The sequence below is a fragment of the Crotalus tigris genome, unplaced genomic scaffold (genome assembly GCF_016545835.1).
Source record: "Crotalus tigris isolate CLP2741 ecotype Arizona unplaced genomic scaffold, ASM1654583v1 scf7180000017658.5313226, whole genome shotgun sequence".
NCBI classification, from domain to species: domain Eukaryota; kingdom Metazoa; phylum Chordata; class Lepidosauria; order Squamata; family Viperidae; genus Crotalus; species Crotalus tigris.
In genome coordinates this window covers 4,378,348-4,450,436 of record NW_024096545.1, presented here as the reverse complement: position 1 = coordinate 4,450,436, position 72,089 = coordinate 4,378,348, and the positions used below count along the sequence as shown (strand labels likewise).

The following is a 72,089-nucleotide window of genomic DNA, read 5'->3' as shown; positions in this document are numbered from 1 at the left end:
AGATGAGGCAAAGCATATACAGCAGGAGTCAAAAGGCCCAGTGTACAGGTGCCTTTCCAATCCTTAGGCACCTGGCGATAGGCTCTACGGCCACATAGTAGCCACATATCGGGTAACTCATAATAACCCTGGTGAGACTCATTAGCAAATGTTATTATGGATTCCATGTCAAGGCAAGCCATGTAGGTACTGATGTTTGTCCATTGATTGCTTTGATAAGTGTCATTTACCTTAGTAAGGTTGCTTTTGATGGATTTACATTTCTTTGCTGAATTCCATATAATAACTTGTTGACAATTACTATAAGTTCCCAAATAAATGGCAGTACGGAATAGTCCTGTGCTATAAAAACAAAATCTGGCAGGTTCCATTATACGAGCGCCCACAGCATATGTCATATTCAATGTCTCTGTAGTTATGCTCCACAGCTGCTTCCATCCTGTTTCATTGAATGGAATGGCATGGAAAATAAGGCCACCACGACTGTCACCAGGAATTTGCATGCAGATCCAACAGTTCGTGACGTTAAGTGTAAGAGCAGTGCGCCTGGCATCCCGTACAAAAGCATTAAAAGCCCACAGTCCCTGATCCTCATATGCCTGGCTGAGGTGGTGTACGTTGAGCCATATAAGGACGAACACAACGAGCTGGAGTCCAAATGATCTCGCCATGGTCGTCTATTGCAGCATAGCCTCGACCCCAAGTAATGAGGGAGGCAGGCCCTTTCCAGGTGGGATCAGGCAAACGTCGATAGTATACCTGGGGGCGTGAAGAATCTGTGGGAGAAGCAGAAAAATGCCTGCTTGCGGCAGTTGAGCCAGGGGTGCCAGAAACATTCAAAAAGTTTAAGGTAAAAAGTACAAGATTAAGAGTGTTTTGTATCCCAGGCAAGCCGGGGGTATTTTCCCCTTTCTTTTTTGCATGCATGTCTTCTTTTGGATTGCCCAGGATAGAAAAGATACGAATACAATGATTAATAACATGTTTAGCAGACTCACCCCTTTGAGGGGTGGCCATAATAAAACCTGAATACGTGTCAATGGAAACATGCAAATATTTCCAAGGGGCAAATGGTAAATATTGCGTAACATCCATTTGCCAAAGTTGACAGCTCTGCGTCCCTCTTGGGTTGACCCCTTGAGGAACAGAGTGTGCTTGGAGGCTGCAGGTGGGACATTGTTGTATGATAGCCGCAGCCTCTGTAGCTGTTAAAGAAAATTGTTTCATTAAAGCCTTCTTATTTTGATGAAAATATGAATGGCTGTCCCATGGGGTTATGGGAGATAAAACAAGGACAGAAACATCCTGGTGAGTGGAGGCAGCCGAAGCGGCAGCATCCGCCTTGGCATTGCCTTCGGAGATAATACCAGGGAAAGGTTGGTGACTTCTAATATGAGCAGGAAAAAAACAAGTAGAGCGGGAATGAAGAAGGGATTGGAGTGTGAGAAGTAGACTGAAGAGAGAGTCATCCAGTGAGGGTGACACATATGAATCAGATAAAGAGGTGAGAACTTTATATACATAAAGACTATCTAAAATAAGATTAAAAGGTTCAGAAGAAAAAGTTTGTAAGGCCAATATTGTAGCAGCAAGTTCAGCACGCTGAGCAGAAGTTTGAGGAGGAGTAATTTTTGTGTGCCATTGTTCACCCTCCTTCCATACACATGAACCATAAGTCTTGCTGCCATCAACATACAGGGTGACAGCGTTAGGAATGGGAGAGGAGGAAATGGGAGAATGCAGAGAAATTGAAACATTATTAAGGAGTTGGAAGCAAGGGTCAGAGGGAATATGACAGGAAACAGATCCTGCCCAGTCAGCAAAAGAAAGTTGCCATACATCTGAAGAGTGTAATTGAAGCAAGTGCCTTGGGGTTGATTCCCCTTTTGGATTGCAGCTGCAAGAGTGTCCATTTGAAAAGCATTGGTTCCCACAATGCGACAGGCTTTAAGAAAGTCTGCCAGAGTGGCCGTGGGACTGGAAACAATTGGTTTAAGAATGGACTGGCAGTCTGCATTTGCATATTCATAAGCCAATTTTATGAGGATTTCATTTGCTGCATCTCTGTTTGAAATTTGACGCTCAATGGCAACTTGCAAGCGATTCACAAAGTCTGCATAGGATTCAGTTGCAGTTTGGCGAATGGCAGAAAAAGATTGAATCGGGGTGCCAGATTCATCAACACGACCCACGGCAGAAAGAACACAAGCATTAATGATAGGAAATGCAAAGGGAGTAAAAGTTAGAGCTTGAGCATTGAGGGTACTAAAATTGCCTTCTCCAAAGAGTTGTTCTGCTGTGTATTGTGAACCTGGGTGATTAGCTCTCTTTTGTGCCTCTCTTTTATATTCAGATTCAAAGACTACGTATTGTGTTCCGTTAAGAAGCATGCGGAACAGATCTTTCCAATCTTGAGGCAACATTCTATATGCACTAGCAATTGAATGTATTAGTCCTCTAGTATAGGGACTGGTTATGCCATAATCTTTTGTAGCCTTTTTCAATTCTCTGATCATAGCCAGGGGAAGTGCCTCCCAACCCACTATTAACCCTTTAGCAGTCTGTTGGTAATTAACAGGGAACAACTCTGTCTCGGATAGTTCAGAAACGCTTAAATCACCATTATTTAAAGCCTTTTGAAAAGCACCACGCATGATTCCAGGAGAGAGAGAGAGAGAGGAGAGAGGAGGCAACGTGGCAGGAACAGGAGAGGTTGTTTGCTGTTTATCAGAATCCATAAAATTTGCAGGGACAGAAGGGTTAAAACCAGCTCCAGGGGGTAAGGGAGTGGCCAACATAACAGACGGATTTTTATACGGTGGAGGATCTAATAAAGGCTGATGAGGCAATTCAGCATAGGTTTGAATCAAAGTATAGGCAATTTTCCAAAGGCATAAAATCTCTGGGGGGGTTCTCGGAGACTGGTGGAGAATAGTACCAATTTTCCTCCATGTATCTATTTTTAAAGATCCAGACTCCGGATAGGATGAGCAGTTAGCCCAAACGTAAGCAAGCAATTTGACAGCCTCAGATTTAGAAAGGTGACGGGTTAATTTCTGTTCCTGATCAGTAAGATATTTTTTCCTGCCAAGTAGCCTCAGCTCTTCCACATGCTGCTTTTGAGCGTGAGACATTCCACCCCCCATACTTACGAAGAGGAGTCAGTTGCCAGCAACTTCGTCGGGTGCACCAAGCCTATTCCAGGCGATAAGTAAAGGGTCGGCAGGGACGTATCCTTCAGTGGATCACGTCGGGGTCACCAGATGTGGTGGTCTCCCATGGAGAATGAGACACGCAGACAGGTATCTCGGGATGAGAGCCCAGAGCTGACTCCAGCACCCTCTTTTATTGTTACTAAGGTTTTTACATCACACAGCATAATCAAAAGACGTATATAGGGGTGGTTACAATGTATCAAATAACAGACACTCTCCAGATACAAGGCTACTGCAGGTGTTCTTATCAGAGTCTGTCCAAAAGGCTGATGAATGTATCCTGTGTCTGAAACAGTTATCTCAGGCCTTTGTGGGAGATGCCCATGGATAGATGCCCATGGACATTTGTGCAATTAGTCCCACATTAGAGTAAAATATAAATCCAGCCAGAGAATTAGCCAATTGAATCCAGAGGAAAATTGTTGAATGATATGACCAGGTTCACATATTATACTAAGCCATAGTTTAATGGTTTAATGGTTGACTGGTTGATGGACAACCTTTTGTCTGGTATGGTATAAGGACTCCTGCTTTGGGCAAAGGGGTGGACTAGAAGATCTCCAATGTTCCTTCCAGCCCTATGATGCTATGATTTTGTTGTTGTTGTTAGTTGTGAAGTCATGTCCGACCCATCGCGACCCCATGGACAACATTCCTCTAGGCCTTCCTGTCCTCTACCATCTTCTGAAGTCCATTTAAGCTCATGCCTACTGCTTCAGTGACTCCATCCAGCCACCTCATTCTCCGTCGTCCCCTTCTTCTATTGCCCTCCATCTTTCCCAGCATTAGGCTCTTCTCCAGTGAGTCCTTCTTTCTCATTAGGTGGCCAAAGTACTTGAGTTTCAGCTTCAGGATCTGGCCTTCTAAAGAGCAGTCAGGGTTGATTTCCTCTAGGACTGACCGGTTTGATCGCTTTGCAGTCCAGTGGACTTGTAGGAGTCTTCTCCAGCACCATAATTCAAAGGCCTCAATTCTTTGTTGCTCAGCCTTTCTTATGGTCCAACTTTCACAGCCATACATTGCAACTGGGAAAACCATGGCCTTGACTATACGCACTTTTGGTGGTAGGTGATGTCTCTGCTTTTTAGTATGCTGTCTAAATTTGCCATACCTTTCCTATCCAGGAGCAACCGTTTTTTAATTTCTTGGCTGCAGCCTCCATCTGTGGTGATCTTGGAGCCCAGAAAGATAAAATCTGTCACTACCAACCAAAACAGAATTACACTATAATTTAGCATGAAGTATGAATGTTGTCTATAAATGAACTAAAAAGATTTCATTTCCTGTTTAGCACTCTTAATTGCATTAAGTAGAGCCTCAATCTCTGGTCATATCATTGGACGAGGTATATAACTTTCAGGCTGGTTTTCTTAAAGGTATATAACAAGGTATATAAACACGCCTACCCTTTTTCTTAAAGAAAAAGTTTAGACCTAATAGATATAAATATAACTGGATAGCAGTTGAATTCTTCGGAGCACGTGTAAAGACTATTGATCATTTTTTTATCTCAAGTTATCTGAGCAAAATACAGTTACAGTATACAACACTAGAATCAGAATATTAAAAATAAAGGCATTATATGATGGATCTTTTTCTTTACATGTCATTTCAACACAAGGCATAAAATTGGTCTTGCATTAAGAGAATGATCCAATAAAAATGTAAAGCATTGATTCTTGATGCATTATTGCTATAAACTTTAATAGAGTTATCTAGTATCCTGATTTTGATCTTCTTTTTTAAAAACAATGATGCTCCTAGACATCTGATCTAATTGTTTTGATAAATCAGCTCTCTCTTACTGCAAAGGTTGTCTTTTGTTTCAGAACTTTTGATCTGCCTGATAATTAAACCATACAACCTGGCACAGACCATCTTCTTTGTACACTATATTGTTCTGATTATTTTGTCTTATAGGAAAGTGTGTGAAATTGGCAAGCTTACTTTGCCTCCACCAATAGTTTGGTCTAATCAAAGAGACCATCTTAATGTAATTATATTGGGTGTAGGACATATAGCTCATCTACCCCATGAATCTGAACCACATTGTTCCAACCTCAGATAGCTAACAAAACATGTGAATGGTTGATGTACATAGCATCCTCCCTTCTATTATATTTTATGCAAGAGTGTTCTTGAGTGTTATTCAAATAATGCAGCTAAGTTTGGAATGTCTTAACCTACATCTAATTGGGGACGGGTCAAGGAAATGTTGCATGATTGTGTAATCACCATTTAACATACCGTAGTCCAAGAGAAAATAAACATTCCTGGAATATAAAGTCCTTAAGTATTTATAAAATAAGAACAGGTAGTCTTCATCTTATGATCACAATTGAGATCAGAATTTGTGACAGCATTCCTTACTGACCACAATTCCAGCAAACCCTGTTGCTGTTGTTAAGTGAATTTTATCCGCCATTAGCTGAGGACTCACCCATAATGATGCAAGTGATAAAACAATTAAATAATTAAAATTAAAATTATTTGGTAATCTATAATTTGTATTAGATTTTCTGAAATGGACAAAATAACTGTTTAAAATTAGGAGTAATGTTTCTTTTTTGTAGTTAAGTATATTACATTTAATAAATTGGCATAAGAAAAGTAAAAGAATATCAAATTGAATAAAAGCATTAGAAAAGGATGAATTGAAGATTATTTTAATTTGGGAATACTGTTGTCAGCATGTTAAGCAGTTTCAGGATTTCTCCCATCTTGACAGTTTTGACTGTTCTCAAACTGTCAGGGCCTTCAAACAGAATTAGAAATTAAAGCAAATATTGTATATTTGAGGATTCATTATTATTGTTGTTTCTGTTGCTCTGCCATCTTGCTCATGGCAAGCTTTTCACCTTTGAATATGTACAATAACAGTAACATGGTTAACTTATTAAATGAGCACAATTTTTTATACTGTCCTTTTCTTTGCCAAAAGAGTAATTTCAGTTATAGCTCTTGGCTTGATTAGCTTCATGAGGCACATAATTCCAGCTGTTCACTGTTTTGCACAGCTGGAGAAAGTGGCTGATATGCCTTATGGAAGCATGTTTCAATCCACCATGGAATAACAGAATAACAGAGTTGGAAGGGACCTTGGAGGTTTTCTAGTCCAACCTCCTGCTCAAGCATGAAATCCTTGGAGAAACAGTCCTATTTCCATTGCTCCAACTCCTCTGACTTCAGCTGGCATTTTTCTGGCCATGCTGTCCTCTCCTTCAGCTCTGTCTTGTTTTTCAAACTCAGCCCTTCTCCTGTTTTTGGTAACTGGCACACAGCACCTTTATGCAACATGCCCTCGCTAATAGTGATATTTCATGCTGGAATTCAGGGGAAAGGGCAGCAGATCCCAGTTGTACAAGAACAAGTGGCTTTAGCTTTAATTTCTCATAGAGAACGAGAACAGACTGGGAACTTAGTAGATTTCAGACTCATCTGGAAATACAAGAATAAGCAGCCTCCCTAAAATCTTTAGTGTATCGCTTTTTTTTAAATTCTTGTTACTGTTGTGTAAACCAGAATTATAATTTTATTTACATAATTCCTAGTGGTATTGTGGAGGCCATAGAATTTCAAGGTCTATCCCCTTTCTGGAACAAATGCACAATATTCTTACTCCATATGTAGGGAAAATATCATTGAAAAGTTAGAACGAAAAAGGTTCTTGAGAATTTTTCAGTTAAGGGTTACTTGATTGTGATTCGGTATCTGTTTTTCAAGACTAGTTATATGAAGAAAGTTTATAATTGGTCCTGTTTGTTCATAAAAATGTCTTTCTGGGCAAAAATATTGAATATATTAATGTTTGTATATCTAAGGAAATTGTACATGCAGATCCAGGCAGAAGAAGAACATCATGGCTTCAAAATCTAAAGGCCTGGTTTGGATAAAACTCTGCAGCACTTTTTCATGCAGCTGCTGATAAAAACAGAATTGCCAACATGATCGCCAATGTCCGATAACAGATATGGCACAAGAAGAAAAAGAAAATGTATATATGCTCACTACTTTTCAATGCTCGCATTTGTAGGTTTTAAAATATTTTTATCATCTGGATCTCTTTTAAGAGATGTATTAGACCAGACCCCCCAACCCCTGGTCCGTCGATCAGTACCGGGCCTCAGCATACCAGCAACCGGTCCGCACAAACAAGCAAAGCCTCATCCACAGGATGCAGGCAGCATACAAAACCGCACACCTCCGGTCTGCGGAAAAACCTCTCTCCACGGAACCGGTCCCTGGTGCCCAAAAGATTGGGGACCTTTGTGTTAGACCAATTTCCATAATTTATTTTAATCCCGCCTTTTGTACTGGAACTCAAAATAGCAGACACACCAGTCCTTCTTTCTATTTTTTCCCCACAGCTTGGCCCTATGAGATTGGATATTTTTCAGGGGTCTAGATTTCACAAAGATCTTTGAAATATGTCATTAAAATATGAAAATATGTTGGGAAAAATAAGCTGGATGGAAATAATGTAGTGTGAGAAAGTAGACTGAAACTCCCTTCCTCCCTCCCTCCCTTCCTTCCTTCCTTCCTTCCTTCCTTCCTTCCTTCCTTCCTTCCTTCCTTCCTTCCTTCCTTCCTTCCTATCCACCCTGCACTGTGGGAAAAACAAAGGGAAAAGATTCCAAAATTCCCTTCCATCCACCATGGTGTCTAGGTAGCTCACACAAAACTGAATTGAATCTCCAGCAAGATTTGTGAGAAATTTTGCTACAATTTGGGGCATGCTACCCCTAATATAACTAAATTTGCATGTTTTCAGGTTCCCCCAACACCAAAGATTGCAACTTGGGACAGACATGGCTTAAGCAGTACCACATTCTTCTTGGTTCTCCTCCTGTCTTTCCTCCTTAAATTTCAACTGCTTTACCAAAAGAATTATTGGAAAACATGACATCTTGAAGTTACTTTGGAAACATTCTCTGACCTAATAAAGATGTTGCTCCAATGTAGCATTAAACTTTCCCCCTCTCATAGTTAAGCCAACTGATGCATTCAGTTATGTGTAACAGGTAGTGAGCCGTGACAATGCAAAAGGTGCAGAGGTTTCCTCAATGCCAAACTCAAATTATTGTAGTTGTGTTGCTCTGTCGGTTTCTGAGAGGCCAAGCACAATTGCTGAAGCCCTGTTTGTTGTCCTCATAAAAGTTCAGAGTAGAAGCCACTATTTCTTTCCTCTACACATACACATACACTGCCAAGCTTCCTGTTTGTTTGCTTTTGCCAGCTGTCATTGGTCTTTGGCCACATTCAGCTGTGAATAAGCACTACTTGCATAGAATTGACTGGATGTTCTTTAAGGTCATCGTTTGTAACTCCCCCATTTCATAGAAAAGTTTTTCCCAACTTCATGTTTTACAGGTGTGACAGACTACCATCCCCATCATCCACTAGCTGTAGATAGACTCTTTAACCTCTATTTGTTACACATATAAATTATTTCTCCGTGTTTTCTCATTGAAACAAAAAGCAATCAGGAGAGCCTGCAGCCTTAACTGAGGACACCCACTGGTGTTGTTTAACCACTTCTGTACCCGATATGTTCATTTTTCCTTCTCCTGGCTGATTCCATGCCACCAATCCACATAAGAAAAACAATATTCTTATTCTATCTTTCAGTGAGGGAGATGGGCAGTTCCTAAGTTCGATAAATAAAAATAAAATGAATAGAAAACGGTGGGAGGCGGTTATATACTACATGCAGTTTTTTTCTACCATGTTGGTCCTTGATGACTGCTTTTGATTTATGAGTAATTGATGATGAAAACTTATTTGTAAACGTTGATAGACATAAACTGGATAAATAAACTGGATGAATCTGGAAAGAGGGAAATTCATGGGGATTTATCAATAATTGCTTGTCTTTAAGTCTTTACATATCACTTCTGTTAGTGTTACTCTAACATCAGATGCTGAAAAAAAAATAGTGCTAATTTGCTATTGTGTATAAGTCAGGCTCTGAGAGTTCTTGCAGAGATCTGGCTAGCCATGTGAAAAATGGGATTCTGAATGAGACAGGCCTTTGGTATGATCAAGCAGGATTTTTTGCAGGTTCATAAAATTCTGTACGTCACGTGACAATCTTTGAACCAAACTTTTCCTAAATGATTTGCCAGGAAAAAGGGGAATATTTGGATAAGTGACGCACTGAAATTTGCAACTGTCCATATCATAGATCTAGTCTGACTCTTCCAGATAGGTACTCCAGATGTTTTGTTCTGAGTCCTTTCTGTCATATTCACAAGGTTTGATGCAACTGGGGAACTTTTAGACAATAGAGGAAGTGGTGACATTGCATGGCTTGTGTTGTCCAAGATAATCTTGGCAGCTTAGTGATACCTGGCTTGACTACAAACTCACACACACAAAGTCACACACACATACACTGAGAAGGAATTTGTGCTTTCTCGTGAAAATTAGAGGACAATTGAAGCATTCCATTCTGCTGACTGCCCACAAAGGGCAAGGTCTGATTGGTTCTCAGTTTTTTATTAGCAATGTAGACTTGTAAAAAAAAAAATTAGGATTCCCGTTCTGGTGACTATGAATCAACTGAACAGTCCATTCAGGGCTTGCTTTGTTTTCAGTCTGAAATCAGATGACTTCAGTGACTGGAAGTTTGATTGTCTGGAAGTACCTCCCCTAACTCTGGTCCGCTATAAAAGTAGTATTTTTTTTACTAAAGCTAATATTATGTCCTCTCCTCCTCCTCCTCCTTCTCCCTCCCTCCCATGGTTTGTGGAGCTTATATTAACCTATTCAACTCAACCAGCACCCACTATTTTTATGCATCTCAGGTTCTACTTCAAGTCATAAATTACTCCACATCAAGTCTCCTCAATAAAGCATTTAGGTTACTGTCAACAAAAAAACAGATTAGACAGAAAATTTGATATACCTCCCCAAAAACAGATTTTTAGTTAATGCAATATAATCCTTCCATTTTAAATGTAACTCTTTGGGGAGAAATAGTCCTCTTTGTGAGCAATCTGAAGCTGTCCCTCATCACATTTAATATTGTTCCAGAGAAGAGCAGTAAAGAAGCATTGTATTAGGTATGTCCTCTATCCAAAGTGTACCTTTGCATCATAGATACATTATAAGATTAAATATGAATGTTAAATTCAAAATGTAGAAGAGTTTTCTTTTAGGATTTTCATTTGAGTAAGTTTGTAAATTATACTGAACTTTGACTCTCAAAAGGATCAGAGCACCCATCACTAGTCTTAGTATCAAATTTGGGATATATCAAGCCCATCGTAGGATAGCAGAGATTTGATGGAAGTCTTGTTTTTGCTGCCAACCAAAAACGAGCAGGGAGATCATCAATTTATTTAGCTTCTGCCAGATCACAATCTGTTGCTACTTGATGCAGTTGATGACAAATTGTCTAAGCTTATCAAACTATATCACTATTGAAGAAATCAAGATAGTCTTCCTACTGCTAAAAATATTACATGTCAGTGTATAACAATATCTATCTGTAATATAATTCCAGTATAAATATTAGCATGTCAGTATCACCACTCTTTTAAATCTCAATAAGTTGTATATGACTTGATTTTTGGTAATTAAATGAGAAGTTCCATACTTTCCACTGCTTTTTTCTGCTTTTATTTATTTATTAATCCTTTTTCATAGATAATAGAAAAAGAAAAAGCAAGCAAAAGGAGAAAAACAAAAAATAAAACAAAATATCTAAAATAATATTAATAATAAATAAAGTGAACAAAGAATTACTGAAATCAGTTAGGATTCGATACATTGTTGATGAGAAATTAACCACAAAAAACAGAGTACATTAAATTGCTTAAACAGCGTGAATAAGGATTTAAATTTCTGAGTCATATTCTCCAATATTTATTTAACAATATAAAAACTACTGAAAATGCTATAGATAAGTATTAGTTTTTGACTTTCCTTTTGTTGTATGCTAACATACAGTATTTATAATATAAATTTGTGTGTGTTTTGATTCAGTTCTTTAGTCAGTTCTTTTTCCTATTAAAAATTGTACTGTAAATATTTATATTTGCTTTCCTGTGAAATAGAAGCCGTTCTTGCTTAAATATGGTTAGTCTTCTGTTGTTTATATAGGCAATCCCTGGTTAAGAATGTTCCAAAGTCTGTAACTCAAATTTGTATGTAAATCAGAATTCGTATTTACAAACTTTGTATGTAAGTCTGATTCATACATACTGCCTATTGCTAAAAATGAGAGATATCAGACAGCTGAAGCCATGCCATGTTTTTATGAACTACTGGAAACAGACTGTTTATTAAAACCACAACCGCTTCAGCAGTTCATGAAAACATCATGTGACTTTGTCGGTTCATCGGTTCAAGGAAAGAGAATGCTGTCTGCCATTTTCAGTAATAGACCATTTGTAATATGAATTGCCTGTAAATTGGATATTCTTAACCCATGGACTGCCTGTATATGCTGTTATTCACCATTAGTGCATATTGTCCAAGTTTAAGTATCTTCAGTATCTTCAATAACATATGTCTTTTCCAATGCTCTAGTTTCTCTTCAGATCATTTAAAACAGTGGTTCTCAACCTGTGGGTCGGGACCCCATTTGGAGTCAAACAACCATTTCACGGGGGTCGCCAAACAATGCAGTCCGCCTTTTTTCCCCCTTTTCCTTAGCTGTGCTACTCCCTCTTATTCTATTGGCTTTTGAAAGCCAATAGAATAGACTCTCTTGAATAGAGTCTAATTCTATTGGCTTTCAAAAGCCAATAGGAATTGTCCTGGCTGTCTCTGCCCTGCTGAGCCCGTTAAAAGTCCCATTCTGCAAACGGTGCTGCACCAATTGAGTAGTCCTCGACTTACGACCGGTTGGGAGTCACGGCATTAAAAAGGTTGAGAACCACTGATTTAAAACATCTGTCTTTTTATAACTTCCCAGTCTAGCTCAGTCTTAGAATTCCCTGGTGATCCCTAATACAGACAGACAGAAACTTTATTTCAATCATTGAGCAAGAGAAGTACATTCAATAAAATGAACAACACAAAACTATCTCCTAACAAGTAGTATTGGCAACCATTTACCGGCAAAGCTTACACCATAATGTAACAAAATTTTACTACTTTTAGAGAAATAAATTTAACTTGATGGTTTAATAGATAGTGCAAATAAAAAATAAAATAAAATAAAAAAATTCTGTCTATTTGATCCCTAGTATATCAGAACCATTCTTCCAAAGCCTTTTCGGAATCAGCCAGGGTCATATTGAAGAGAAAAAAACCCCTCTTTTGCAGTACAGTACTCAACATGCAGCTACAAGTAAAGACACTTTATTTTTTCATGGGAAAGAAAAACATTATTCTCTTTCTTACATAGAGATGATTGAAAAAAGTACAGATGGCTATGAAGCTCCACCACTTTTCTTTATTGACTTTGGCTCTCCTGCTGTGAACATCCCTATTCTTACTTAAACACTTTAGAGTCCAAAGGTTATTTATGTATATATCTTGGATTGACAGATATTTTTCATGACTGCCATCATTGCTATCCTTACTTCTGTATATAAATTGCATTTGGGGAATAATGACAGTTTGTATAAGAAAAATATTAAACTGTATTTCACTTCAGTAAGCAGTGGTGAGGCGCTTCATAAACCTGACTGGTACATCCTCTGGAAGAAAGCTAGCCATTTATAATTTGCAGTTAGCCATTTATAATTTGCAATAGAATAATTGCAATAATTAGAACCTTGGTGACTTTAAGATGTCGCGGCTTCAACTCCCAGAATTCCCAATCACTGAAGTTAAGAAACACTGCCATAGAAGGAACATCTGGGGCCTATGCAGGCTTATTAGGAATGGATAAGGAATAGAGGGGAGAATGAAAACACAGATAATGTTCTGCACATAGTTTCTCCTCTTCCTGTATACAGAGACACCATGCATTTGGTCAGCTTACTGCCAACTCAGTAAAAACAGCCAAGTCAAAGGTTGAAGTCCAATCTGTTGATAGAAATACAATTACAACAATATCTCTTTTAATTATTTATCCACACACCACAGAAGCACTAAGCACGTATTCATCTATACATCAATATAGATGTAACAATTCCATGCTGCATAGAGATGAAGGCCATCCATACAATAAAGATGCAGCCGTTAGTCATTGAGAAAGCCTTTTTTTGGGGAAATACTTTTCTGGCAGGGTGGATAACCTATTTACCGTGATCTGCTTGCGGCTCTTTTGGCATCATAGAAAACATTCTGTCAACTTTTGATTGTAAATCAAGAAATAAGGTGAGATTAGGCATTATTTTTAAAAGTTTCTTTCTTACACACACACAAACACATAAGTTCATGTAACCACTCCTGGATATCCAATCGGTTTCACTTCAATTATTTTACCATGGAACATTCTATCTCTTCTGATTCTACATCTCACCCTGCAAGGAGGTTGCCCTGATTAGAAAAACTGTGTACAATCATACCTGCAAGGATTACAGTACTGAGTTAATTAGATAAACTACTTTGACATCTTACAAGGACTGTGAAATTCTGACAGTTGTTAATGCATCTTCATGTTTGTCAAATGGAAAAGTAATGCTCATCTATCCCACGTTTCAGTGCTAAAAGTAAGAAGGTTATATTTTCATGGTATAGTCAGGCTGCATTCACACATCCTGCTCAGTTATAAACCATGGTTTATGCAGCTAAATGGCTATCTTCTCACAACAGGCTAAACCAAGAACAATAATCCACATTGCAAATTAATGTAATGTGTGACTCCCAATTCCCAGAATAGGGCCTGCATGTATCAAATGGGCAACATCATTTGCAACTTTCCCACTTCTTTTGACATTTTCATTAAGGATAAAAGCAGAAGAACTACAAGTGCCTTTTGATTACTAGCCTTAGGAGCAATTATATAGTAGAATTAGGGACTTGGCAGGGACCATGAGAAAAATTTCATCCTAACATCTGCAACATGTAGGAATCCAGTTAAACTATCCTTGAGAGATGCTGTCCGGAAACGGAGAACCCACAGCTTCCATGGGTTGACTACACCATTGCTGTACAAGATCATTAGGTTTTAATTTTTTTTTTTTAAGAAAAACCTGCTTATCTGGATGTTGCCCACCACAGAGGATGTGTTCTAGTATTTTTGTTTCTTTCTTAGCTTTATTTTAATTACCCAGATGAGCAGGGATTTATATATTCAGATAAGCAGGGATTGATACCAGGCAAACAAGCAGAAAACTGTACCCTAATCAAGGAACTACTAAGGAGAAAACCACATCCCCACCAAACTTGGAAGGGAAGGCTACTGTATATAAACAGCGAGCAAATCTATCTATCTATCTATCTATCTATCTATCTATCTATCTATCTATCTATCATTTATCTACCTCCCTACCTCCCTACCTCCCTACCTACCTATCTCCTACCTTTATTATTTTTGCAAACAACTCAAGGTGATCATATACAACACAACTTCCTCCTCCTATTTTCCCCACAACAAGAACCCTGTGAGGTGGGTTGGGCTGAAGAGAGAGAGAGTCACTGGCCCAAGGTCACCAGCTGGCTTTGATGGTTAAGGTGGGACATAGTCTTCCCACACTCACTCTCACTAATGATGTTACCTCCTGCAGTTGGAAATAAAATTTCTGCAAACAAATAACCAGCTCAGAGAGCACCACATTCAACTCTGAGCCACACACTGTATATTCTCTTCTATTAAACAAAATTAAACTGCCATAATTTATTTTGGGTCTATCTGGAAATACTACTGAGTTTTGGTTTTAGGTGTTGAGATTAATCCAATCAGATATCAACTTCTATAAAATTATACAGAAATCTGAATATTGTTCTTTGTGCGGGCATTGATGCAATATTTGCAATATATAAAGCGAGAGACTGTGAGTCATGAAAGCTAAATGGGTGACTTTGGGCCAGTCATTCTCTTTCAGCTCAACCTACCTCACAGGATTGCTGTTGTGGGGAAAATAGGAGGTATGTTGAATATGTTCACTGTCTTGATTTATTTGCAAAAATAATAAAGGCAGGATATAAACAAACATTGGTCCGAAGCATGAGAACTATACAAATTCTTCTCTCTTACACACTTCAGATCAAAGGCGACTGAGCTCAATAGGAAACTAAACATGCCGAGTTCTTCAGGACTGAAATTAATGGGATATATTTACAGATAATATCACAATAAGACTGTTTTCTAATAGTCTCTTTTGTCCAATTCAAAGCACCTCTAATATTGATAGCTATAATATGGTTGTCACTCAAAGCCTCAAAGGCATCTGGAAATGTAATAAACTTAATATCCTAACACTGCAATTTAAATATGTGTGTTCAGTAAAAAGCTCCCGTGAGTTCAGTTCAATTCATTTACTGTCATTAAATAATGACAAATAAGATATCCAAACCAGAAAACAATTCCTCCTACAAATGAAATTTGCTTAAATGTTTCATGAGGACCTTATCTAACACAAATAATTCATACCTATGGAAGAACTGCAGATGCTGGCTAACGTTGACCAGTTTGCAAAATAAATACAGTTCCTCTTCATTCTGCATGCCTATGAATGAGAGAAAACAATTCTACTTAAAGTAATGGTATAGCAACCACCATAGATGTAACATCTGACAAACTAAGAGCAGTACACATTTTGCTTTCTAAATTATCTTTTATTCTAAGAAGCACCCAAAGCAGAATTTTTCATTATTTTCTTAGAATGTTTTGGCATTTGAGAACTTTGCTCTTTCTGTTATATACTAACCCTTGTATGTTATTATTTTTTTAAAAAAATAAGAAAAATAGAAGTGTCACACACATCTGCTTTGCAGTCGTTTACATAGAATGCAAATAATATTAACTTACATTACTGATTGATGTGAGACCAGAGCACCTGACCAAACAAGCTTTTGTATAACATTTTTTTTCCATTTAGGTCAATCCTTTTGATTTATCCCTGTAAAACAAGTTGGTTGTCCTTAAAGCAGGTGTAAACAAACTGTTGACATAGGCCTGAAATGATGTTGTGATGGCTGGAACCCTATAACTCCTGTAGACAGACATATGGACAGACAAATAGAAAGAAAAACATATGTTGTATATGTTGAAGTCAGATCTTTATGACTATATCTACATCTATGTAGTTTTGTCCAAATTGTTACCACTCTTTCCAACTGTAAAATAGTTCTTGATCTTTCACTGCAACAGATCCAAAGATGTTTCTTGGCTAATTCTTCTGAGTTAACTATTTATTGTAAAACACAACAGCAGATTAGAGCCTGAAATTTCAGCCATTCGTCTTAGTAGAAACAACGGTAACTGCAGCAATCTGATTTATCATTTTTCACAGTCTGGCTTATACAGACTTGCACTTGAATACACAGTTCGGAAACACAACCAGACAGGGTTGCCTGATCCAAGAAGAATAAAAGGCCACAATTAAAATTGCAGGTTTTTGGATAAAACAGACAATCTGTGCATCCCTATCCTATCTCACGACTGGACAATCTTTGATCTTCACTTGTGTCCATGTCCTCTTACAATGTTCATTGTGGTTTAGATCATTTTAATTAAATGTAAATAAATGCATAATAATATTTATATCACAAATGAAAATGTCAGCTTCCGTACATTTTTTTTATTTATAAGACTCTACACATATATTCTAAACATTTTCTAGAAAAGTAATTAGTGAGATGTGGGTGGCTGTAGCCTGGGGATTTGTTTGGAAATGAGTCCATCTATCTATTTTAAAAAAAAAAATGTAAACTGGAGAAAACATCCTGAAATCCTAGGGAGTTGGTCCCATCCAATGAAGCACCTATTTCTGAATGTGGAAGCTTCTCTAAGGCACCTGTTATGTGACGAAAGCCCATAGATCAGGGGTCTTCAAACTTGGCCCTTTTATGACTTGTGGATTTTAACTCCCAGAATTCTGTGAGTTGAAGTCCACAAGTCATAAAAGGGCCAGGTTTGAAGACCCCTGCCATAGATGCTTCTATCTTCATTGCCTACAGCTAGGTTTGCCATCTTCAGATGCTTCTTTATCTTATATGATCTTCTGGTCACCATCAGTTTCAAAATTGGATTGCAAATCTTTGCAATAATCCACAGTACCCTTACATATATTTTTACCTTTAGATATTGCAGCTATTTTCCTTACCTGAACTGGGATTTTGTTGCTTATTTGCCCATTTCCCTTTACTTATCAGTTTCAATCACTTCTCTCTCCTACCATCATGAAGTTGGAGACCTGGTTACCAAGCAGCTAGTTGGTTTCAATGTATTCATGCTACTGAACTTGGTTAGCTGCACAGTTATGTCAGAGCTATTTCCTTCCTCTCTCAAGCTATTTCTAGTCTGGATTCTTCCCATGTGTCTCTTCTTTTCACATTAATTTGGAAGACATCCATAAATGGTATGGGATGACAAACTAGTCTGGAAAAACCCCAGAATTCTAAAATCACCTGTCCCCATTCCTTCTTTAATATCCTGTTGAGTAAATGTTTTTTTCTGAATGGTGGTTTACTTTGGGTTAGGACAGGGTGATATTGCAAAAAAATCTAAGAACATCAATTACTTTTCCTGTAATAATTGGCACCCTCACAGATCAAGATAACATTATTACCTAGTGACTTGAAACAAAGATGTAATAGAATCAAAATACGGATTGGCAATGCGGACAGCCAACGTTATGATGGCAATATTTTGTGCCGATTCAAGAATGTATGCGTAGTACTTTAAGGCAGTGGTGGGGAAAGGACCTGTAAAGGGTGAAACTGGCAAAATCATTGTATAAACATTAAGCAAATGTCAAGGCTGGGAGAAATAGCCCAAAGTCCAGTCTTAAAAAAAAACTGTGGTTAGCATGTACTTGATTTCTATGTGCTGCAGCAAGGAGATATTCTACATAAGGATGACTTTTTATTTTCTGCAACAAAGCATCTTATCTGGTTACACTGGGAGCTCCTGCTGTTAGCTAGTTTCTGAATGAGCAGCTGAGTTTCTGGAGGGAGAGAGATTTATTGCAGTGCCTGTGTGAAGGCTAACAGGCCCTCAGAGCAATGACAGAGCAATAGCCAAAGTCAGGTTAAAACAATGCTATATCCCTGCTGGAACAGAGCTGTATTTTTATTGGAGACGATTTTATCAGTGATCATCACTATGTGAACCTGCTGCCTTTCCCCATGTACTGTTTATATATGCAAGTGCACAATGGATCCAGACCGCTTAATCCTTTTTCCGGGTCCCATGAATTGTGCTCAAACAAAAGCTGCCCTTTGTCTATTGCTGGCCTTACAGTTTACTTCGCCACTGAAACCCTTTTATATCAGATCTGCTAAGTTTGCTGACAGGGTGTTATTGATAGGGGAAGTCAGTTGCTTTTGTTGAGCATGGGAACTATGCAAAATTAATTAAGGCCAGCCCCTTGTCTAGATCTGTTGGATATCAATACTTAAGAGACCAGTGATGTAGTGGTTACATGCCAGACCAGGTGTGGGAAGACCTTGATTCTAGTCCATCCTTAGTCAAGGAAGCTGACTGGGTAACTTTGGATCAATTATTTTGTTTTAACTTGGCCTTTATCAATCTTTTGAGATTTTAGGTTGTTCAGCCTGCCCTGTGGGTACTCAAGATGGTTACTCTTCTGATTATTTTTCTCTAGAAACAGCTATCCTGCCTTGAAATACTTCTCTAACCCAAGCTTCCTTTTTCCTTTTCCTTTACAAATATTGGGTTTAATTCCAGTTTAGAGGAAACAATTAGCTATTCTTTCTCACAATTAGCCTCTCTATTTCTTGCAGCTGCCAGCAGGTAAAGTTCAAACCCACAAAGACCTTCATAACTCAAAAACCAGATTCCACTTTCCAAGGTGCATTAAGAATGCTCAGTCTTTACAGTGACATGGTGCTATTTTTGCCTTAAGAAAACTAAGGCAATCTATATATAAGGAGAAAGAGACGAGTGTGGCAAGCATGTTATTCTAGATTGCTCATATCACATCCTGCTGAACTGGTATGGTTAACCACTATGATCATCAATGCCAAATCCCTGCTGTTTTCCACTGCCTCATCTTTAGCAAAGGAACTGCAACGTTTAGTATAATTTCTTGACTTTAGATGACGGTACTTCCACACTGTTATCTATTCTACTCTCATGTCTGTCAAATGCAATTCAAAAATGTACAGCAACTGTCTTAAATTTGCTGGCCCAAAAACACTGAGAACAAGGACAAATATCACCACACTGCTTCAATATGCCATGGCAACAACCATAACAATTCTCATATCTTCTCCAAAGAACCACTACAACAACAACAACCAAAACCCCAAGCAGCTGAACATATTTCACTACTCTTCTCTCAGGACTTATTACAAATTTATCCTCATTGATTAATTTGGTCTACAGGGATTAAGGGAGATGCAAAGCTACCAAGCCAACATTCCATTTAAAGGATCTATCAGGTTAATTGCAGCTCAGGAGCCAGAAGAAGAGCTCCCTTCCAATGCAGGACTAGCACATCCCCAAAGTTTTCAAAACTTCAGCATTTCTAGTTGAAAACCAATCTCAAAGCACATTCGTTTTTACTGCAGTTAACCCTGAAGAAAATTGGCTCTGATGCTGCAAACAGATGGCAGCATGGAATAATGAAAGGAGAGAGTCAATTCAGGATTGGTGTGAACATTTAGTGTGGAAGAGATCTCTTCTAAATTGCATGGAATATAATCCCTTTAAATGAGGATTAGATTTGTGCAAACTGCCCTGAGGTTTTCCTTCAGTTTTACAATGACATCACAGCACACCATTTCACTGAGGTAATACCAACTTAAAATTGGATTCATCTTCAACCTGTAGTCATCTTGTCCCTCTCCAACTATGTTTCGAATATAATTCTTAACATTCCCAGTTGGCTATGCTAGGGAAACAAAAGAAAGGTTGCCATAGTTTGGGGAAAGCAAATCAACAGAGGAAGAAAAAAAAAAAAAACCCTACTGCCAGTCTCCAAGACAGGCTTCTTGGAGATAAAGACCACCTTGTACACTTTGAATATTGTTGTTTAAAAGGACATGGTCCATGATAAAGAACCAGCTTCACAAAAGTCCATACTTCAGCTTATAATCAGTAAGAGACAGACATCGTTAACTTCATCTCAGCCTGATCAGGCTGGGTTGGGTTACGGAAAGTGAACATCCAATAACTGTGAGATAGCTCAGGACAGGGCAGAGCTGGGAGGAGAGCAATGACAGTGCATACAGCTGGAAGAATGTCACACTGCATGTCCCCCCTTCAGCAGGAAAACCCCAAAGACCTATTCATGAGCAAACTGCAAGAGTGGCAGTCAACTGCGTATTTATGCTTTTTTTCCAAAGGGTTCAACCATCATCAGTAATATGACAAAAGCATTCCAGACCTATACATGAAGAAAAAGGGGGTCTGAAGTAAAAAAAAAAAAAAAAAAGTTAGCAATTCTTCCTTTACTGTGCTCCAAGTATTGAGGAACACATAACAGATATTTTTCAACTCAGTGTTCTGTTGATAAGTTGGTCTTCACCATCTATAGCCATGAAGGCCTAGAATGCTTCAAACAGTAGTCCAGCTCATAGGGTGTGCATTAGGCTGGAAAAATCTAAAGGAAGACAAGCTATGACTTTGCCAACAGCCAGATGTGGCAGGCAGTTTTCAAAAGTTCAGAAAAGGGGAGGTCTGAAAAAAAAACCTTAATAAACACCTTTGGAATTGTCTAATTGTTTCCATTCCCAGGAACCTCAGAGAATAAGAACTTTGGGATCATGGAGCAGGAAGTTCAGAATCTGGACAGGATGTTGGGGAAATGCTGCACAGACCAATTAACTTCAGTGTTTTGCATACTTGCATTTTATTTTCATAATTTGAAAGTAACTTGTTTCTTCTTACCAGAAATTTTTACAGAAAAAGGTTATACAAGAATCTCACACCAGATTTATGTGGTTGTTCAAAATGACTTGGTTTTCATTCTCATTTACCCTTATGCAATTAATCCTTTCTCTCTCATATGTGTAATTTTATTATGCACATTTGAGTAAATATATATGGAAATACACACATACACACTCCTGAGAAGATTAGTCTCCTGGGACTGGGCATTGCTCAGCATATGCTGTTACCAACCAGAATTAGCAGCTATTTATTAACAGAACACTATCTTTTGTTTAGTCTGTTTTTCTCCAGAACATAATTATATAACTTCAGTGAAACTTTTTGTGAGAGCTGAGCATTCTTTGCTTCCCAGTATTGTGGAGATAGTCCATAATATGATATCAAAGAAGACTTAGCCCAGAGGGTGTACTTAAGAATGATTGCTAAGGAGGGCTTCCTTCTTTTGATCCATAACTGCACATCCAACATCTTTTGTGCTGTTATCTGCAATGGGTATAAGCCTCCAATACCCCCCAAAAAATCAAATATTCCTCACAGGTATATTTTGGTACATTCATGGCATCTTCTAAATTGGTCTTCCAATTTGTGAACCAGTATTCATTACTGTATTCAATTTGATCTAGAATAGTCACAGTATTACAAGAGAAATAAAATAGCTAAAGTACTGAGAAAGCATATCCAATAGGGCTGAAGATGGGTCCTAGGTGGTCTGATAAAAAATGGACTGCATTTAAGGCAGCAGCCCCCAACCTTTTGGGCACCAGGGACCAGTTATGTGGAGAAGTTTTTCCACAGACCAGAAGGGGCGTGGTTTCATGTGCTGCCTGCATCCCATGGATGGCGCTTTGCTTGTTTGAACGGCCTGGTTTCTGGCATGATGCGGCCTGGAGCCGATCCAAGGAGTGGGGGTTGGGGACTCCTGATTTAAGGAGTTATCAAATTCCTGCCATAATATACAGAGAGAGCCATTTTAATCTAGATAACTGGAGAGCTGAAGGGTACTGCTTTATGGCCTCATCCATCATCAGTTTTTCAGGAAAACATCATGACAGGAGAGAGGCTGTTTCATATCTACTAAGTTGCAGAAAGAGAGTGCTTTATCCCAGTTGGAATGCTCAGCTATCCACAGTTACTCTGCAGCTGAAGGCATATTCAGAATTCATCCATCTAGACCAGGCGTCCCCAACCCTCGGTCCGTGAACCAGTACTTGGCCGCAACATGCCAGCAACCGGGTCACGCAAACAAGCAAAGCCCCATCCGCAGGATGCAGGCAGCACATAAAACCACGCTCCCTCCTGTCCATAGAAAAATCTCTCGTCACCGGTCCCTGATGCCCAAAAGGTTGGGGAACTCTGATCCAGACTCACTAATTTAAGTTGGTTGTTACTGGTCACTAAAAAGAGGGGGTCAACCTATTCTCCAAAGCACCTGAGAGAAAGACAAAAAGGAACAGATGGGAGCATAAGATAGAGCCAACCTAGAATTAAAGAGAAATTTCTGGTCAATGAGAAGAATCAATCAGCGGATCAAATTGCCTCCAGAAGTTGTGAGTGCTCTATCACTGGAGTATTTTTTTAAAAGAAGTGTTTGGATAGTCATTTGTCTGGAATGATATACGAACTTCTGCCATGGGCAGGAGGTTGGACTAAAAGCCCTCCAAAGTCCCTTCCAACTCTGTTAACTTCGACTTGCTTTTTCAGACTGATAACAATTTGCCAAGGGTCTCATGTAGGCTCTTTTTTAATCAGAGAACTCGGAGATTGAAATTGGCAACTCAGTTACCATCACTCCATTGAGGTCTGCCAGAGAATGCTGAAGGGACTTGTTGGTTTGAATAAGGAAGAGGGTAAAGCTCTTTGCTGTTCCCATAATGACAGCCTTCCACCAGAAAATGTCCAATTGTACTGTGTGATCAATACTGAGCATGAAAAGAACATCTGAATGGATTCAGCATGGTTTAAAAAAGAATTCTGCAGGCTGTTGTGCTTTGCATAGATCAAACTGCAATTCCCATATTTTTATACATCATGAGCCTAGTAGTTATGGGAAATGGGTCTTGCCATCCAAAAAGACTTTACACATCTGGATGATTTATCATTGCTTTGCCCAAAATTTCAAAAATCACATGGTAGCCAAGGGTAAGTAGATATATTGTAAACAGACAAATGAAGATTGACTTTGCTGCCACTTGATGGCTATAGTAGAATACAGCAAGCAATAAGGGCAGGTCCAAGCAATCACAGTAAAGAGCAGTCTGCGAGCCCTTGAGTAATCAGAAGGATACGGCATGCCAGCATAAAAATAGTTGCCTCATCCCTGAGTCCTATTCTGCCTCAATAAGAAAGCGGGCAAGTGGGACTTGTGTTACAGGTTTAATGTGCAATAAATTATGGAAAGTGAAATCCACTGAGTTTGTTCCGTCTTTCACCAATCATTATCTTTAAGAGGTGGAGGACAGGACTGGGCAAGTATAAGCGGGTATTTTGAAATAATGCATGTTCAAAAAATAATTGAGCTGGCAGATGGCAAGCCTGGAGGAGTGATATGGGATGAAGCAGGAGGAAGCTCTTCTGCCTGGAGGTCAGTCTCTGCACTTCTGACCTGGCAGTTGGGCTACCAGGTATAGGTAAGGGATGAAATGAGAGGAAGTGATAAGTAACAAACAAGTTCCATCTCTATCTACTTCTACATGAAAATGGCAACAAAGGGCTGTGGTTACCAGAAAAGGCACCATGACATAGGAGCAGACAAAATTGAGCCACTGCACAAAAGTAACACAAACAGGAAAAGTATAGATGTGTTTTATTTAACTGTGGTCACGTGAATATCTTTGTCAGCAGTGGAAAACCATTAATATATTCACAAGTGATAATGGGCAGAAGCCAATTCTTTCTCAGTTTAAATAGGACTTTGGTACAGCATAGGGCTAGAAGCGAGATGAAGGCAATGTCCTGGAGCACGTTCATGGTGGGGTGAGAACAGCATGAGGATAAGTCCCAAATATTTGCCAAGATAATATGAAGGTTAAATAGAAAGAGAATGCAAGAGAAGCAGATGGAAGTAGATTTTTGTGCACATTAGAAATCCAAAAGTCTGCTTAAAATTTCAGAGAGAATCTTACAAAAAGGGCAAGAAACTGTCAGTAAATTCCCTACAAAGTAAGAAAAGACCTGGAAATCAATTATTTTATTTTACAAAAATTCCAAAAAGAGGGGTAGTTTCATCCTTACCACCAAAACTGTATCATGTTGTTTGCCATGGATAAGAAAGTGGATAAAATGGTTCAAATAGTAGAATTGCAATTTTGGAAGAGACTGCTTTAGCTAATGGACATCATTGATACCACACAGAAATACAGGGGAGGATGAAAATCTTAAAAGGGCATGTCATCAGACAGTTTGATAAAATATGGAATGCCATAAAAGAAATAATAAACTCAACAATTTCATCCCTAACTTCTCCCTTATGTGCTTTTCATGTTGGGATAATTACAACATGAAAAATATAATATTTATGAAGATATAGTTGATTCAGATTCCACAAATATATTAAAAACACAGCAAGAATTAGTCAGTGAAGGCTGGAACACATCATAGCTGATGTAGTTACAAATAGTGGGAAGGATAAAATCAAATCTCAAAAAGGAAGGAAGGATATTAAGAACCCCCCCCCCCCCAAATTTGAAATTCTCATACAAAATCAGCAGCGCCTATTAGGTCTTATTATATAAACTCTTATTTAGATATGATACACAGATAGAACAAACTAACTGCATAATAAATTAGATGGAAAATTTCAAAGAAATAGTTAGAATACAACAATGGGAAGAATTATGGACCAAGTCAATGAAATTCACAAATTATAATTTAAAGGAAAATAAGTACAAAATATTTACAGATGGTATTTTACAACTACATCATTAATATTCAGTATGGACAAATCATATAGTAATAATAAATGTTGGAATGTCATGAAACAGAAGGAAGATTTAATCATATGTAGTGGACTTTAAAGAACTTAGAATTACTTGGAAGATGTACATAAAGTGATGCAGATAATCTTGGAATTTAAATCTGAAATGAAATTGCAATGGTTTTTATTAGGGATAATCTCAGAAAAAAATTAAGAAGAAATATAATTTAATCAAATATAATTTAATCAAATACTGCTTACAGCAGTAAGAATACATTTTTCCCAATATTGGAAGAAAGATACGATTCCGACAATATCTGATTGAGAATTTAAACTTGGAGAATAAGCAGCAAAGGGAAAATTAATAGTATACTACTTACACAATAGAAATTTAACTAAATTTAAACAAAAATGGTTCCCATGCATACATCGCACAGCATGATAAATATAACCACTTGCAGAATAGTTTTTAAGGGGCCCAATGTTCACAAATATCATAAATTAGCAAATGTAGAAAAAGGGAGAGTCAAAAATCAGTAGTTTGGCTTATTATTGTTATGTCTTTTATTTATTTTTCAGATATTTTAATTTTTGTTAAATTTGCTTTAGTTCTTATAGTATTTTCTTTGTCAACATCTCTTCATATATATATATATATATATATATATATATATATATATATATATATGCAACATACATACAAACATATATACTAAGTAATAAAATGGTGATCTTAATATTATACTTTTAGACTGAAACTATTGTCTCATAACTATTACCTTGATATGAAATACAACGGCTTAAATGTTATACCCTATTTTGGATGAAAAGTCATATAATGTTATGTTTTCAACATTGACCATATGTTATTAATATTGATAGAATGTTTACCTTTTTCTTCCTATTTTCAATACTTTAAGCTTTATATATAATAGAATGTTCATTAATTTGTAATCATATTACACAAATATTGCATTTAAAAATATAAATCTAGATGTCTGCTCATGACTGTATCTCTCAAAATTATACTTTGTCATCCAGCACTTGGAATTCTATATAAAGATAATACAAACATTTTCATTTCGTGTATCACAAATTAGATTGTCAAATGCAAAAAAAGAAAAAACAAACACAGCTTAGCCATTCATCCAGAAACAAGAATAAGAGATTATACAAGGAATCTCTTCAGGTTCTTTGTAACTTGCCTTCTTAGTGTACTCTACTCACAAGCATGTAGTACAGGCTGAAATGCCCTAATTTTGTCCAGTTCTGCTGATCCTGAATACAAAGCACATCTGAATTTGCAATTATAGCAGAACAAAAGCAATGCAAATTATACGGTGAACTGTTTCCACTGAATTCATTAACTCTGAAATATTAGACTGACAACAAGGCTGCTGTTCTGAAATGTTGGAGTTTTGGGTCTGCAAAACATCCAACAGCAATATTTTCCCCCAGAAAAAAATACTCTCTATGTTCTAGCTCAAAATACACATGTAATTTAACATACTGTTTACCAAATGGGATATATACACATATGCACACATCACACACACATACACCACTTTGAATTGAGCCAAATGTCTGCATTAAGATGTTGTAAATCTGGATAGACAATTCTAGGCCCAATACATTTCAAAACTATGTAGTGCTCCATGCATGCAGAGGACAACATTAATAAAATCCATAAATCCATTAATCCCACCAAATGTTGGCTAGATCCTACCTCTATTATTTTGTCAAACGAGTATTGAAGCCACAAAACAGCTCCAAAATCCAGGGAAGACTTCCTGTGTCTCCCTGTCCATTGCATTCCGAATGTGAAATCCAAGTTTTCTGCATTTCTTTACTACTAGCATGACTTCATTGTATTCAGGAACTCATATCCTTGAAAAACATGAAATTTTCATTCAGCTTCCACGCTGAGATCCTACATTCTGTTAAGTATCCCTTCCATTCCATTTCTGTCTTGGGGGGAGGGGGGAATAAATAGACCTAAATCATAATACTTGCACAGCCACACTTTTAGGTGTGTCCCAGATCATTTGCTGATCTGGATGGTTTTTCACCTAATCCTACTCATACACATGCAAACACACAGAGTCACACATTCATGTATGCATGTATACTCATCACACATTCATGTATACATGTATACTCATCAACTAAATGACAGTCTCACTGAAGCCCAACCCATCTCTCTCTCTCTCTCTCTCTCCCTTCCTCCCTCTCCCCTCTTCCTCTCTCTCTCTCTCTCCCTCCCCCTCCTTCTCTCTCTCTTTCCTTCCCCCCTCTCTCCCCCTCCCCCTCCCCCTCTCCCTGCTCCCCCCCTCTCTCGTTGCCCATCTCCAAACACAAACAAAACAACCTATGGGAACAAACTCCAGAAAAGGTGTGGTTTTATACCTACATGAGATTAGGTGTTCAAGAACTCCAAAAGGAAGAAAGAAAATTTTTCAAATGCTGTTTCAACAGCTTTCATTTATGTAACCTAGGTTTATATAGCTTCCAAACATTCAGCGGTTTTATCCCCTACTTTGAAATTCCCCAAATCATTACGATAAAAGAACAAAGAGGGAAGGAGATGGGGGGGGGGGCAGATTTATAGAAAGCAGAACCAGGGAAAAGATTAGATGCAGAGCCCTTGTGACAGCCCCTCCCCCATGAGTTGTAAATGTCTCCCACTAACAGTGGCAATGACCAAGAGAAGGTTGATGCCAGAGAGAGAGAGAGAGAGAGAGAGAGAGAGAGAGAGGAGAGAGAGAGAGAGAGAGAGAGAACAGAAGGAGGAGAGAACAGGCTCAGTCTGCATTTCCATTTCCCAAAAAAATGTAAAGGAAAAAAAAATTAAGGTGATTAGAAAGATTTTCATTCTCTGAAGAACCATTTAGACAAATTGGCTGAGTTCACACATTATGCTCAACTAAATATGGTTTATGCCTGAGAGGTAAATAAGACTATTGGGGCTTATTTGTCAAACCATGGTTAAGACAATCTTGAGGGAACAGGTAATTGTTTAACTTGCTCTACAACAGTGCTTTTAAAACTTTTTTTCTCAGACCCCTTCCCACTTTAAAAAATTATGGAGGTTGCTTGTATGGGTTACAGTTATTGATATTAACTATATTAAAAATGATACATTTGCTGCCCTTTCTCAAAATTGTGATGAGATTTAAATATTGTATTTTGCAACATAGGCTGGCAAATAATTTTGACCTGTGGACCCTTGAGAGTCTTGGTGGGGACCCCCAAAAGTCCTAGGACCACACTTTGAGGACACAGAGCAGCTATGAAGTTACCTTTCTCCTAAGGTGGCTTGCATCAGTTATTAAGGGCCAGCTGGGAGCAAAGCAATTCAGCATCACCGACAAAAACATTAAGCACACTCCTTCGCACGAAGTCCTTCTTGGTTTGTTCCCTACCTCTTTTTCAGTGATCTTTACAGGAAAATCGGAGGTTACCAAACTTCTGGCCCCAGCTTAATTTCATAGAAGACGGATGGAGACAGGAGAAAAAGAGGCGGAGCCAAATAAATACAGCATTGGGGCGGGGGAGGGGGGAAGGATTTTGCACATTTATCAGTTCAAGTAGGATGGTGGAAGAAAGAAAAAGGAGGCGTTCCCCAATTTAGTTCAATGCCTCTGCCTTTTCTCTGAAGAAATATGCTAACAGAAGAACTGATCTTTCACTTTCATGTGTACCTAAACTATGGTACTGTATGATTCCTCTTCCCCTGAATTAAACTATGCCAGAATATATATTTTTACTGCCCACTAGGTGGCAGATCAGGACTTCTGACCAGCTATAGTACTGTAATTCTGCAAAGCGTAAACCTACCAAAAACATAACTGAAAAAGACAGACTAAAAATAAAAGTTAAAATAAACAAAAAAATGGTAAGAGAACACCTGTCCAATCTTGATGAACATAAATCACCAGGACCTGATGGACTACACCCCAGAGTCCTGAAGGAGCTGGCAGATGTGATTTCAGAACCACTGTACCATATCTTTCAAAAATCCTAGAGCACTGGGGAACTACCAGAGGATTGGAAAAGAGCTGATGTAGTTTCCATCTTCAAAAAAGAAAAAAACAGATCCAGGAAACTATAGACCAATCAGCCTAACATCAATACCTGGGAAGATACTGGAAAAGATAACAACAACAACAACAACAAAAACCAGATCTGCAAACATCTAGAAACAAACGAAGTTATAAGCCAACACAGGTTTATTAAAAACAGATCATGCCAAACCAATCTTATTTCATTCTTTGATCAGGTGACTAAGTTGGTGAACCAGCAGAATGCTGTGGAAGTAGTATACTTGGACTTCAGCAAGTCATTCAACAAAGTAGACCACAACCTGTTTCTTGGAAAGCTTAAAAAAAGTGGGATAGACAGCATCACCATCAGATGGATTTTTAACTGGCTGATAAACCGCACTCTATGAGTAGTCCTTAATGGTACTATGTCTACATGGAGGGGAGTAAGCAGTGGGGTACCACAAGGTTCTGTCCTAGGCCCAGTACTCTTCATTATCTTCATAAATGACCTAGATGAGGGAATACAAGGGGAACTTATCAAATTTGCAGATGAAACTAAGCTGGCAGGAATAGCCAACACCCTAGATGATAGGCTCAAGATCCAGAGGGATCTTGACAGACTTGAACACTGGACCCTATCTAACAAAATGAAATTCACTGTAGAGAAAAGTAAAGTCTTACACTTAGGCAAGAAAAGTCAAAAGTACACATATAGATTGGGTGAAACCAGGCTTAATAGCAGCAACTGTGAAAGGGATCTTGGAATCTTATTAAACAATCAATTAAATGTGAGCCAACAGTGTGTGTTGGCAGCCAAAACAGCCAATGCAATCCTAAGTTGCATTAATAGAGGGATTCAATCAAAATCACGTGGAGTACTAATACCACTCTATAAAGCCCTAGTAAGACCACATCTAGAATACTGCAACCAATTTTGGCTTCCACACTATAAAAAAGATGTTGAGATTCTAGAAAAAATGCAAAGAGCAACAAAGATGATTAGGGAACTAGAGGCTAAAACATATGAAGAATGGTTACAGGAACTGGGCATGGCTAGTCTAGTGAAGAGAAGGACCAAGGGAGACATGATAGCAGTGCTCTAATATTTGAGGGGCTGCCACAGAGAAGAGGAGGTCAGCCTATTTTCCAAAGCACCTGAAGGCCAGACAAGGAATAATGGATGGAAACCGATCAAGGAGAGATTCAACCTGGAAATAAGGAGAAATTTCCTGACAGTGAGAACAAGCAACCAATGGAACAGATTGTCCTCAGAAGTTGCTGGTGCTTCAGTAGGGACTCCTGCTTGGGCAGGGGGTTGGACTAGATGACCTACAAGGTCCCTTCCAACTCTGTTATTCTATTCTATTCTATTCTATTCTATTCTATTCTATTCTATTCTATTCTATTCTATTCTATTCTCAAAGTGATTAATTATGTGAGTACTGTATGCTCAGAGACACATTGTTCAGAAACCTAACTCATGCTTTCAAATATGCTGAGGTTCTCTGTATTTAAGCCATGCATTCTCCTGACCCCCATTTAGGTTGATCTTTTGAAATCCAGAAGGGCAAAGAACTGTCGTTCTCCTTGATGCTGGAGTTTCCCACAAGAACTTCTGCCATTAGATTAAAAAAGAGCAAGTTCCATGCTGTTTAATCAGCAGTATTCTTCTGTTACAGAGATCAGTCAATTCACCAGAACTGATTGCATGCACAGACCAAAAGGGTTGGCTGCTTAGATCATCAGTGGAAAAATAAAAACAAAATTCAAATATCTTCCCATAGTAATCCTGGAAGATTAACATTTCTTATATATGCACTTCTGTCATATTTCACAATGTGAAGAGTCAGAATTACTCCAGGCTGATTAAAATCCATCCCTGCACTGTCTCTAAAGTACTGTTGCATAGTGAAAATGCTTTATTATAAATAACATAGAATGCCTGGTGTTTGGGCCACTTGACTCTTAAAGCAGTGAGAATGACTCAACAGAAAAACAGAGCGTAATTTTAATTGGCCTGAAAGCTATCTAATGTTTTTCACTCAAAAAATGACATATTTGGGGGGCAGGGGCATTTGTTTTGGCCATTGCTAAATTGCACTACTAAGAATAGGACTATTGAATTTGGGTTAAAAATTGGTCATCCAAGTATAGGGTTGCCAGAGATTTTTGCAGTCCAGGTATGATAACTCTCAGAATCCCTTTTGAGGCCTAAATCAATGGACCTTCCTTCCTCCTCTGCTGCTGACTCTTTCTGGTAGGTGAACATATGCACAGTTAGGCCAAACTAGAAGAATTAAAATGCATTTCAATCAGATGAGACAGATACTATTTGCAGAACTTCAAGGAAAGAGGAAAAACTAAAGATTATTCTCTAAAGCAGTGTTTCTCAACCTGGGCAACTTTAAGATGGATGGACTTCAGCTCCCAGAATTCTTAAGCTGGCTGTGGAATTCTGGGAGTTGGTCCACATGCCTTAAAATTGTCAAAGTTGAGAAACACTGCTCTAAAGCAAAGTGAAGGGAGTGCCATAATGCCTTCAATCTCCACTTTGAGTGCGCTCACCACCTATCATTAGAGCCAAAACCTGGGTAGCTGCCCACCATCCATTTCCATCTAGCTATCATCCTTCTTTATCCATGGGGAGCCCAGCCCCCCAGGCTAAAAGAGAGAAAGAATAAATGAGATTGTAGCATTGGTGAGTCAAATAACTTTGGAGAGCAAATTCAGCTTTGTGGGGATGCAATGGGACAGGATACATGATAAGGGAGTCAGAAAAAAAGGGAAGGGTGATAATACAGTATAGATAGCAAGAATATCTATTTATGAGTTATAAATGAAGGGCACATTTATATACAGGAATTGTGGGTCACCTTGAGATAAACAAAAGTCAAGAAATATATTCCTGGGGAGAAGAGATACTTGTGTTACATGTTATTTTGGATGGATGGACAGACAGGCGGCAATCATGCAACAATGGAGTTACTAAAAGTAAATACCCACAATTAGAGTTTTGGTATAAACTTTCATAGGGTTGATTGAAAAGGTTCTTTTTTTTACTCAGTGTAATTGAAATGTTTATTTAAAACAATCGCATTTAATTAGCTAAAGCAGCAAAGGTTGTATTATACTTAAACAACCCCTAAAAGAAATACAGTCAGTAATATTTTAAAAGCTTATTTAAAGTAGGACTTTGTTGCTATGCAGAAGCCATGCAACAGCTGCCTGATAGCACATGAGAATATTTAGACATTCAACTATTATCTATTCTGCTTGACATCCTTTCTCAAGTAGTACTGGTAATTCTTTCATTACCTCTAAAAGATTTTTTAATGTGTGGTGGTATTGGCTGAGCACAAAACTTGCACACAAAGCAGATTCTCTGCAAGGGAGCTATGATCTTTCCTTCAATCCATCAGATCAGAAATACTGTCTGCTCATCAGGTTGAGGACAGCTCAAGTTTCTTCACTGAATATACTAAGATGTATCAGAAATTGCTTTTGCATCCATATTTCATTTGTAAGGAAGGGAGGGAGGAAGGAAGGATATTCACATTTTGCACCTTCTTGTGGGTAGTTCTTTAAATAAAATTCCAAGCCTTTGGGGTTTAAAATCATCATGGCACTAGCCAGGAAGTTCTACTATAATGAGATTCAGTGAGGCTTAATAAATAAAGCAGGTAAAGGATAATAATCTTTGACATCTCTATTACTATCAGTCTTGACACAAATTCATTCTCTTTATGTGCCTGATCCTCAGCAACTAAAAAGGCTGAAATGCATTTCTTTGTAGCCCCGAGAGGGACAAGAAGCAGCCTTGAGGTTCTCAGGGGCCCTGCTAGCAGGTAATTGAATACTATAACTTGGATACTGTCTACTCTGCTGCTACAGAGATTCTTAAAGCATAAATGTGAAGAAACAGTGCTTGGACTGAAGGACTGCATAGAAAGCAAGACCATCAAAAACACTACCTCCACTACCTTGATCAAGGGAAATCCTTCTACATTTGCATGCTAATGTCAGACTCCTACAGGTGGTGCCTAGTCTTTCTATTTTGTATTTGGCACACTGGGAAAATCTGAATGAGAAACTGGTATAAATATGCTTCCACAACAACAACAATAAAACGGTGAAAGAAAAGCTATAGTTATCAATTTATTATGTAGGTCCATTATTTTTGCATCTGCCTTATGTCCGGAGCAAAGGTACATCATTCTGGGTTAATTAAAGCACCAGTTTCACACACACACACACACACACACACACACACACACACACACACACAAGCCCCTTCTGTCTCTCATTGTTCCTGAATTTCATCCCCTTGGAGGAAGATAACTTTTATCTTCAGAAGGCTCTTGTATATTTTCTACATTATTCAGGATTTTTCCCATGGGGGGGGGATCACTTTTCCTCCTCAAATCTTTATAAACACATTCTTGATTGATTGGAATCCTAGGCTCATTTCCATGGATGTATATCTTATTGAGCTTCAGCTGGCTTCACATATTGTGTGAACTCACGACTGAACATACCATAGTGGCCTGTTTTATATATTAAGTTGGAAATTATGGCTGGGTTCATGCATTATTCTAATTCAAAGTCAAATCATACAGTGGTTGGGGGGATGCATCAGGCAGCTAGCGGACTTGCTATGAATGCAAGAAACTCAAACTCTTTCCATGTATTCAATTTTGCAAGAACGATAAAGAAAAAAATATGTGTGCTGTTTCCTGATAGCTCACTGAAGATAACTCATTGAAAATCAGCTATTTGCCTGATTTGATGCAATCTCTCTCTCTCCTCTTGTTGCTGCTAAAATAATCCACAATAGGAAGTAAACTAACCTGAAGAATTTATGGGAAATCTTCTGAGCGTAGGTTGTAGTTCTAAGAAGCCAACCGCTTTAAGTTTCAGGCCAGAGGGAGTACATTTCCTTCCCACGCATTTGACAGTGATCAGCTCAAGTAATCTGCAGGTTCAACATGTGAGTTTTCCTTGATATCTGTGTGGCACTCTCCTCCTCCCCACCTCCTCCTTTCCTGGGCCCTGGTTTGATCACTAGCCTTTGGGCAGGTGGGGGGACAGTGTGTGCCTCAGGCAAGGAGCAACTGGCTTCAGAAGGGATTGCCCCACAGCAATAGCTTGTTCCTCTTGCTGGTTTTGACATTTACTAGGTGAGAGTGAAGGGTCCCCAAACTCTTGAGGAATGTTAATTGGCTAAAGCTGTAGTCAATGCAAAGCAGTTTGGAACAGGGCAACCAATTGTATCTACTTGTAGCTGAGGTTTGTTTTCAATTTGTTGTTGTTTTTCCAGGAGCTGCCTGTTGGGATGATTTTGGTACCTTTTTGTGCAAGGAAGGAGACTAAGGATCACAACAGAGTAATATTTATGTGATCCTTTTGTTGGAAATTGCTATATGGCTCATCTTTTCTGATAATGGAGCCTGGCTAATGACTAGAGCTTCTCTCTATCAGTTCTTCAGTCTGCAGAAAATTATACTTGCATAAGCATTGTTGTCACAATGGTAATTCCTACCTTCCACAGGCACCATGCCAGAAAATGCTGTTGCCTTCATTTATTGGGTACAGGTCACTTTAAGGAAAAGGATTAATGGGTTCCTCTAGATTTGTTTTCCTGTCCTCCCCTCAAACATTACTAGCTGGTAGGAAAACATCCCTGAACCACTCTCCTTAATATGGGATGGCAATAGGAAAAAATAGAATTTTTGACACATGGCAGGTTTGGTCTGGTTTCCTGCAAATATCTTGCATGGGGTGTGTTCAAAGGATCCAGCAGCACCTGGCTTTAGTCCTACTTCAGAACAGTGCTATTTTATAATAGTGGGGTTTTTAGGATGGTACTAAACCTTGATGTTATCCCCTGTATCTGCTATATCTCCAAGATGATCTTTGGCTCAACTCAGATCAGTCTGAAGTAGGTCACTGATACATGGTGGTGGTAGAGGCACAAGGAAACAGGGAAGAGATGCTGCTGCATTTTTTCCCATCTCTTGTTGACTAATAGTCTGACTCTTTTTGGAGATGGGTTTAATGCTATTCTAGAAGTCAACTGAGCTTTTTTTTTAAGCCCAAACAACAGCTGAGTGGCATGAGAACAGTGTACCATGAAGTATCAAAACAGACCTGCTTTACCATGCACCCTAGCCACCACCACCACCATCATTTATCAATTTCTGTTCAGGTTGAACAAGTTCTCCAAGCTGAGGATTGACTTCCAGATTTTGTAGGCACAGGAGGAGAGTTAAGTTTCAAAGAATCAAACTGCCCCACTACCCAAAGCAGAATAGCCCCAGAAGGCAATGTTCAGAGACTGGAGAAGGGGAGGCATGCCATAACAGCCTAACACAATCATTTGGCCCTGGCTTGATAATATCTCTACTATTAACAAAAGAACATCAATAGCAATAGTGTTGAGGTTTATATACTGCTTTACAGCCCTCTCTGGGTGGTTTACAATGTAAGCATTATTTGCATATTGTCCCCAGCAATCTGATTCTCATTTTACTGACCTCAGAAGGATGGAAGGCTGAGTCAACCTCGAGCTCCATCAGGATCAAGCTCCAGGCTGTGGGCAAAGTATGCCTGCAATATCATAATTTAACCACTGCACCACCAGGGCTCAACATCAGACTGCATGTACAGCAAAACTGACATTGGAGAAAACACTATCTTAACTCTAGAATGGCTAAGAACAGCTGATTAAGGTAAGGGCTGGAGGTAAGACAACATAATAAAGAAGAGAACAGTGAGATACCAGAGCATATTTGTGCAATGGTGTTGCAATTGGGGGGGGGGAACAAATTGTCCTTAGTTGTGCTTCTGTGGGCTTTTCCTCACTTGAACCTAACCAAGGGACCAACATGGTGTGACAACCGGTTTTCTGACTCCTCAGTCTGCAAGCAAGACAAGCTTAAATTGTTCTTAATTGTGCCAGTGTTAAGGCAGTATTTTCTTTTTATCTGAACACCATGTTGTATATAGTATATTTATGTATACTATATATGTATGTGTTGCGTATGTGTACACTTTGAGAGCAAGCAACTAAATTTCATTTTTAATGTGTGCCATTGTGCCCGCAGTAAAAAATGACAAAAAAGGTTATCTATCTATTTGTATAAACTCTATTAAGCTTTCTCATTTGTTGCTTTGAATGTTCAAACAAATATTGTAACTGGGAACAAAGGTAATAGAGCCAGTTTAGGGATCAGTGATATATATAGCAAATTCAAGATGGTGTATTTTAGGCCAATGTAAGGATAGCACTATAACTTGGTAATCTCATCTCATCTTAGAGAGTTCAGCTGATGCAGAATTATGTTCATGGGTCCTTAAAGGGGCAAGGTAGCATGATGGTTTCACAAGTCCTCATGCACAGGAATCACTGAATTTTGTTAGGTGTTTTGTTTTTCTCATGCAGCCAGACCAATGCACACCCCCTGCTGGTTCCATTTTAAATGCCTATATGATTGATGTTGTAATGGTCACTGCTGGGCCTATAAGGTGAAAGGTAAGGAATGTCTCCTTAAACCATTTCCTAGGGAAAAGGCACCCCTTCCTTTGGGAGTCAAAACAATGTAATAAGCTGTAGCTGTAAATTACATTTTATTTTAAATAAAATAAATAATAAAACTTTCCCTTTCACTTTAAATGCCCTCTTATGAGGCAAATATATACATATACTCCTATAACACTGCTAATATCACAAGCAGTGTATTAGAAGTAATTGCCTGTTGAAAGGTACAAAGGACAAGATTGTGGAGGAGCCCATGGGATGCATTGCTGGCTTGTTATAATTTGGAAGCACTCAGAGTTTCTAAAAGGCATAAAGAGAACTATGCTAATCAGTGTATGATGGACAGCAGAGTATATGAAACTACAGTCAATAAGCACAAAAGGTAGGGTCTCAGACATGGTAAAACATGTTTTCCCCTTTCTCTCTTCAAACTTTTGGTTTTAACACTGCATCCTTTTTTTCCTGGGAATGGGAGGTGCTGGAGGGCTTTTCCTTTCAACTTCCATTGCACATGTGCTTAGATGAAGTAGCGTCTATGACTAGGAATCAGCTGTCTTGAGATGACTGCAGTGTGCAAAGAGTGAAAGTCAAGATGGAATACTTACCCATTCACCACAAACCTGTGCTGTTCTGAATTACAGATCTGTGTAACTCAAGTGTTTTCCAACTTAGGAACTTTAAGCTGTGTGGACTTCGACTCTCAGAATTCTACAGTTAGCCTGTTAGTGAAATTCTACAGCTACAGCCCATGAAAGCTTCTGACCTACAATAAACGGTAGGTTAATCTTCAAAGTAATATCAGAGTCTTCTGATTTTTATATTGGGGTTAGGAGCTACTAATGTCTTTTTTACCCTGGTATGAAGGAAACTCTGAAGAGATTTATATGACTGCAAAACCTCCCTCCACTCCTAGCCACCTCAGGATCCTGCTACTATATAATTGTATACAACTATGGTTACAGCTTTTGAAGAAGATGCCTACCTGCAAAATTGCTAGCATGATTTCCTTGATTAAAGCCAGCAAATAGGCTCTTAGATACAATAGATAAATGATGGCCTAGCTTTTATCTGCCTTATAGCAAATGCTGTTTCTTCCTCCACTGCCACCACCTTGGAAAAGCCTATGGAGATTCTCAGTCATCCAGGTCATGGTTGTCCCAAAGGTGCTTTTTTCAAGGAGGCAACTGGACTTTCTTGTGTTTCTTTTGAAGACATTTCACTTCTCATCCAAGAAGCTTCTTCAGCTCTGACTAGATGGTGACAGTGAAGAGACACAAGCCAGAAAACATCCTGCAGCCAAAAAGGCTCAATACACATTTGCACTACTCAGGTGACCCTGAGGACACAGGTAAACCTCCAAATGGCTTCAAAGACTCTCTAAAAGAATGCAAATAACCAGCTATCTGCAAGCAATATAAATCCTTCCAGTCCCCACTATTTAGTCAGAGCTGAAGAAGCTTCTTGGATGAGAAGTGAAACGTCTTCAAAAGAAACACAAGAAAGTCCTGGAAAAAAAAGCACCTTTGAGGCACCTTGGGAAAGGACACATGTACATACTATGACCTAGAAACATGAATGGGAATGTACTAACAATTTATGTCATTTCTTTGTTGTGTTGAATAGAGGTGAAATATTTTGACACTCCAGGTCCTGTAGTAGTTTGGGTGGGACACTTGTTAAAAGTGTTTCTTTCATTTGCTCCTTTGGAGGAAGAGCACTGATTCCTGCATGCTATTCTTGGTCCATATTCTTTAATCCAAGTTGGAATGAACTATGACAGCTTCAAAACAGATTGGCGTACGGGCTGTATGGAAGTGCTCTTAGAAAGGGAGCAGTTTCAAAGTGATATGTGATACAGGTAGACCTCGACTTACAACAATTCATTTAGTGACCGTTTGAAGTTACAACGGCACTGAACAAAGTGAGTTATGACCATTTTTCACACTTACGACCGTAACAGCATTCCCTTGGTCACGTGATCAAAATTCAGACATTTGGCAACTGACTCATATTTATGACTGCTGCAGTGTTATGGGGTCATGGGATCCCCTTTTGTGACCTTCTGACAAACAAAGGCAATGGGGAAGCCAGATTCACTTAACAACTGTATTCCTAATTTAATAACTGTAGTGATTCACTTAACAACTGTGACCAGAAAAGTGAAATGGGGCAAAATTCAATTAGCAACAGAAATGTTGGGGCTCAATTGTAGTCGTAAATTGAGGACTACCTGTGTCTTCTGTCACTCTGAAGAACTGAGAGCAGGAACAGAAACCTATGATCCTCGTGCCACACAAAAGAGAAAGAAAGAATGAAAAGAAAACAGGAGTGAACAAAACGGGGAACCTGTCAAAATATTTATCTGTTTCCTTTCTCCTCTCTAGGCTGCTCAAGGGGAGATGCAAAGCTGCCATGTTGGCATTTCTTTGACAGCATTCGAAATGCTGGAGCCAATAGGAGAGTTTGCTCCAATGGGGAAACAGCTATAAGACCAAACATTGAAAAAAAAGCCTCTTCCAAGAACTCCTAGCTTTGCAGCATTTCAACTACACCAGTGAAGGGGGTGAAGGAAATGGAGATGTGGAAGTGCCACAGATATAAAATTACAGAAGGCAGGGGAAAATAAAATGCAAAGAGTCTTCTCTCCCTAGTGCAGGGGTAGGCAATCTCGGATCTTTTATGACTCATGGACTTCAACTCCCAGAATTCCTGAGTCAGCTATGCTGACTCAGGAATTCTGGGAGTTGAAGTCCATGAGTCATAAAAGAGCCGAGGTTGCCTAGTGATTCTTATATGTCCTGGCCCTTGCTTTGCTGATAAAAGAGCTGCCCTCGTAACTGTATGTTGTCCTGATTCTCTTCACTCTCCTCTGTATTTTGCAGCTGATGGGTGCTTTTGGGTATGTGTGTGTTTGAGTCAGTTTTGATACCTGGTGACTGCCTGGATTACAGTTTTCCTGCAAATATTTCAGAAGTGGTTTGCCACTGTCTCCTTCCTAGGGCTGAGAGAGAGTGACTGGCCTACGGTCACCCAGCTGGCTTTGTCCCTAAGTCTGGACTAGAACTCATAGTCTCCTGGTTTCTAGCCTGATGCCTTAGCATTACATCAAATTTTTCAGTATGGAAAACAGTGAGAAAAGGCTGCATAAATCCTACAGCAAGGCCAGGGAGAAAAACTGAGGTTGCCGGGACATTTAGGTGATGTTATATGGAGCTAATAAAAGCTCAAAGAAGGGTTTGTTTAGACCAAAAGAAAAAGATAACAAGGGAGTCTGAGCTTCGTTGTAAATAAATAAGAGAAATAATTTACAAAAAAGATAGAACCAAGCAAAATATTGGGAAAGGAAAAAAATTAAAATGAGATTTAAAAAAATGAGAGCAATGCATCAACTTGTTTTGCCAGTGCATAAATGGGTAGCAAGGGGTTCCTATTGAATTTTGTTCCACCGTTAACTGGGAAATAAAATGGTTTTCTTGCATCCTGCACATTCACAGCTAATATGTCAATGGTGTCCGGGCCGAGAACAGCTGAGAGCAGAGCTAGTGATATTTAAGCTTATACTTTAAGACCTTCATTGTTTTACCAACACGATTGCTTCTTAAGAGGGGTTCAAGATGAAGCAATCAGGATTGAACCTACTTAGAAACTTATTAACATAAATATGATACAATATTTGTGGGAAACAGTGAGGGAATGTTGTTGATGTAACCTGAGATATACATGAATGATTTTGTTATCGACTGATTTCCCTAGCACCACGCTGCTTCCTAAGTATCTGGATGTGAAAATTTGAAAAATTAATAAAACTTGTTTAATAAAAGATGAAGCAATCAGTTCAATTTTTTCCCCCTGACATATGGCTGGTTTTCATGTGAGTCGTGAATTTCCCATTGACCAAAGGCAGCAAATGCTTCTTCATAGGATCCCAGGATTAAAAGATGCCTAGGAATATGTGTGCTGCTGACAAATGGAGGACAGGTAGTCCTCGACTTATAATAGCTCATTTTGTGACCATCACAACAGCACTGAAGAAAGTGACATGACTTTTTCACGCTTATGACCATGTGATCAAAATTCAGAGTGTTGCAGTGTCCTGGGATCACATGATCACCTTTTGCAATCTTCTGACAAGCAAAGTCAATCGGAAAGCAAGACTCCCTTAAGTTACTAACTTAACAACTGCAATGATTCACTGTGGCAAGAAAGGTGGTGAAATGGGTCAAAATTCACTTAACAAAGGTCTCATTTAGCAACAGAAATTTTGGGCTCAGTTATGGTCATAAGTCAAGGACTACCTGTATGTGGACAATCTCTCTGCAGAGAAGCGGAAGGCTTTCTATCATATAGTGGTATGGCCAGCATTGCACTGATTAGCACATGAAAAACAATCCCAGCCTCCAGGAACAAAGGAAGGTTTTCAGAAAAGGAGAAACTCAAAACTTGCTATTTGTTTGGTAAAAAATTTACAGCCAGCAAGTTCGTAAAATCATTTGACTGCTGGATCTGTCAATGCGGGCTGCTTTCCTTTTTATAAGCCTTGGTTTCATTTTTATAATTGAGAAGGGCTTCTAAAGAATCGTAGGCAATTAAGGCTCACTAAGGGATGGAAACCAGATGTGAATGCTTGTAGTTCTGGGCAGAGCTGTAAAACAATTCCAGCAGGGAAGAAAAAGGGCTTAGATCCAGAAACCAAACAGCCACTTCCCACCCCCACCGCCTACAAATATTGTGTAAAGCTTAAACATTTCCAGGTACAGGTATATTGTTTTGCCCATTCTGCTTTTTTAGAATTACCTGTGCCTTGCACTTGTTTTGCCCTGCTCAGTGCTAAGAGTGACGTTGCTTGAAAGGGAGCTGAAGCTTATACCTTCAAGCCTAACATGCCTTTCAAAGTTGCTTAGAAGGATAAATAATCATATAATGGGCTGTAGTAAAAGAGAACATTATTGGGAAATCTAGAATGGCTTTTGATATCTATCCTATGTCACAAATGCACCTTTAATCAAGGAGGAAGAAATGAATGGTAGGTTGAATACATATATATTATCCATGCCAGGGTGAATGTATATATTATCCATGCCAGATCTTTTCCTTTGAAGATCTGCGGTGGGTTTTGTAATATTTGCCAGTCAGAGAGGTATCCTGTATTGCAGGCACCCCTTTAGGGACCAGTGCCAGAGGAGAACCACTCAACAGCTGGTCTGAGCCTACAGATGTCTACAAATAACCCCATCCAAATGCTTGAAAGTATGGAGTAACTACCTCCTTTGTAGCTCATACTTTAGGATGCAACAGAATCACATCACCAAGCTAGAGGCTTGCTTTAGAAGAGGAGTGTTAGTAGACTATATGAGTTCCAGAGAGAGGGTCCTATGTAGTCATGTGAGGAAATAAAGATACCATACGCTCCTTTCAATTTTTTTTTTAAAAAATGCATGCAAAGAACAGCAAGGAGTTATTTGAGACCCCGAAGAACAAATTAAAGAGAATCTTTCCAAAAGAACCAACGCCTACATATGGGATAAAAGAAATGTTTATGCAGTCATATACAATCCAGCTGAGGGTGCAGTTTTGATGGGAGAGCTGTGGAATTATTTTAAAAGATCAGACTGGCATTTATTCTTATCTGGCTAGATTTTTTAGTATTTAAACAACAGCTTTTCTTTTTTATCCAACTGTAATCTTATTGTTATTAATCTGTAAAATTGATGTTTATTGTATGTTTTTGTAATGTACAATCTGGATGCGAGACTTGGATTTTATTTACTGGCACTGTAGGTATTTCTCATTCATACGTGTACTCTTTATATGGTATATTTTACCAGCCTGAACACTTAAATCTTAATACTGGCCGCTTCTTATTTTTTTTACAGAGACCCTTCTTGATCTGGAATTCCACCTTGATACATTTACCTGGAAGTAGGGATCAATGGGGCTTACTTTTGTGTAAGATTTTTTTTTTCTCTTTCTAAATTCTTCCTAAGGATGGAATCTTTTTAAAGGCTCATCGCTATCATGAATTTCATGCCTCTGAATGCATTACAGAAGGTGAGCCCCAGCCCTGATTATATATATACAGGGCAAAATATATAAAATTAAAAAGGGACTCTAGAATTTCTTTTACAGTGGTATTTTTAACTCAACCAGAATCTTTGTGTGAAACTTTAAAATGGAAACAAAATATATAACTATTTAAATATTAAATAAACCATGTTAAATATTATTCTCATGCTAGAAGGTAAGATTCTAATTTTGCTGATAAATCCATATTGGTCCCAGCAAATATGCTGAGAAGAAAAAGTAGGATAGATATAAAGAGTGGTTTTCTTTTCTTTTCTCATACCTGCTTACGGTCTAACTTTAGTAGGCAATGTGTTAAAGATGAAAGGCAATGCTTAAATTCTGGTTTACCTGCACTGCTTTCAACCAGTTGCATACATGTACTATACATATCCCTGGAATAAGCAATGCTATGTAAAAAGCACAAGGAGAGTGAGAAGTACAGTAATAACTTGAAGAAATAGGAACAGGAGAAAAGGAAATCTAACTAAACCTAGTTTCTGTATGCTATCTGCTGCCCATCATCACTTGGGCCAATTGATGCTGTTTTATCGCATAATGCTTTTTAGCATGATAGAGAAAAGGATAGACCAAGTTACCAATGTTAGTTGTGTTCATGTTACATACAGTATTTCCTTCTAATGGTAAAACACCATACCAATTGGTTTGGCCCATAAGTGACAGCAATTTATGCTCCCTTGTGTCTTTCAAAGTGATAAGTAGCTTATCACATTTGCAAGTATTCTTCAGAATTGACACAAATGCATTTTGTACTAGATTCTTCCCACAAAGCCCTCCAAAATGCAGAAATGTAGTGGCATCTGAAACAGCCTTGAATCTCATCTCTAGATCTGGTATGAGACTGCTGCTTTAACAGTGTACCAACAGATGGCACAATTGGCCAGCTTTGGATAAGTTAATTATTATTTTTTTAAAGTAACAGTTGGATTTTTTTAATATATAAAAATGAGATAATTAAAGCTTTACAACAGTGGCTTTATCTTAAAAGCTTCAAAGGAAATGTAAAAAAGCCCCTCCTCTATTCCTGATTGTAATTCATTTCTCTTCTCAGATTCTCAGAAGTATTTTTTTAAGACAAATATAATCGAGAATATTTCTTTGCAATAAAACAAGCATATTATGCTGACTATAATTCCATTACTATTACTTTTTCATACATAGAAGGGCTGCATAATTTTCATATTACTAAAATTATTAAACATCCTGAATACCAGTCCAGAGTTCTTTTCTATGGTAATTTCATTAAATATTATAATTAAAAGATAAAAATTGATACAAATTTAAAAACTAATATAAATAAAATATAGAATAGAATACAATAGAATTCTTTATTGGCCAGGTGTGATTGGACACACAAGGAATTTGTCTCCAGCGCATAAGCTCTCAGTGTACAGACATGCAACAAGTGATAAATCATGATCATAATCATAAAATACTATCATCATAAATCATAAGCTACAGCACTCAGTGATCTAGTCATAGGATACTAAATAAGCAATCAACATAAATCATAAGATACAAACAACAAAGTTATAGTCATAAGTAGCTAAGGAAATAGATAATAGGAAAGATAAGAAGGATAATAGTAATACAGCCCTACTAGATTGAAATAGAAAAGAAAGAAAAATAAGAATACAGTAAAATAAAAAAATGTACAAAGAAATGAGTTCCATTTTCATCACAGTAAGTGTAAACAATTTTAGTAACTCATCACTTTCTCTTAAAATACAACGTCTCTAAAGCCTTGATGTCCAGTGCTGAGCAAGAGTTCATTAAGAGTTGCCAGAAATAACATATTTATTTTAACCATGAATATATAAATCAACTTTATATTCCTTCCTTTTACTTTTAATAATCTTGGTTTTTAGTGTCTTCAAATGCTGTTCTAGAACTTAGTTTCTCCGTTTTTTCTTTGTACCTTCTCACAAAATCCTTCAAAACCTTAAGAATCTTTTGTAAATCCAACATAGGAAAGTTATCCAAGTCACTCTTAGTTTGTTAGTTGTATATCCTTTTTAATTATTGACACCAGCAGTTTCATTTTTATATCTACTGTAGCATATTTTCCATATCATTGTTGTACTCTGTCATTTTTAAATACAAGTTTTCTGGTAAAACTTGTTCCTCTTTCATAACATCTTTTAACATGGTCTATCTATATAATGTCAGACATTTTTAAAAATAATTTCTGGTTCCATTGATCACAAGTCTCCTTTAATACGTCTGATGTTAAAGTATTTTGCTGCATTCTGTATTAGTAATTCACATTTAACTGTTCTTCTCTTTTAATTGTAATCTTTAGTTTTTCTGGTTCCTTCAAAATCCCATGCTATCATGTTTTTTTAAGAGTTCAGAACAACAGTATTTTCCTTCAGGAAGGATTTTTATAATTAATTTCAAAATCTTATGTCAAATCCATCTGGACCCATAATCAATTTGATTCAATTGTATCACTTTAGAATTGAATCATTTAACTACCACTTTGCATGGCCCTAGTGCACAATGACCAAAGGTGGAAAATTCCAATTTAAAATGAACATTCATAAAAGGGTAGAGATATGATGGGATGGGATAAGAAAGATGTTACTCATCATCATGATTACTAATCACAAACAGTATTGACTCAGTGCTTCCAGAGTGATCCCAACCATATTTAAAGCAGAAGCTATTATAATAATTGAACTGAATCAGATAGCTTTCTCCTCTCTGAGGTTAGAACCACAAGGCAAATAAAGATGAAAGAATCTGGTTCATCCTGTCCTCAGAATGATTCTCCCCAAACTATTAATTGATGATTAGGGGACACTCTGTCTGAGAAGAGAAGGAAGGAAGAAGGAAGGAAGGAAGGAAGGAAGGAAGGAAGGAAGGAAGGAAGGAAGGAAGGAAGGAAGGAAGGAAAGAAAGAAAAATAACAGAAAACATCTATAGCCCTGAGAGCCACCTACTGAGTTTGATATATTGACTGCCCAAATGAAAAGAACAGAAATGTCTTCTTAGGTAAACAAAGATGCTGCCCTATTCCTTTAGAGAGGAAACCTATTCAAGGGAATGGATCCATGAAGAGAACACTTAATATCTGGGTTTTATCTAAGAAGACTTTTTTATGTTAGCCTGAAAAACTGTGATGTTTGAATATAAAATCTACCTACAGTATCAGCGATATCACTGTCTAATTTTAGCTCATGCATGAATGCAGGATACAGAGATGGATGGTTGTCAATCTGACTGACCTTCTTTGATCATAGGAGCATGTCCAAGTTCTAACTTTTGCTTTAAAAACTATCAGTGACTACTAATCTTGATGTCTCTGTAATTTATCATCCGGTATCCTTTACAGAGAAAGGCACTCAAAAGGAAACTTTCATGTCTTCCTTTGTTCTTTCTAAGTATCTCATTGATCAACATAGAAAATGAGATGCTGGATAAGATAGGCTGTCAGTCTGAACTTTTAAAAATCCTCTTTTTAATTTATTTAATTAAATAACAATCAATATTTAATTGATTTAGTCAATATTTCTCCTTCAGTTCAAGTCACTGTCTTCCTCTGTCAACTTTCCTATCACATTCCCCAAATATATATTTATACTTGTATTCAACATATGAGGCAATATTCAACATCTGGCAGTATTTGATAAGCAGTAATGTTTTGCTATGTGGCTTAGACTAGAGTTTTGTAATACCAGTACAATTGGACTGATATGAGACATATGTGCATTGCTGAAATGTTGATTTGGTATTGATCATATATGATGTATTTGTAACATGAAAAGTAGATATATATGAATAGCAGGCAATATTGAGTGTTAAGAAAAGTAGTTCCTGAATGTAGGCCTAAGTGATTGTGCCATGATTGTGCCATCACATAGTTCAGGGGTTCCCAACTGGGGGTGCAAGACGATATTCCAGGGGGTACGAAAACTTGGGTTTAGAAGTTTCAAAATTATAGTGTATATGCATAATTCGTTTTGAACTTTTGTAAGGGGTGCGAGAATATATCAGAAGCATTCTAGGAGTGTGGGGTATAGAAAAGGTTGGGAACCACTGATATAGTTGATTTGGGATATCACTATAAAGCATCAATTGTTTTGTTATCAGTTTATTATTATTGCATTTTTAATGGAGAAAGATATTTGTGATGTTTTCCTTTCTCAAGTGACTTCACCAAAATCAAGCAATGAACTATCTTGGATCACGCAGCAATACTGTCACAAGGCCTCTCTAACCAAAGTGGTCAGTCATGATTCCTCTGTGCTCAACCATTGCATTATACAGTAGATTAGCAGTTGGTATGTTACTTTTGATGTATCTGGCAAGAGGCTGTAGAAGGATTTTCTTCCTTCTCTGGGGTTAATCCTGCCTCCCCTATCATCCTTCTTTGATTATAGAGGCCTGCCACTCGGGCAGATAAAACACTTTATTCATGAGGCCCTGACAGGCAGGCAGACATGGAAGATGGTTGAACCAGGAGGCAGTCTTGGATAGGAGTAGGAGGGGAAGATCAGTGGGAAATTTCCAGGGCAGATCAAATAGATGGATCATGAGAGAGAGTTGGGTGATTCACATACCCATGCAAAATGGCTATCTCAGCAGACCCCCACCGTCTATTTCTTGCATTTTAAATTGATCCAAGGGACTGGGAGAAGACTCCATTTGTAGGAAAGGCTGAAAGCCAGTGCCATTCCATTAGTTAAGTCTTTTTTAAAACCAAGCTAGTGAGGAAGGAGTTTCTTTTGAAGATTCAGAGCCCCCCAGTGTCTTTTCTTACATTTTTATCCTCTTCAGTATGTCCATTCTCTTTTCACTTCCTCCTCCTGATCTGGGAATCTCAGCAGAGGAAAGGGAGACACTTTCAGCTTCACATAAAAAAAATTAAGAAGAAGCGTAAGCATCACTGTGTATAAATAGAATTAATCATGAATATCTGTTTCCTGGATATATCTGATTTTTTTAAAAAAATAGTATAGGTGCTGAGTGAGTCTTTGAAGTAAACAGTCCACTTCATCCATATTAACATAATGTTGTTTGTTTGTTTATATCCCACCTTTATTATTTTTACAAATAACTCAAAGCAGCTAACATATTCAACACACCTTCCTTCTCTTTTCTCCCCAAACAACAACAACCCTATGAGTTGGGTTGAGCTGAGAGTGAGTGACTGGCCCAAAGTCACCCAGTTGGCTTTAGTGGCTAAGGTGGGGCTTGAATTCATGGTCTCTGGCTTTCTAATTTAGTGCCTTAACTGCTAGACCAAACTAGTGTTCTAATTCCTGGATTAAGAAGTTAAACATTCACAAGGGAAATTGTTAGTAAATTGTGCTTTCCTACTAAACAGACCTACTTGCCACAACATTGATTTCTAATATATTAACTGATAGTGGAATGCTAAACATGGTTAATGTTTAAAAATTAACTGGTGAAGACACCATGGATTTTTTTCCCTTTGTAGTCCATAATACTTAATTCTATTTTCTCTGATTTCACATTCTCTTTTTTATCATTCAAAAAGTCAACCTTGTATGTTTTGTGCTTCACCCATTTTCAGTCTTTTTATTTGGATCCCATCTTGAATTGCCACTGAGTGGAGGGATAGCCTCCAAGTATTTGAAAATAAATATATTCATAAATACGTACTCTCAGGAAAACATGCATAATAAATCTGTTTTAAATAAATCTAGTTTTTAGAAGATGAAGTTTTCCATTCTGGGTTCAATTGTGACATTGCAGGAATTATTAGGGGAGCAACACCACATGCTTCCCATTTACAAAATGATGGAATGCAAACATTCATATGGGAGATTGTTCTCCCTCTCCATGAATGCAATTTATTTACTGCTTACTTACTTATTCTATGTATTGATGAAGTGGGCTATGATCCATGAGAGATTGTGTGATGATAAATTATTGGTATCTAAATTGCCTCAGGGTTCTTCTTATTTTTGTTTCAATGCACTAACATGTCTATCCTCCCGGAAAATGATTTATAATCAATCTATAAACAATAGACAACCTATAAGCTAGTTTTAATCTAAAACGTTGTTTTCAAATTTTGGATCCACAAAGGGAAGGGTTTTTTTTTTTTAAGAGCAAAGAGTTCTGGGAGAAGGTTTAGTCTTTTCCCTTTCTATGTTGATAATCCTAATCCAGATTATGCCATTGACTGCAATCAAGTAAAAGATTAAGTGGAATAGGGCAATAAATAATTTCTTTTTTGTAAAGTTAAACTTGGTTTTAAGCTTTGCATGTAAGGGGCACAAGGCCAATCACAAATTTCTCAGTTTCATATTCACTTCTGCTTCTGCATATTGGGATAATAATAAAATATGACTATAATTTATTTTACAAAAATATCAATGTTTGTGAGGAATAAAGCATATTTATATCCAAAACACACAATTCTGGATTTAAAATGGCTCCTAACTCTACCTTATCCCCAAAAGAAAGAGAAAGGAACAAACCTCAACCAAAAAAAAGTAGGGGGGGGATTCCTATGCAGTCCTGAACATTTGAAATATGACACATTCTGTGTTACATAAAACAACTAGTTATATCCTTTGGCAGTTTCCCTCATAATGAACAGGATGGTTGGAGATATTTTCCTGTAAAGAAGTTAAAGTGTATTATTACAGCATCATTAATTGACTTGATTATCTTGGATTGTGCAACTGACCTATGTCCCATTCTTGTTGTTTTTCTTGAACATGGGCAAGAGATTGCAACAGGCTGAAAAGTCACAAACACTTAGGCTAGATTCCAGAATTTGGGTGCAGATATGCTTTGTTCCAACTAGTTGTCAAATTAACTGACCTCTAAGATTATTAAAGCACAGCTCCAGATTCCAATTCTTAGCCCATGTTTCATCTTCAGCTATTCAACATTCCAGGTTCGTGCTAATCTGTCTTCTTAATCATCTTTATCCATTATTCATTATCCGTAATTCATATTCCTCTTCAAAACTTTACAAGGCACTTTAGAGAAATTAGCATATCTCTTCATTTTAAAATTTGATTTGCAGACTTTAAAAGCTCCTGGCAAAATTATTAATAAGGTCTGGATAAAATGACATCCATGCTTTTATCCTTTCAGCTTTCATGCACTAGCCCTTAGTCACACATTCACACCTGCTGGAAAAAGACTTTTTGTAGCATCAATTTAACTTAAACTTTTAATAATCTCTTGTCTTTCTCTCTCCACATCCCACCTTCTTCTTCACTTTAATTATCCTTAGGTCTCAGAACAAATTAGAAACTTTCTGTAAAATAGAAAGGCACTAAATTTTATGTGACTGGAATTAGAAAGCAGGCGTTTGAACCAATAAAGAACTGCGATCAGGATCTATGGAGATTTTCAGTTATTCAGGTCATAGTTGTCCCAAAGGTGCTTTTTCAAGAGGCAGTTGGACTTTCTTGTTTTTCTTGAAGACGTTTCACTTGAGCTGAAGAAGCTTCTTGGATGAGAAGTGAAACATCTTCAAAGAAAAAGCACCTTTGGGACTGTGATCAGGATTAGTCAGGGTCTGATTTGACCTGGATTTTATCCATGTGACCAAAAGAAATCTCTGGTGAAGTCTTCAAGTTTGCACTCCTTTTTCCCAGTGGAGTAGTTGTTAAACAAAAGCAGATAGTTGTCTTAAGTTCAAACTTTCTGGGCTTGATAAAAGCATGCAGTGAATCTCTGCTCCTAAACCTCAGCATAATGTTAGTGCCACAGATCAGTTCCTTAGGTGTATTGTTTGGGTTTACCATAACTGCATTGCAAAAATATAACCAAACAAATAAATAAACCAATCTAATGCTGTGGGTTGGTTTGGCTCCCCCAGTGCCTGATTATGTAGTAGGCAGTGAGATATGTATTTATTATTAAATTTAGTTAGTTTTTTTAACTCCCATTCAAAAGTCTTTTTTTTTTAATTGAAAATTTTTATAAATTTTTACAAAAAAAAACAAAATAACAATACAGAAACGAAAAACAACCTATACAGAAAAAAAACTAAACATGACATAACAAAACTCCCCTTCCCCAACTCCCCCCAAAACGCCCCCCCTTCCCCCCCCTGAGCTTCCCAGAGCAGAATATAGGCTTAATTAAAAAAGAATTAGAAAAGTTATATATATATATATAAAAAAAGAAAATATAACACTGAGATATATGTATATATATATAAAAATAAAAATAAAAGTTATGAAAAAGCTATGTGATATTTTTTTATATCCAATTTAAATTGTATAAATTTTATCCATTTATCCCAAACAGCAAGAAACTTCTCTTGCATTTGTTCCTTTAAAAAAGCCGAAATCTTTGCCATTTCCGCCAAATAAGACACTTTAAGGAACCATTCCTGCATTGTAGGCAAAGATTCCTTCTTCCAGTATTGTCCTACTAACAGCCTTGCGGCTGTAATCAAATTTAACATCAATATAACCTCCTTTGTATCACAATAAATAACTATGCCTAACAAAAATAATTGTGGAGTAAATTTTATCCTCCTTCTAAAAATTCTCTGAATATTCCACCATATCTTAATCCAAAAGGCTTTTATCTCTCTGCACGACCACCAAATGTGATAATAGGTAGCATCCAAACAACCACATCTCCAACATTTAGGCTGTAAGTCAGGGTACATGAAAGACATTTTTTGTGGATCAAGGTGCCATCTATAAAACATTTTATAAAAATTCTCCCTTAAATTCTGTGCTTGTGTAAATTTGACATTTCTCACCCAAATGGTTTCCCAGGTATCCAATGGAACTGGTTCACCAAAGTTCTGCGCCCATCTAATCATACAATCTTTAATTAATTCCGTTTCTGAGTCCAATTCAACTAGAACCCCATAAATTCTCTTAATATGAGTTTGTCTTTGATCCTTCACTTGCTTAATAAAATTTTCATCTTCTCTAAGAAAACCCACCTTACAATCCACCTTCCATCTATCTGCTAATTGTCTGTATTGAAACCAAGAATAAATATTATTTTCTTGTGCTAACTCTTCCCGTGATTTTAACTGCCAATTTTGTCCGTCCCATCTGAGTAGCTGTCTGTAAGACACCATATCCATTTTAACACCCCTTTTTATTCCTTCTGTCGCATGCCAAGGTATAGCCCATAATGGTACTTTAAAATCACTTTTATAATATTTTCTCCAAATCCTAAGTAAGGAAATTCTTATAATGTGAGATTTAAAAGCCCAGTCCACTTTTTTATTGAATATTAAATAGGCATGCCACCCAAAGAGTAAGTCCCATCCCTCTAGATGGAGTATCTCAAGATTTGTCAAATTTACCCAGTCACTAATTAATGTTAAAACCACCGCATCATAGTATAATTTCAAATTCGGTACCTTGAGTCCACCTCTCTCACGGAAGTCTTGCATGATTTTAAACTTAACCCTTGGCTTTTTCCCTGCCCAGATGAATTTATTGAGGCCTTTCTGCCATTCACTTAAATTAATCTCATTCTTCAAAATCGGTAACATTTGGAACAAAAAAAGGAACTTGGGTAGAACATTCATTTTTATCACTGCAATTCTTCCCATGAGAGATAATTGCAACTTCTCCCAATTCTTCAAGTCCTTCTGTACACTAGCCCACAACCTTTCATAGTTATTTTTAAATAATTTTGCATTAGAAACAGATAACATCACCCCCAAATATTTTACCTTATTGACAATTTCAAAACCCGTCAAGTTAGCCAGAGTTTGCTTCTCCTGAGTAGTCATATTTTTGGATAAGATTTTAGTCTTATTAACATTAATCTTAAAACCCGAAACCAAACCATAATAATGGATCACCTGTACTAATTTTATTGCAGAATGGGTAGGTTGCGACAAAGTAACCACCAAGTCGTCCGCAAAAGCTCTTAACTTATATTCTTTTTTGTTAACTTGTATTCCTTTAATTTCCTGTGACTCTCGAATTTTAATCAACAGTATTTCCAGTGTTAAAACAAACAACAACGGTGATAATGGACATCCCTGCCTAGTACCTTTCTCTATTGTAAAAACCTCTGACAAACCTCCATTGACAATAAGTTGTGCCGTTTGTTTTTGATATATTACCGTAAGAGCTTGTAATATCTTTTCACCAAAATTCATCTCTTCAATTACTCTTAGCATAAAATGCCAATTCAGTTGATCAAAAGCTTTTTCAGCATCTAAAAATATCAGCCCTGCGGGGACTTGGTTGTTCTTGTCTAGATATTCTAATAAGTTAATAATTTGTCTAACATTATTTTTCATGTACCTACCAGTTATAAACCCAGATTGGTCTTTATGCACAAGATGATGCACAACCCTCATAAGCCTATTTATTAGGATTTTAACAAATATCTTATAGTCAACATTTAAAAGAGATATAGGTCTATAATTCTTTGGTAAAGTAAGATCTTGATCCTCCTTTGGAATCAAAGATATAAAAGCACTACGCCATGAGGGAGGAATCTCTGAGCCCTGTAAGATATCATTAAAAAGATCACCTAATGGTTGGATCATCTCCTCCATTAAAGCTTTATAATAAACAGCTGTCAGTCCATCCGTACCCGGTGCTTTCCCTGGTTTCAATTGCTTAATTGCTATCACAATTTCCTCTTTAGTAATTAAGTCATTAATTTCATGTTTCTGTTCCTCTGTCAATTTGGGAAAGCTAGCCTTGCTTAAGTATTTATTTATATCTAAGATTTGCACATTAGTAGATTTGTATAGTTTTTGGTAATAGTCTAAAAAAGATCTCTTGATCAATTCCTTCTGAAAAACTAATTTACCCTTATAATTTATTTTATCTATTATTCTCTGTCTCTGTTTTTTTCTTAATTAATAGGCCAGCCATCTCCCTGGTTTATTGGCATTACAAAATGTACTTTGTTTCATAAACAATAAGTTAGTTGCAGCTTGGTCCGCCAACAACATATTAAATTGTGTTCTTAACAACTTTATAGATTCTTTAATGCTTTCATCTGAAGGATTTAAAATCAAAGACTTTTCTTTTAATTTAATTTCATCTTCCAATTCTTTACGTTTCTGAGTCTGCTTTTGCTTGTGAAAGTTATTCATTTTTATCAAGATCCCACGCATAAATGCTTTACCTGCATCCCATACCATTGACATTGAAGTCCCCTTATACATATTTAAAGCAAAATAATCCTTTAAACACTCCTTTAACTTTTGAACATTCTTTTCTTGTCTGAATAAGTTTTCATTCACCCTCCAGGATCTTCTCTCCTCTTTTTCTTGAATCAGCTCCATCCAAACTGGACTATGATCCGTCAACGATCTAGGAAAAATCTTTACATTCTTTACTCTATTATATAAGTCCGTTGTAATAAAAAAAAGTCAATTCTTGAAAAGGATTGGTGTCTGTCCGAAAAAAAAGTAAAGTCTCTCTCCTCTTGATTACATTCCCGCCAATAATCCCTTAATTCCCAATCCTCCTTCATATCAAAAAAAGCTTTAGGTAATTTTGCCTGTTTAAAAAAAGGGGAAGAACCTTTCTTATCCCTTTGTATATCTAAGACACCATTCCAATCACCCATTAATACCACGGATCTATAGTCCAGCAAAGTTATTTTTTGATGTAACAATCTATAAAATTGTTCCTGTTGGTGATTTGGTGCATATAGTCCCACTATAAGTATTTTCTTACCATATAAACCAAGTTCAATCATCACATATCTTCCTTGGGGATCTGATTCTACCAGACAAGCTGGTAAATTTTGCTTGTTTGGGTTTACCATAACTGCATTGCAAAAATATAACCAAACAAATAAATAAACCAATCTAATGCTGTGGGTTGGTTTGGCTCCCCCAGTGCCTGATTATGTAGTAGGCAGTGAGATATTTATTTATTATTAAATTTAGTTAGTTTTTTTAACTCCCATTCAAAAGTCTTATCTCACCACCGCTATGACAGCCCTTCCATACCATAAAGGGAAAGCTCAAATAGGCCATTCTGCTGCACTAGAGACAAACCATAATTATGCTGCAAAAAATCTAAATAGCCACTAAGTGGCAGCAAAGAATTTTCTGTCTCTCTTTCCTGCCTTCTTTTGGTCATCTGGATCTTTTCAACCTAGTTTAGACCTATAGTAGATCATTTTTCTCCTAGAAACCCAACCAGTCCCCCTGAAACTGGATCTCTTTCTTGGCAGAAAGAAAGCTCTTTCTATTCAGAGGGCGAGAGTGACTTTTCCTGCACTCTAAAAGGAAAAGGGAGATCAGTCCTTTCCTCTCTGTCCTGGAAAAAAAATGGTATGGGGAGGGATTTTCCGCTCTCTTTAGACCAGTAGACGTAGGAGTGTCTCTTCTGGAATAGGAAAAATTCAGTGCTCTCCATTCTAATTCTGTTTCAGTGCATCAGGTAGAGCCGAGAGATACAATCTGGGGGGGGGGGGGAAGGAGTGCGAACATTTTATAAACTGGAAAGCTTCTCCATCTCTTGTCCTCTTCTTCTCTAAAAGCATATCCCTTCCACACAACTATATTGGTGGGAAAGGAAACTAAAATAAAGGCACTAGAGTTTTATAAACCTTAAGAGTATTTTTAAAAATGGAGATCTCAGCATAAAATGTTTCATATAAAGGAAGGGTTGAAATGATTTGAATGCCTAGAGCCAGTTCCTGTCGATGGGAAACTCTTCACATAGACTCAAAAATCACTCTAGTGTACAGTGTGTCTAGTTTAGATCCCCAATGGGCTATGCCATCAAGATTGAGCGTTGAGCTTCACATTTCATTATCTCCAGGCCATAGATTGGCTAAGGTCAATGGCTCCAGTAGTCCAAGGTATGTTCTTAATAGTGCGAACTAATGAAGGATGTTTTAGCATAGCCTGCCTGTTGTAATTCAGTCCTTTGACTCCTTGTTCTTGTACTTCTATTCTAACATGGTCTCCAGCAGAGTAAAGAGTAAAGAAATCTTCACTCTTTGTTCTTCCCACAAAAGAAGACGGGGTGGCAGCCAGGGGTGCATGGACCAAAGTGCTCCATGCCAGCTGCTAGACTCTTTGTCACCAATCTGATTGGTAGACTAAACAGCCAGGACCCAGCCTGATCTTTCCCTCATTCTCTCTCCAGTATGAGACGAGTGCTATAGAAGGAGACAACATAGGCTATGAAGGAGAAATTACCGCAAGAGCATTCCTGCTAACAAGAAGGAGGGGGAGTCAGCATGCAATGGTTTGCATCAAAACTGGCAGCAATTCACAACTGGGAAGCCTTTGCGGTGGGGGTGGGAAGAGCAGCATTAACAAAACTGCCTGCTTAGTGGCAGGGTGGCTGAGAGTCCCAAGCAGACAGGTCACCAGGCTAAGTGGGAAGTCTTTAAGAATACTTTGCTCCACTGCCTCATGGTCAACACTGTCTTTTGCAGCAATGCTGGATGGAGTGGGCAATGGGAGCAAATTGCCCAAGTGCTGCTAATAGCCAGGCCTCAATCAAAGTATAGTTCAGCAGCTGAAATACACACTTGAAATATAAATCCAAGAATTCTTTCAGCTTCTTTCTCTTTACAGTGAAATTGATTTCAGTGAAAGAAAAACAAGGGAGAAAGAATAACAGACTAACAGAATTGGAAGGGACCTTGGAGATCTTCTAGTCCAACCCCCTGCTCATGCAGGAGACCCTATAACGTTTCAGAGAAATGGTTGTTCAATCTCTTCTTAAAACCTCTTGTGATCGAACACCCACAACTTCTGGAGACAAGTCATTCCACTGATTAAGTGTTTTAATTGTCAGGAAATTTCTCCTCAGTTCTAGGTTGGTTTTCTCCTTGATTAGTTTCCATCTGTTGCTTCTTGTTCTACCTTCAGGTGCTTTGTAGAATAGGTTAGCCATCTCTTTTTCATGGCAGATATTGGAACACTGCTAGCTATATCACTCCTAGTCCTTCTTTTCATTAACCTAGACCAGTGGTTCTCAACCTTTCCAATGCCGCGACCCCATAATACAGTTCCCCATGTTGTGGTGACCCCCAACCACTTATACATCACCGGGTGCCAGGGGCGTGGCCAAAGAAAAGGGGGGAAAATGGCGGACAGCCTTGTTTGGCGACCCCCGTGAAATGGTCATTCGACCCCAAATGGGGTCCCGACCCACAGGTTGAGAACCACTGACCTAGACATACCCAATTCCAGCAACTATTCTTTATATGTTTTAGCCTCCAGTTCCTAAATAATCCTTGTTGCTCTTCTCAACATCTTTTTTTTATATTGTGATCAAAACTGGATGCAACATTCCAAGTGTGATCTTATCAAGGCATTGTAAATGGTATTAACACTTCACATGATCTTGATTCTATCCCTTTCTTAATGCAGCCTAGCAGTGTGTTGGCTTTTTTGGCAGCTGCAGCACACTGCTGGCTCATATTTAAGTGATTGTCCACTAGGACTCCAAGATCCTTCTCACAGTAACTACTATTGAGCCAGGTACCCCCTATACTATACCTGTGCATTTGGTTTTTCTTGCCTAAATGTAGAACCTTACTTTTCTCACCATTGAATTGCACTGATTGCAAAAGTTACACTGAAGTGGGATGTAGTAAAAAGCAAAGAGTATTGGAGGCTTCATGTTGGCTAGAGAATTATGGGGGTTGAAGTCCAAGCATCTTTTAAGGTTGCTAAATTTGAAAAACACTGGCTTAAATTAAGATTGGGCCATTCTTTCCATGCCACCCCCCACCCCCACCCCCTCCAGCCACCTAGACTTTAGCCTTGGCCTGGATAAGTATGATTGCCTTCTATAGATTTTGTCATAGACAAAGAATGTATTTATATCCCCTTAAGTTCATTTAGATGAACAAGCCATTGGGTGATACCAATATTAGGGATACCACACTCATTTTTTGTTTGGCATATTGCATGCCTGTATTTCCAGAGTACATTGAAAACATTCCTTGTGGTTTTTAAAGGACTACCTCCACTTATATGAACCAGTAGCTTTAGGATTTGTTTCTAAAACTATGGACATTCTAAAACACGAAAGGCTAAATATAATATATAGTATGCAGTACACGTATTAGGCAGACATGCCTTCTGAGCAATGTCTTCTTATTTATGAAATACCTTCTCTAGGGAAGTATGCTTACCTCTTGATTGACCATATTTTAGACAAGCCAAGGTGATTTTGTTTCAAAAGATATATTTAATATTTGCATTGCTTTCAAGTGTTGCTTTTTCAAATCTTGGTTTAACAATAATGCTGTGTTCAGGATTTTAATGTCCCAATTCCTTGCAGCTGTACTCCAGAATGTTCATTCAATAGAAATTCTGGCGGGGAATCCTGGACATTTATTTATGTATTTGTTAGATTTGCAGTCCATATTTTGTTCAGGACATCAAGGTTGCATTAGCTCTCCCCATTTTTCCTCACAGTAATAACCCAGTGAGGCAGATTGGGCTGAGAGTGAGTGACTATTCAAAAGACACCAGTGAGATTCCATGTCTGGTAATGGATTTGCGCCAAGTCGCATACTTAATCAATTGTATCTCAACCTTTGCGATTTTAAAATATGTGGACTTTAACTGTCAGAATTCTGTAAGTTGAAGTCCACATATTTTAAAGTTGTTGAAGTTGAGAAACACTGCCTTAATCTCTATACTACTGGTGTTCTAAGGCATTAGGGAGACACCATGCCAGAGAAAGCTATTCTATTGTTTCAGTGTCAAATGTAATATAGAAAAATTATAATGTTAGCCCTAAAATATTACATGAAAATATTGAAAGAAAGAAAAAGTGGGATATATATTTCTGTTTATTGCTTAGGTGGATTTCTATCCCAATCTTTATTAAATGGTTTTCCAAGCCAGCTTTTTGTATTCATTTATTCCCATTTATACACACCCCAGGCCCAGATGGTCATCTTTGCTCAGAAACATGCCTTGCCCCTTTTAAATTTTTTGTAATTCAGTCAGCACTACGTACATGGATTATATAGTTAATTAAAGCATCAATCAACTATGCAGCAATTCCACACTTATATGATATTTTCTCTCAAAATTTTAGGTAATTTAGTAATCTTGATCACAAATATATATTACTGTGTTAATTTAGCATATTAGAGGCAGATAGCTGATGTGGAACTGAGTAACCGATAACATATTTTTCTAGTCTTTTCTCCATCATTTCAACATTTCTTTCTTTCCTATTCACTTCTTGTGTTATGTACCTTTCAGCTTGCTGTGGTCAGTATATGTCACTTAACTAAGCTTTCTCATCAAGTCAGTTTCTAAACATCTTTCAAGCTTGCTAGCCAAACGGTTCCCTGCTAAGCGAATGAAGCTAGTAAGAAACATCTGGCTGTTGTTGTCTGGAAGAGAGGTTGGCTTATCAGTTTGGGTTCTTGGGGAAAAAGCAGATATCAGGTGAAGAAAGTTTGTTTACCCTCTGAGTGTTCAAAGAAAAATCATCAGGGGGCTTTATCTGTTTGGGCACCTTCTTGTCTACAGGGAACACATCAGAGATGAATACACTGATTTCCTGAGAATAAATATCCCTCCATGTTGATGATACAGTAATAGGAAACAATGCTTTTAGAGTAGCCAGATGAACAAGAGGAGAAAAATAGAAATACAAAAAAGGAGAATATGAGTTTATTTATTTATTTATTTAGTGTATGGCATATCATACACAGACTAGCGATACATTATATATATATATATATATGTGTGTGTGTGTGTGTGTGTGTGTGTGTGTGTGTGTGTGTGTGTGTGTATATATAAACATTTCACCTAGACAGTAAAACATAACAAAATGCAAATGTTAAAAAGATCTAAGTTCAAATACCAATCTCCAGGCTATCTATTTAAAGTGCAACTTTGTTTATATGAAAACGAAAGGTTTATAGGCTGATAAATTATGACTAACTGACCCAAGAAAACTACCTCTGATGTAGCTTGTGTATTTAAAAGAAGTTCTTATCCACTTGTGTATCTTCTGCTCATTGCTCAGTTGTCTTTTAGCTTTTTCTTATGTATTCTTTTCTTCAGTGAATTCTGTCTATCATACTGATATGAAGAAATTGCCCATAGCAACCATCAATTTAGAATCCAAGAGACCATGAGTTCTAGTCCTGCCTTAGGTACAAAGCCTGCTGGATGACCTCTCACTCTCTCAGCCCTAGAGATGAGGCAATGGCAAACTATTTCTGAAAAAAAAATTCAGGGACTTGTTCAGGTAATCACCAGGAGAAAAGACTGACTTGAAGGCAGACAAGAAAAAAAAAAGTTTCATTTTCTACCAAAAGATCAATACAATTGGTGCTTATACATCTGGGAGGAGTGGATGCTTGGCATTTGATAATGTATATAATACTATTAATTGGCACTTTGTGGGTTATCACAGTTGATAAATAAACAGGCTGAATTTCTTTTGCTTCTTGGTTCTGCTGAGCTCTAAAAAATGCAGAAATATGGCCTAGAGATACATAGCACCCACTGCTCTTGTCTCCTCCCTCTGAGGAAAAAGGTTTCCATAAAAGCTTTCTCTGTAGGGACATTGTGCACTCCCTCAGAATGATGTGTCGGCCCATAAATCATTGGTCCCTATGATTTATATACAGACTCACACAGGTTAGGTAATTGCAGTAAACAGAATAAACAGAACTCACTCAGGCTGGATTTATGGGTGAAAGAGAGGATTCTTAACCACCAAAGACGAAGAAAAGTACTTAGCAAATCCCACACTTGTGTTTTGCCCAGGCTTTGCAAAATGTTGCTTAAATATTTTCAAATTAAAGCGGAACTGCACCAGTTCTAATTACAGTCCCAATAACTCTATTTTCTGAACAAGAGATTCAGCACTGAGCTGTTATTATTCAAGAAATGATCAACTAACTCTTCTGATCTTCTGTGATATGGAATATTATTAGTATATTCAAAATTCCGTTCTAAAAATTGTATTAGTTGTGGCTGATATGGGATGAATTTGGTCTCACTTGATATATTCAAAAAGCTTTATGAACAGCAAAACATTAGATGCTTTCCCAGTTAGTTCACATGACCCTAGTAACCCTTCATTCTTTTGTTTTTTGATATCAAATGAATTTTATGGACTGACTGGCTTTTCAGAAACTTCCAAAGCAATCCTATTATGGCAAAAAAGAGAGTAATCTACTGCAAAATCTAAAGTTTTCCACATTTCCTGCAGCCAGAACAGAAAATGGACAGAGTGACCTTTTTCATTATCTCCCCCTCCCTACATTTCTTCTTTGTTCTTCTCACATTCTGCTTAGTGGCATTGAGGAATGTGTGTGTGGACACAAGAGGACTCCATAAACACATGCCATTTTCAGTCGTTCCCTTTGGAATACTGGATATAGAGTTCTGAATGGTGACAGAATTTTTCTCTACCAACATCTCTAGCTACAGATCAAAACATTCACAGTGCCCAATGGGACGCTAGTTGCCTTATAAGGCTGCAATGACTCTCTAAATTGCTAACATACATTTTCAAGACAAAGACACATTTTTCTTTTAGATTAGCTTTTCCCAACCTACAGCTCCCAGAGGCCCATCCAGCATAATCAATAATTAGGGACAATTTAGGGATAACTGTACTGATGTAATGGAAAGTCAAACCTGAACTTGGATTTGGAGGATCCAAACATTCTAATTGCAAATAACTATGTCTCTCTCTCTTTTTTTTTTTTTAAGGTAAGATGTTGAGTGATAATTGTCAACATTTCAGACACATTTAGATCCAGTTCAATCCAATGTTAGATTAGATTTTGGGGCAGGAAATGCTTTGTTCACCCTTGATACATCCTTTGCTGAAAAAACTGCAAAACTTCACTGCAAAATTTTGAGATAAAAGCGCTATTTTACAATGATAGGAGAATTGTTGCTTAAAACATATGCCAGGGAATGGCTGCTGTATTCCAATACATCTATACTATGGCATTCCTAAATAATCTTATTTCTTGTGTTTTATAATAGTTTAACAACATCTTAGGATAGTTAACTGGAGATGTTTATGTTTGAAATTCTAAATAGCTTAAGACTAGAGAATTTGGAGGAATATCTCATCCCTTATGTATGTATGTATATATATGTGTGTGTGTGTGTGTGTGTGTGTGTGTGTGTGTATGTTTGCCCAATCCATATATCATTCTTTCTCAAGTGCAAATGTCAAAAAAAGTTAGGTAGGTAACTAATTATTGATTCTCCTTCTCAGTAGCGTTTACCTAGCATTTAAATTCTTACAGCTATTTCTGTTCAAAGATGTTTTAAATTTTAGATATCAGATTTTCTATAAATTGTGTCTATGTGTGTGTGTGTTTATGTGTGCATCTTGTGCTCATTGTTGTTGAATTTTATTCAACACGTTTTCCTATCACTATATTGTGGGTTTTTTTCTTGGACGTAGTGTGGTGTATATTTTGTTCACAAAAGGATTTTAAGCAAGAAAAGACAATATAGCTGGGTGATACATTAAAGTCTTCTGGCAGAATTCTGTTACAAGTAAAACTCAGGGGAATATATTGAATAGTGATTCTAAATCTATTGCAGGATTATATTATACATTGCATTCAATTTGCTAAGTACAACCAGAACTGCCTTTTGCTTAAAGGTTTCTTTAACTGAAGTGGTCATGGTAACCACTTTGCATACAAGTTTTGCCAAAGCTGAATTTCAATATGAAAACATCTGAAATTATATTGTTATAACTATAAAATCAAACCCAATGCTACAGCTCCATTGGAAAAAAATGCTAACGTTAGAATGTACAATTTTGTTTGCATTCTGTAGACTTTAAGAATGATTTCCTAAAATTTAACAATGCTAATATTTTCCCCATGTTGGGTAGCTTTTTCTCATCAAGGAAAACTGGAACAATCCATTTTCAGTACATCTTTATTTGATTGTGTTGAAGCAGAGTTGCATTTTAAACAGCACTGTTTAATTCACAAATTGTTCTAAGATCAGAATTGTCCATGCCATTGCTTTAAATGTCTTAAACAGTTCTTTTCATCCTGTCTCTAAGAGCCAAGATAGTTATTTTACTATGAGTATCATTTCCATATAGTGTATTGGAAATCTGGATGAAAACTGTACATATTTCACATAAACTGAATGAACTCTCCAATTAATATTAGCTATGTTTAGATTTGCTCTAAAAAGATGGGGTTTTGTTTTGTTTTTAAAGGAACTGAGAAAATATTGCAAAAAAAAAACAACAACAAGCAATTCATAAATGTTTGACACAGTAAATTCATTGTAGCTCTGTATGCTATATTAAGAGGTGCAGGCAGTTCCAATCAAGGAAAGGACAACCTAGAATTAAGAAGAAATTAATTAAGAACAGTTAATCAGTGGAACAGCTTGCTTTTGTTGTTGGTGGTCCAACACTGGAGATTTTAAAGAAGAGACTGGACAACCATTTGCCTGAAATGGTATAGGGTTTCCTGCTTAGAGGACTAGAAGACTACAGAATACAGAATAACAGAATTGTAGGTCGTGTAGTCCAACCCCCTGCTCAAGGAGGAGATCCTATACCTTTCTGACAAGTGGCTATCTAGTCTCTTCTTGAAAGCCCCCAGTGTTGAAGCAGTCTGCCTTCAGAAGTTGTGGATGATCAAGGAGAGATTCAACCTAGAAATAAGGAGAGATTTTCTTTTTTTTTTATTGAAAATTTTAAAGTTTTTACAAATAAGAAAAGGAAAAAAATAAAAAAACAAAAAACAACCCTTCCCAACCACCCCAACCCTCCCACTCCTTCCCCCCCACCTTCCCAGAGCTGAATATAGGCTTAATTAAAATTTCTAAAAATCTTAACAAAAAATTAAAAAAGTATAAACCATAAATATGTCTAAATACATTACCTAAGCTTATAAGATAATTGACAATAATATATATGTAAAAAAAAGGCATAAATATTAAGGAAAAAAAAGAAATTACTTAAAAAGAAAAAGGAATAAAAAAGAAAAGAAAGAAGAAAAGATATATATATATATAAAAGAAATAAAATAAGATGAGGTGAAAATAAAAAATATAAGGAAAGAAAAGAAAAAAAAAGAAAAGAAAAAATACAATCTATAAAATAAAGGAGAGATTTTCTGAGAGTGAGAACAATCAACCAATAAATCTCTCCTTGATCAGTTTGCATCCATTGTTCCTTGTCTGGCTTTCAGGCGCTTTGGAAAATTGATTGTCTTTTTCCTCTCTGTGACAGCCCCTCAAATATTGGAACACTGCTATTCTATTATTTGAAAACAAAGAAAGGGACCCATAAATCCATTTTAAAAAAACCCATTTATTATTAAACTTATTTGTCGCCCATCTCATGGTTCAAGGCGACTCTGACCAATCATTTGTTATGCATACTGGAAACAAAAGAATTGCACATGAAAGCTTCACAACCAGTAGAGATACCAGAAACCAATTAGGCCAATATGATTGGCATAGCACCCAAGCTGCTAAATTGGATACTGGCAGGCATAAAATTACATTGCACAACCTTCTTTTTTGGAGTGCAGGTATTTTGTACCAAGGACACTTTTAAATGCATCCACTTAGATAGCTGGTTGTATTTAGCCTCATAATACAATGAAAGCAGCTTCCTCTCAGTTAAACCAGTCTTCTAGTTTAGCTGGGATTCTGTCACACTGGAATGGTCAGAAAAGAGCAGTTCTCAAGTTTGGCTTCTTCAAACTTCGGTTGAATTCTTCAACCAAAAACAAAGAATCAGAATCTAATGAATATGATCTCCACTGAGAAAATTTTGTTCTGCATTGTGTAGCATTGGTTTCTATACTGCTGATCTAAAGCTGCATCTGGTGGACTAGCTCATTATCAGGCAACAGTCCAAGAAAAATATCCTTGCCTCTGTATTGCTACTATTTTTATCAAAGGTTACTACAGGTGGATAAAATGAGGGGAAATGCTGAACAGAATGACATATAGGGAAAAAAACACCTCAGATTTATCTTTCGTATTTCCAGTTAATAGATTATGTGAAACATCTTTACACTATATTCTGGGTGGGTTACAGTTGGCCAGTGAGAGTAAACCATTTTGGGCTAAATAGAAAAATAAGAGAGAAAGGAATGTGATATGTAATTTTGAATACACCCCAGCAAGAAGGATGACATGGAGCGATTAACTAATATTGCCTAAGATAATTAACCATATTTATTATTATCACTTATTACTATATCTATTATTGTTGTTTAAATATATGTACTCAGACAATATGCTGTTTGCTAAATATTGAAAATGTTACCTGGGGAAACCCCAGCCCCCAACCCTAACCTAGACTCCAATCCCAACCCTGACCCCATTTTACCCTTAACCCCATAAAAACTAATAAAACTTTTCAAAAAAAGAAAAATACCCCACCATATATTTGGCAAGCAATTCATTCAGCGTTGACCTTAGGTCCTGCCCAGCTTCTTCTTCTTTCTGACTCAGAATTTTTGCTACTATAATTATTTTAACTGAAATTCCCACTTGCAAAAGCATCTGGATATCTTTCTGCAGCTGAACAAAAGTGGGTATTTGAAGAAACAAGTTTTCACAGCTGATGGTCAGGTAAAGACCCACCGTAAAATTGGCTGGGTGAGCATATCTGCATTTAACAGTTGGGCACATGCTTGAGCGCCATACAAGGTGCAAAAGTACCACTTGAATCAAAAATAGCAGGTGACCAGTGATGGGAATAGTGACAAATGTGGCAATGCTGCCTTTGTATCCAAAAACTATTTTCCATGGCTTCTCTGCATTAGAGCAGATAATGTATGCCGCCCAATATGTTTTCATAAATGAATTGGAATTAGAGAACACTGAAGTGGCTAGTATTTGCTGATGAAATGAAGTTATTCAAGTAGAAGAAGTAAAAAGGAATTGTGATTTGCTCCAATAGTAATTCAATACAGTAATTACCAAATTAGGAAGGGGGTGGAAAGGGAAAAGTAGGAATGGTATTAAAATGGCAAATGAGGTTCATTGTGAGCATCAAGGTGCACACTGGAATATCCCATTCATGGAAAAAGAATCCTAACTAGGTATATACTGATCTGGCCTGAACCAGTAGAGGCTAAACCAGGAAAGAGAATTCAAGGTTTGGGCGGATAACTTTAAAAAATTAGACCTTATGTTGCAGATATTTGAAAGATTGATTCCATGTAAGACTCATAGGGGGGAAAAGATAGAAAATAAATACAAAAGTGCTTTAATGTTTTCATACAAAATTTTGATGCAGTAACTTTTAAACTAATTTGTACAATTATCAAATATCCTTTCAAAAAGGATATTGTAAGGCATAATCAAGATGAGTGGTGGAAGAAAGGGCTGGAGCAATCCTCTGCAAGGAAGGGCTGAACAAAAGCTGGGAGAGGACTAATACAATAAAAATATATAAATTTATGTATAGTGTGTAAAGAATGTGAATAAAGATTCACTCTTCCATCTCACTTCATGTCTTCTAACAGTACAGACTGAGACTATTCATTGAAACTGAATAGTGTGTCATAATAAACCAAAAGAAATCCTTCACTCAGCACCCCACTGAAATATGGAATTTGCTGCCACAACGTAATGATAGACAACTTTACAAATGGCAGAGAAAATTACTAAAGGATAAGATAATCAATGGCTACTAGCCGGGATGGCTGTTACATTCTTAATGATGAGAAATGGAAGATCTCTGAGTAAGGGTGAGCCTGAGAGCACAGCATAAAAGGGCTATGGCGATAACTCTCATTTATAAATTAAAAGCATTTGAAGCAAAGAAAAGAGCAACACCAGTAGCAAAATGGATAGAGATAGTTATAGTGCTAATGGTGGACCTTTAGGAGACCTGAATGGCCAGGTGAGGTACAGACCGTTTTGGAGAAAATCTACCTATGAAGTCACTAAGATTTGACACTGACTTGATGGCAAGTATTAATCAAAAATCAAATCAAAATATCCCAAAGATCTAAGAAATCCTCTTTTAGTACAATTGGCAGAAATGCTGAAAAAACGCCCACCTTAAAAGACAGCTACATACATACCGAACTTATGCAAGTTATCCCAGTTCCTTCCTTTTGTCACTCAGAGTTAGCAAGAACCCATTTGGAGGCAATTTGATGCAAGTGGGCCCTAGTTGGATAACTCTCCTTGATTAGGCCAAAATAATACCATACGGAGTTGAAGCTACTTGGCAGCCAATTAACCTCCCTCCCTCTCAAGCCAGTATATGACAGGTTAAGGGTCTTCCTGCTTCTGTGAGCTTCTCCACACATAGCCTTGCACACTCTTCAGCTATCAGGCAGAATGGTAGCTGCAGCAGAGCCAACACGTCAGCACCTCAGGCAACACACCTCTCACCTGTCAGGAGCTCAGCATTTTTGCAGCATGTCACAGCCCTAGTTGATGAAAGTCATGGCCCTTCTTCATTCCACCATGTGATAGACGGGGCAGGGCCAGATTTATTGGCATTTCAAGATTTCTAGAGATTCCACATACAGGAGTTGAGCTTTCGTAGCTAGGATTTCAAATCTTTTCTGCATGACTTCCCCCATTCAAAAGCAACAAGGAAGAGGCAGTGGATATGACAGTTTACAAATAACATTATTAGGGTTGCTGGGATTATTCATAATAACATTACTTGCATCCTATTCAGCTTTAGAAAGTCAGGTAAGATGCATTCATTCACCTGGAGTTTTGTGTAATTATTTACTTGTATTCTTATCTTAATAATTAGGCTAATGATTAAAGAAGTGCCATATGATAAAATCAGAACGGGATGAAATGCTTTGCCCAGGATTGTAAAGCAAAATCTATACAAGCTTTAAAATGACCCAAAACGTTTTAGAGTGAGAGAGGGAAAGAAAGAAAAGAGCTCCCCAACTTTATATATAGTAATAAATAAAATTATTGATAATAGGTACATACAGTATCAGTTTGGCTGGCACTGATTATAGTACTTTTGAGCTATACTATTATAGAATGAATGTCTATATTCAGCTTTCTGATATATATTTCATTAGAAACAGCACACAAATATTTTTTCCCACTGGTTACTATTTTCTCACTTTTTTATAAACTGGGTGGTTTATGATTAGTTTTCACTGAATTTTACAACAAATCAACAATTCTATGTCCCCTTGAAGACCACAGGATGTATTAGTGCAAAAGCTTATGCAATAGTACTTTTCTTATTAATCTTTCAAATATCACAGACGCTTTAATGGCATACACAGCATCCTTGATCAATAATTTCCATTTCCATTTGCTTCACAGAATTCCTCTTCCAGAAAATATAAAACTGCAATCAATCAATCAATCAATGAGTTCAATAAGTCCTATTCCCTTCTGTAAGTAGGAACATTGCTTGCATTCTAGATCTGGCTCACTGCAGTGTTTCACTGATTAATCATAACTTGTAATTTTCATAATAGTTTTTTGTAAAAACTAGAAAGTGATAGAAAAATGGTTATTTCACTTTTCTATTTATCCAATCAAATATGAATGCCTGAGAGCGGTGACATAAATAGGGCTAGCAAATCTAAGCTACAAAAATCCAGACAACCAGTATTGGTAAGTGGAATTGAAGTGTCTCTTTACTGCCATCTAGTGGCTATCAGGATTTTGGCAGCCCTATCATAAAAAAGAGGCTAGTTGTTTTATAAAGCAGAGATCCCCAACTTTTTGGGCACCAGAGACTGGTTCCGTGGACAGAGGTTTTTTTGTGGACTGGAGGGGATGTGGTTTTGTGTGCTGCCTGCATCCTGTGGATGCGGCTTCGCTTGTTTGCACAGACCGGTTTCTGGCAAACCGTGGGCCAGTGCCGGTCCACAGACCAGGGGTTGGAGACCCCTATTATAAAGGATGTGTATGAAAAAAAAACAACCAAGGAACTGTTAGCAGGAGGAGGAGCAGCAGGATCTTGCAAAAGACTGACCATGCTGAAAAGACACCTTGTCAGCATTTGATCAAGTTATTGCCATAGAAGGGTGCTGAAACTGACAATCAAGCTTAGCTGAGGCTGAGGATCCATCTGGGTTTCATCTGCAGAGGGAGATGGATGACTCCTACTCCTCCCCTTCCTTCCTTTCACTGCTTACCAGCTTTTAAGAAGGCATTCCAGTGGGCTTTGTAGCAGAGAGACTGTCTCAAGCTCCCAGAAAACTATAGGGCCATAGTGGAGCCAGCCTCCTCCTCATCCATCATTCTTATCAGAGCTTTCTGGCAGAACTGTGGTCCGTGGCTGCAAGGCCTGCTAGGACTGAAGAACTAGGCTTGGTTGAAAAGGAGACAAGGAGGATGCGCTGGACTGATAAGCAACACCACAAACAAAAACAACTGTCCTCGTTGGAAACTTCAAAGCCTACCACCATTGGATTTATGTGGCCCAGAAACACAAAAGTTTGTACAGGGAATACTGAAAAAGAAAGAACTGCAGGTAGAATTTGGTGAAATTCTGAAAGGAAATAAAGGTATTTGGGTTTGTAGCACACCTATCTTATGTATATCAAGGGCAGCTGTAATCTTGTCACCTGGAAAATAAGCAATTTAATTTCAGGTGTTCCTGGACTTAGTTTGAAGATCTTGGAGACACACACATTACAATAGAGAGAGATAGGGTTATCACTGTATCTTATGGACTATATATTATTGCAACATTTGATAATTAGTTATATGAGTATTTCTTGACAATAATAGATAAGATCCAGCATTGCCTGAGTAGATTTTGTTTGTTAAGCTGAATGTTCCTTCCCACTTCTACACTTTCCATACACATTCCAGGTTTATTCTGAGGATCACCCAATCTTCCAAAGCAAATTTGAGGAGCAGTGCCAAGATTCCAAGGGGAAAGATTACCTCATTTCACCAACAATGATCATTCTATAGATATTGTCAGATTCAAAAGCCAAGTTGTTTAAGGTGACTAATTTAAACAGTATTGATTTCTGTGAATCTTAATCAAAATTAACTTTTTCACAATTGTCCCATTATTATTATTATTATTATTATTATTATTATTATTATTATTATTATTAAAAAAACCCACATATTTCTGACAATATATAACAATTGTATTTTAAAAATAAACTGGTCAATAGCACTTCCTTCTCTTCCAAACAGCAGAATTGAAGTGACTTTGGAAAAACAAAATAATCTAAGCTTTTTCTTCAACCCTTGAGTATTTGGGTTTACTACTATTTATTACACTTCCTTTAATTCCTTGACAATCTGCTGTAGGTGTATTTAGTTTGGTTTATTTGATATGATCTGATACAGCGAAAATTCTGCTTGAGGGAGGCACCATTCTCCATCTTTTTAAAGAAATAGTACAGATGAGTGTTCCATGAGTGTTATCTAAAGTTTTTGATTCTGATGCACACATTTCTCTTAAGCTGCCTCTATTTCTTTTCTTTGTAGTGAGGTTTTAGATTGTATACATCTCTGTAACGATGCATATTTTCTGCTATTATAATTACATTCATGCAAATAATCTGCTGCCCTTTGTGGTTTATATCAGAACTTTAGGTTTGTAATTTGTTTTGGCGCAGTCTAGACTGTAACCACTTTGAAGTTTTTTCAGATAGGATAAGAACAAACATTTTTTTCGAAGTGGCTGGATTAGAGAAACTACCCAATTATTTATCTTTCTAGTAAGATGATTGAGTTACTGTACTGTCCAACAGCAGCCTATTTCTTCCACAGTTCCATCTCTCCCTCCCTTCTTCCCATTTTACTTTTGTCATACCAAAAGGTGGTGAACCAAATAAGGTGAAGTTAAAGTAACAAACTTGTTCATGAAACAGTGAACACAAATTACATGTATGTGGTCTAGAAAGTTGGTTAAGTAAATTGTGGCTGAGCATATTAAATAAGTTCAAATATCATATTTGCTGCCATATAAAGGGATGGCCCTGAACTGATAATTTTAAAGGTGAACTATGTAAATTCATGGAGGGCTACATTTATAGTAGGTATGAACCTTGAGGTACAGTCAGTCTTTTGTATATATGCTGCTTGAAAGTGACAACTGAAGAGAACCATCCTCCTTGTTTTCTGAATGTTCTGGTTAGCCATCCCTGACACTGAATACCAGATGGATTCTTGATCTGATTCAACAGATATTTTTTTCTTGTGCTTTTACATTGTACACTATGGAAGTCTTCTTTAAAATCTAGCTTGGTCACTAAATCATTGGATGGTCTTAAACAATTTAAGTTGCCTAGTTGTACAATGATGATCATTTCAGTGTATCTTCCAGATTTTTTGTAGAAATAATCGGAATAATGATATTTATTAAATACTTAACAAAAATATTGCATAAATACCAAATATTCTTAGAAGGGTTTGGAGAAGGGCTATGCAGAGTCTCATATTCAATGGCCAAAGTGCTAGTTTTGGACTGCCCAGGTAGCACCTTCCTAAAATTCCTTAAAGGAATGGCATCTTTTCCCCAGATCTTGCAGCTGCTCTCCTTAGCTACAACATGATCCTAGGAAAAAATTTGTATGGGTTTTGGAGTTGCCGATGTCTGTTAGATGTGTGCCCATAGGCAGTCAAAGCACCTTTCAGCCTTTGAATCCAGAAAAGTTCACAACATAACACTAATCTTTTACATTTGATAGTATATTTGAGAGCTGAAATAATATGCTCTAAAAGGTTAACATGGAAAATTAGAACCATTTAGATTATTGCATTTTAGAGTGTCCTCTAACAAAGCCAGAATCTTGCTTACTACTCTAGGTGCGCTATCTGTGTACAAGCAGAGGGCATCAGCACATATTGTAGAATTTCCAGAAAAGAGCAAATAATGAATTAAGACTTAGACTTTGTACCAGCAATAAAAGTTGATCAAATGTAGATTTTTTCATTGTTTTTTTTTCTCCAGCAACACCCAAATAGCCTCTTTTGAAGGATCGTTTTGAATGAGATGACCTATGGTCTAGAGAAGTAATGTCACTGAAGTAGCTCATTCAAAATATTCCTGAGACTGTCAGAAGATACTTTTGGGGATAGCACTGGAGAAAAAAAGAGGGGACAGAAATATCACCTTCCATCAATCTTTCCATCTAGCCTTTCTCGCAGTTCTCAGTATCTTCACACACATACATGCAACATATAAAAAAATTACTCAACTGTAGCTCTGATAATACAACATCATGTGCTGTCCCACTCTCTCTCTCATACAAACATAACTGTGGTTTAGTAGGTTTGTTAATATTTCCTAGCAACTCCCTTCACCAAAACCCCAGAACTGTCCCAATTAAGTCCAGCCACAAGCAGAACAATTCTAGTCCACAGAGTAATGGCCAATGAGTCCACAAAGTACTTGAAAGTTTCCTAATCAAAATAAACCCACCAGGCAAAATTAAATCCACAATACAAGAGGGTTCAGGAGGTAAGAAAAGTTGAGTTCACAAGGCCCAATCCAAAGCAAGGCAAGAATCACAA

At 37.5% G+C, this 72,089-nt stretch overlaps 2 long non-coding RNA genes across 2 annotated transcripts; one reads left to right on the top strand and one right to left on the bottom strand.

Moving 5' to 3' along the window:
* Positions 1-12,008: 12,008 nt before the first annotated feature.
* LOC120304775 lies at positions 12,009-28,533 on the bottom strand. Its single transcript, XR_005555827.1, has 4 exons — positions 28,354-28,533; positions 16,090-16,273; positions 15,712-15,787; positions 12,009-13,199 (listed from the first exon to the last, which is right to left on the bottom strand). It is a non-coding gene; the product is annotated as an uncharacterized LOC120304775 (long non-coding RNA).
* Positions 28,534-42,510: 13,977 nt separating this feature from the next.
* LOC120304774 lies at positions 42,511-69,536 on the top strand. Its single transcript, XR_005555826.1, has 3 exons — positions 42,511-42,580; positions 67,917-67,990; positions 69,423-69,536. It is a non-coding gene; the product is annotated as an uncharacterized LOC120304774 (long non-coding RNA).
* Positions 69,537-72,089: the final 2,553 nt, after the last annotated feature.